Below are 71,888 nucleotides of genomic sequence, written 5' to 3'. Positions count from 1 at the left end.
TGAATGGATCCAAAAAATATGGTACTTATACACAATGGAATATTACATAGCGATTAGGAATGGTGAAATATTGTTATTCGCAGGGAAATGGTCAGAACTTGAACAAATAATGTTGAGCAAGACAAGCCTAGAACACAGAAAACAAAGGGGCATGATCTCCCTGATATATGACTGTTAACAAAGGGAGACGGAGAGACAGTAGAGACCAAGTCTGTGAAACAAAAACTGCTTGTCAAATAGTATTCCCCACAGGATTGGGGCAGCGACCCAAAAGTACGTAACTAAAACCAAACAATTACTCAACATATGAAGGTCAAAAACTTACTTCTCAGGGTAATACAATAGCTCAAAAGCTAGGTATGTACGTTCATATAATACTACTGTCGACATATGGTCTAATATCGACATTACATTTAAAGCCCTAGGTGAACTTTCTTGGGCGTGGCCACGTGTCTACTGTATATGTTCTTGATACATTGTATATTGTATATATGTCTACCTGACCTAGAGAAGAGATAGAAAAACAGGACGTACGATATCACAAGAAATGTACACACTGCCCTACTATGTAACTGTACCCTTTTTGCACAACACCTTGTCAAAAAATTTGTGTTCAATTAATAAACAAATAAATTAAAAAAAAAACATGGGGTAAAGGGGAGACAGTAGAGACCAGGTCTGTGAAACCAAAAACTTCTTGTCAAATGGTATTTCCCACAGGATTGGGTCAGCGACCCAACATTATGTAACTAAAACCAAACAACTACTCAACATATAAAGGTCAAAAATTGACCTCTCAGGGGAATACAATAGCTCAAAAGCTATGTATGTATGTTCACATGAGACTATTTGTCGACATATTGTCTAATGTCGACATTACATTTAAAGCACTAGGTGAATTTTCTTTGGCCTAGGCCACGTGGCTACTGTATATGTTCTTAGTACATTGTGTATTGTATATATGTCTACCTGACCTAGGGAAGGGAAAGATAAACAGGGTGTAAGATATCACAAGAAATGTACACACTGCCCTACTATGTAACTGTATCCTTTTTGCACAACACCTTGTCAAAAAATTTTTGTTTAATTAATAAATAAATTACAAAACAAAGAAATTCTCAAACTTCAGTGTACAATAGAAACTCCTTGGCATTGTATGCATGTATATGTGAAACACTGATGGGGGGGTGGCCTTGAAGTTCGTTGGGCCCAACACAGACCTGCTAAATCTACTAAATAACTGTCCCTGGGAGAGAGGCATGGGAATCTTCAGTTTCACAAATACCTAAAGGCTTTGGTGATTCTTATATAATCTAAAGTTTGAAAATCATGGCTCTAGGAGATTTGTAGATAATACATTATTTATGTTTTCTTCTTTTCCTGTGGATTTCATTATTTGCTTCTATAGAAGATAAAATCAATTTTCTTTTCAGAGACTTTAGGTTCACTCTTGTTTTGAGAATGAGCTTACATTTTTCACATTAGTCACCCCCCTACACACATACCAAATAGCACACGTGCACACACACACACACACACACAGTTACACTTTCTGTTCTGACATCTTGAAAAGTGAATTTGTTTTATAAGCTATCAAGTATTTGTCATATCATATTTCTAATTTCTCTAAAAGCAAGCACTTTCCTAGCATCCATAAACCTCTTCCAAATTTCCAATCTTTTAAGAAATTAATTTAAAGCCACGTGCTGGTGGCTCACACCTATAGTCCTAGCTACTCAGGAGGCTGAGATCTGAAGATCACAGTTCAAAACCAGTCAGGGCAGGAAAGTCTGTGAGACTCCAATCATCTCGAATTAAATCACAGAAATAGCCAGGAGTGGTGCTGTTGCTCAAGTAGTAGAGTGCCAGCCTTGAGCAAAAGGAGGTCAGGGCCAGTGCCCAGGCCTAGAGTTCAAGCCTCAGGAGGGGGAGGGGGGAGGATTGTTTCAGCTTCTTGCCATGACACTATGGGAAATGATGGTAACTTTCACTTGGTTTTATAAGACTTTTTATCCTTTCTTTCATAGAATTCATATCAAATTTATAGACATTTAATTTTGGCTAAGTGTAGATTGATGGTATGAATTTGAATTTATCGGTTCTTCTAAGTCTTTCTCATACTAATATTGATCATTTCGCTTCATAGGTCATTTTGTTTATTTCTCTTTCTTTTTTAAAATTTTTAAGTAGTTTTTTTTAAATTTGAGTGTTTTATTGTATTGCACTAAAGGAACAGCAAGATGGTTATATAATTCTCTCATTCACTTGAAAACCTAAAGTACTTGCAAATTCTTAAGAATACCTTTACCACCAGTTTAGAACAGTAAGCATAATATAACCATTTCTTAACAAGTAATGTCTTACAAATAAAACACATTTAAAATAGCTTTAAATGCATTCTTCACAAGTAATTCAGTATGTATTTCTATATCGCTTATGCTTAAGAATTAAAGCAAGTATAGTACTCTGATGGAAATCTCTGATTCATGCAATATACAGGGATAATATTCAAGTCAAAGGGAAAAAAATCCCATTCTCATTTTTGTAAATGTATTCATATATAATCATCTACACGATAAGTAAGGAAAACTGTACAGTTTTCCACAAGTCAGATACACATTTTCAGCTCATCAGAAGCACCTGATATCTACATCTAATTTAGTATTAGATGGCATTTCAATAAAACCAAATGAGCCTTACAAGTTCCTATACACGAAAGGTTCCATGGGCCAAGGACCATCTTTAATGAATGCAATCATTTGGAGGATTATGTCTGTTCCTTAAGGAGTGCAAGTTCAAACCTGTCAATACCAGAGGTAATCATTTTATATTAATTTATACATAATTCCATTTAAATTCTTTATCCAAGTATAACATATGAAAACAGTCTTTCCACAAGCAAAAAATGTGGAAACATTTAAAAAATAAGGAGTCATTTTTTAAAGAAACATCATTTTCATAGGCTACTCTTGGAGACAGAATCCCTTCATCTGGTAGCATTTTGCATGGACTTAACTGGACCATTTCTTCTGTGTGCTGTTCTAAGAGCTCACCAAAACATAGATCATGCCATTTGGGTAGTAAAAAAACGCTGGCAAAGAAGATGAGCGCCGCGGTGAGCAGCAGCGCCAGCATGTAACAGAAGGCCACGGACGTGAACGTCATGGCCAGGGAGGAGCTGGCAGCCTTGCCGGTGCCAGCAGAGAAAGGTGCCTTTAAGTAGTTTTTACAGAAAGGTTTAATGTTGATGTTCAGATGATGAGTACAATGCATCTTGATCAATTTCACCCCATCTTTATGAATCTCATCCATACCCTCAAGTTACAAAGTTCCATCATTATATGTTAATATAATGGCTGCATTTGAGTACTCTTCTTTGCTTTATTTATTTCCATTTCTTCCTTTGTTTCCCTTACCTTTACCTACAATATACCTTTCATCTTCCTGATACTTTTTTTTTTTACACTAGTCCTGGGCCTTGAACTCAGGGTCTGAGCACTGTCCCTGGCTTCTTTTTGCTCAAGGCTAGCACTCTGCCACGTGAGCCGCAGCGCCACTTCTGGCCATTTTCTATATATGTGGTGCTGGGGAATCAAACCCAGGACTTCATGTATACGAAGCACTAGGCCATATTCCCAGCCCCAGTCCTAAATTTTTAAAACACATTTTAGAAGCTCACATTATTTTTTCTGAGTTAGATTTTTTTTCAGGGGTATGTACATTTTTCATGAATTGGAACTTTTATCTTTTTGAATATATAACTATTATTTTCTTGCTATATCTCATGATTTTGATACTCTTATTACAACCTTGAGTAAGATAAAAATCAACTTGAGACTCAGTTTCTCCTTTATAAAATAGTACTGAAATTAAGTTTCTTTAAATGACTTTCTAAATAGCTGGCTACTAGGAAGCAAAAAAGGATGTTCACTAAATCAAAACATTCTTAAATGAAACTTGTCTCATATCAAGAATATCCTTTGAGATTTATGATGATTCTCATCACTCTTCAATTTAGTAGTTCTGAGGTTCTGACAAGACATTTATATTTTAAACAAGTGCCCCATGCAATGCTCATGATCAGACAAGTTTAGGAAACATTACTAAAATAATGGAAGGTGCTGTAGTGTTTTGTTTTTGTATGCTCTCTCATATTTAAATATAACATGCAGATAGAAAAGTAGACAAAGTGTATGTCACAAAGTGAACACACCTCTGTTACCAGCATCCAATCAAGAAATAGAGCAGTATCAGCAACCAGAAGCTTTCTACTGTACCACCTCTGAGTATCCACTTCAGCTGAGACTACAATCCTCATTTATAACAGCATCCTCTATTTTCATCTAGTTTTTAAAATTTTTATGTAAATAGAACTGAAACTACTCATTGTGCAAGGAAATGTACTTGTGCCTAATTACCTCCACAAAATCTCTGTCTCGCAATAAGATCCCTGTAAGGATCTCCAAAACAAAATCTAGGAAAAAAGAAATATGAATCCTGAATTATAATAGGTATGATACTTGCCTCTGCTCTGTTTATGTGACACACACCCTCCTTTTTTCAAGACTGACTGTTGAGTGACCTCATTTTTATTTAACATTCCTATTTCAATGTGGAAATGAGATACTCTAACATGAATCCTTAGAAATTTATGATTATTTCCTTCAAAGCCTAAGACTTTTGTTGAGTATTTCAATTATACTTTTATAATAAATTTTATAAATTACATCCACTGACTAGGGTATAGAAATTTGTAAGGGGCATCACTCTCAGCCAAACAATGAGAGCAATACTGGGTAATATACAAGAAAGAAAAAGAGAAAGAAAACACTTTTCTCAAAATAAGATGTTCTCTTCAAGAGAGAGAAAATGCAAACACTAATTTTAACACACTCCCTGGTCTCAAAGACTAAGTGAGGGTACAGAAGAATACTAGAGAGAACATTCCAGAGTAGGACATTTGTGATGGGAGCAATGTTTGATGGAGACAGGTCCATCATATTCTGAGGGGGTTCAATTCAGAAGAAATCTGATGGAACATGATACCTCCAGGGCTCTTCTTAGAATCATTAGGTTGAGGATTTAAGATAAACAAATGATCTCGAAAAAATGACTACTATTGTTATTGAAAATTAGGTAAATATTATGAAAATAAAATGGAGGAAAAAAAAGTATTTCCCAGGCCAGGAAAAAAAAAAAAAAACACGATTCAATTGCAAGTAAATCCCTCTGGGTGGCGCCTTAACGTTGTCTTATACATCAAGAACAAAACATTTGAAGCCAAAAGATCTTAAAGGGATCTATAGCATAATTTGTTTAAATCCCAGTATATTTCATTCTTAATCACTTAATGATTCAAAATACCAGTGTCATGCCATAAGATATTAAATTTTTTTCCAACATTATTTTGGCATACTAGTATTGATTGTATCATATGATAAGTCTTCTTTTAAAAATTTGAAGCCATTAGAAAGTTTTCGAGGTGGGCTGGGGATATAGCCTAGTGGCAAGAGTGCCTGCCTCGGATACACGAGGTCCTAGGTTCGATTCCCCAGAACCACATATACAGAAAACGGCCAGAAGCGGCGCTGTGGCTCAAGTGGCAGAGTGCTAGCCTTGAGCGGGAAGAAGCCAGGGACAGTGCTCAGGCCCTGAGTCCAAGGCCCAGGACTGGCCAAAAAAAAAAAAAAAGAAAAAAAAAAGAAAGTTTTCGAGGTATTAAATGTTTTTCATTTGCATAGTCAGAAACCAACAAGCAACAAATAATTTTTTAGAAACGCTAACTCACAGTGCAACAAAATGAAAACCAGGAAGTGGGTACTTGGTGAGCGTGGGTCCAAGGGGTGAGGGTAGGCATATGAAGAGAAAAATGGGCACAAATGCAGTCATAAAATTAAAAGCACATCTTACAAAACTAAAAAAATAACTTATGGAAGGAGTAGGGTTGGGAGGGATGGGGGAGAATGTTGAAAGGGGTGATATTGATCAAGATGCCTTGTATTCATAAGCTGCTTTAATAAAATGGTAACTTCTCTGTACAACTACTTAAAGAATATATATATATATATATATATATATATATATATATATATATATATATATACACACACACATAAAAGAAGAAAGAAGCTGGGCACTGGGAGCTCACACTTGTAATCCTATCTACCCAAGAGGCTGAGACCTGAGGATCACAGTTCGAAGCCAGCCTGGTCAGGAAAATCCATGAGACTGAGACTCTCATCTCCAATTAACTACGAAAGAAGTTAGGAGTGGAACCCAAAGTGGAGCTGTGGCTCACTTTGTAGACTGCTAGCCTAGAGCAGGAAAAAGCTCCAGGACAGTGCCCAGGCACTGAGTTCAAGCCCCAGGACAACACACAAAGAATGTTTTCCATTTAAATGAACTTATTTAAAATATAAAACTCAAACCCTGGGCTGGGGATATAGCCTAGTGGCAAGAGTGCCTGCCTCGGATACACGAGGCCCTAGGTTCGATTCCCCAGCACCACATATACAGAAAAAACGGCCAGAAGCGGTGCTGTGGCTCACGTGGCAGAGTGCTAGCCTTGAGCGAGAAGAAGCCAGGGACAGTGCTCAGGCCCTGAGTCCAAGGCCCAGGACTGACCAAAAAAACAAACAAACAAAAAAAAACTCAAACCCTCTTCAGAAGCCAATGTAAATGTACCCATACTTAAGATCCAGAGTCAGATAGCATACCACTTATGCTCTTTGGTAAATTTTTGAAAAGCATAATATGAATGGATGGCCACCAACATAAATTCACATAGCAATAAAAAAGATCCTTAGAGCCACTGCCTGGAATCCTAGCTACTCAGGAGGCTGAGATCTGAAGATCACCATTCAATGTAAACCTAAGGCAGGAAAGTTTGTGAGACTCTGATCTCCAATTAACCACCAGAAAACCAGAAGTGGAGCTGCGACTCAAAGTGGTAGAGCTCTAGCCTTGAGGAAAAAAAGCTCAGGGGTAGTGCCCAGACTGAGTCCAAGCCCCACGACTGACAAAAAAGGAGCATACCTCAATATAATAAAGACTATATAGCATATGTGACCAAAAAACTCAACAAAGCCCGATGCCAGTGCCTCACATCTGTAATCCTAGCTACTCAGGAGGCTGAGATCTGAAGATCATGGTTTGAAATCTGCCTGGGCAGTAAGGCCAATGAGACACTTATCACCAATAAACTGCTCAGAAAATCCTGGAAGTGGTACTGTGGCTCCAGTGGTAGAGTGCTACCCTTGAGTACAAAGAAGCTCGGGGACAGTGCCTAAGCCATGAGTTCAAGCCCCAGGACTGGCAAAACAAAAACCAAAAAACAAACAACAACAAAAAAAACAGCAAAATGAAAAATTCACTAGAATAGCATTTCAGAGTGAGTGGAAGAGCTCAAGGGTTACTGACAGTAATGAAATCTATTAAGAAGGGAAAGGAAATGGAGCTTGGTATGAAAGACCTGAGGGTGAAGTTAACACATCTGATTATTCATTTCAGGGAGTACATAAGAAAAAGCAGTACCTAGTAAGCATCAGCATCTAATGGTGCCTCAAGTGCTTAATAAAAAATTAGGAACATTAATTTGAGGAAAATAATATTAATAGAACATAGGTCCTTGGATTTGTGAGATTCTGAAATTCAGGAACAATATAACTTGTCATTGGCCTATGTAGCCAAGGGTTTGTCTTCATCAACACTGCCTCCAATCACAGGCATCATAATGTGATATACGAGCCCACTCACTGGATGTGTGACAAGATAGTAAACACAAGACTTTGCCTTGGAACTTAGTGCTAGAATGGTGAAACCTAACACTAGGTGGATCCTAAAAAAATCCCCACTCCCAGGCCTGCCTATGGTTTAGGCTTCTGAAAGAGCTCCAATGCCAAGGAAAGGCATGTGGTTTTAATTTCTCAAACTTTGGTTCCAGCTATCAGACTTATAATTGGTTGCATCAGCCTTGGGCCACCAGTCTCTCTCAGCAATAAGTATCCTATAGCAAGGCCAATTGTAGCCCTACGTCAGTGACTCTGATAGATCATTTTACCTTCAAAGTTTCCTTTGAAATCAAGAAACGTTTGTTTGACCTATGCTAAGAATGCACTTTTTCCTTTGTTGACTCCTGCTTACTTACACATGCTCCTTTTTGGGTGAAATCTAATCATAATGGACTTAATAAAAGTACTTGACATATGGTACCAGAACATGAATGACATTTATTGAATCCATAAGGTGAGGAAGGATGAGATGAACTTTGATCTTCTGTGATGTGCAGTTGAATGAAGAATTAGCGAGGGAACACTTTTGAATGATTGTCACGAATGCATAAATTCCAGAGAGTAGGAAGAAGCTACATGTGGCATACTACCTTTATGCAATCCTAATTACAAATAATGCGTAGTATGCCTATTTTTTTCATGTAGGCTCTGAAACACACAGAGGGAACAATCATTATGGCACAAATTAGATATGATTTGAGCCAAGACTTGGAATATGGGTACTTTTGGGATAGAAAGACCATAGTTCTGGGCAAGTGAAGATTTATGGGAGTGAAGAACAGCTTACCGCAAAACCCTGAGTCAGCTACACCCAAAGCCAGTAAGACAACAAGGCACTCTCCAATTGTTCCCTAGCAACTTTCCATCACTACTCTTAGCAGGCTTATCTGTACAACTTCACTAACATAAAGTGAGGCTCAGGAGGGAAAAGTCATCTTCCCTTATCACACTGTCAGTGTAGAGCAAACAGGTGGACCCCAGTCCACCAAGAGAGTGTACATCTGCACAGCTGTCTGGCAATTGCTTAAGGTGAAAATCACATAAGTAAGAAACAGTATGGCCACCATTTGTTAATTGCTGAATATGCACTCTGTAGCCTGTTTGTATTATTCCTCTGAATCTTCACAGCAGCCTAGAAAGGCCCTTGTTTACTGGAGGAGGACACTGAGCAGTCAAGTGCCTCCCACAAAGTAGTATATCCAGGAGGTGGAGCATCACAGATTTCAACCCAAACCTTGTCTGACTCTGAAACTATGCCTTTAATTTATCCTGCCATGTGTAGTCCCACTAGTTCACATGAGCCATTAGACCTACCATATTGCATCTCTTCTTTAATTTGGCAGCTCCAGTGTTTTTTTTTAATCAGTAGTGGGGCTTATACTCTGGGCCTGGACGCTGTCCCTGAGCTCTTCAGCTCAAGGCTAGCACTCTACCCCTTTAGCCACAGCACCGGTTTTTCGGGTGGTTAATTGGAGATAAAAGTCTCATGGAGTTTTCTGCCTGGTCGGGATTTGAACCATGATCCTCAGATCTCAGCCTCCTAAGTACTTTGGATTACAAGTGTGAGCCACCAGCTCCCGACTCCCACTTGTTTTCATAAAACAAAGAGAACAAATAATGAACATGATACTGGAAACAAAGCATTCTAATTTTCCCATCAAACTTTGTGCTCTGCAAATTTACAAGCCTGAAGAAATGTCCATGTTCTGTCCCCAGATTTTTTCCTTAGGATTCCACCCAGACAATCTAAGTTTAATTTTTGTCTCAACACAATTATATTTAGAGCTCTTTTCATTCCCCAAAGTCTCCTCATTTGTTAGTCAAGAAATTATATGGTCCCCTAGCTATATAGAAGCAGAAGTCACATAGATCAGATCTTCTAACCCATCTGACACACATAAGAAGTGACCAGCAGCTCTCCCAAGTGAGGAGGAGCTTCATCAACCAAGCAAGGGTGGTGCATGGTGTCTGGGAAGAAGGAGTATCCAGCTTCTCCTTAAGGAGGAAATGAAGAATGGTCAAGCTGGGAATTGTGGGCTATACTTGTAATCCTAGCACTTCAGAGACTGAGGCAAAATAATTGTGAGCTTGTGGTCAGCCTAGGCTACATAGTGAGATCCTGTATTTAAAAGGGGAGTGAGAATGGTGATCAACTTCAGAATGTAATTATCAAGAGTTTTTCAAGTAAAATCTAGTTTGTCAGAACTGGAGTGGTCCAGGACCATGGATGAATGAAGAGAACAACGACAGGGGAGGGGAGAATACAGTCAAAATTCAGTGTATATCCTACAAAATTGAGGGAAGGAGTGGGTTAGGAGGAATAGCTGAGAATGTTGAAAGGGTGATATTGATCAGGACACGTTTTTTGTTTTTGTTTTGCCAGTCCCGGGTCTTGAACTCAGGGCCTGAGCACTGTTTCTGGCTTCTTTTTGCTCAAGGCTAGCACTCTGCCACTGAGCCACAGCGCCACTCCTGGCTGTTTTCTATGTATGTGGTGCTGGGGAATTGAACCCAGGGCTTCATGTATATGGGCAAGCACTCTTGACACTAGGCCATATTCCCAGCCTCCGTGTTGTTCTTATGAATTGCTTTGTTGAATGGTAACTTCTATGTACAAAGACTTAAAGATAAAATGATTTTTTAAAGCAACACCATGGAATGGCATTCTTATTATGTAGTTGGGGGTGGGGGTAGGCAGTGTTAAGCACAGCCTGCACTCTCTGCCTCAAATATGAGTGAAGACAATTGCAAACAGAAAAAACCACAACAGGTAAACAAGAGCCTAATCAAGTGATCTAGAACAATGTCCTAATCATTGGTTTGTCCTACAGCACAGTCCAAGATCTTTCTGTCCAGTTCTTGTTGCAAAGGGGGCTCAGCTAAGCCTTGAGTCCTGGCTGCTTCTAAGAAATGGAAGACCCCAGGACATGGTGGCAAATGATGCACATGGCCAAAGGAACAGAGAAGTCAGGCAAATCCAAAGCTCTAACCTGTTGTGACCATATACTGTCAGGAATTTCACCATAAAGACACCTAAGCAACATCTTCAATAATTCTGAGGAGGAAGGGATTTTAAGAATGCTAACATGACTGAAAGTTGGAAAACTATCAATACCATTTGTAGAAATAAAACAGAAGGTAAAAATCACATTTAACTTAAAGGGCTGGAAATGTGGCTCAGGAATAGAGCACCAGCCTAGCAAGTATGAGGTCTTGAATTCAAATTCTAAGCTTAAATCACAAACACCAGAATAGAAAAGCCCATATTAATCTCAAAAAGTGGCTAAACGATGTGAATGTTTAATATCTGCTTGTGTTACCTAAGTAAATCTAAAAAAGAAAAACATTATTATGAGTTCCTGAACCTCAAAGAAAAGTCCATTGTGTTTGATGATGATAAGCAATTATCTTTCCAATGACACAAGCAAAAGGCCAAAAAGAAAAGCCTTTTGTTGGACGTATGACTGAAAAGTCTTGATAAACATTTAGAAAAGACTTTTGTATATGGAATAATCACTCAAAATAGGGCTAAGTATTCCCATAGCATTGTATTGCACTGAAAATGAGTGAATTATGAGAATATGCTTGATCTCAGGACAATGTTACAACTTCCAAATTAATAAGAACGTAGAGAATTTTTATGAGCTATAGAAGATAATGTTTACTGTACAAATTCTTAGGACATAAATTTTAATAAATTGCTTTAGTACCATGGCATCCATTTCATGCTAATTCAGTCTATATACCGCCAACCTCATCATGTTACCATCATTTTAAATTCATATGGAATATATATTGTGAATCATAAAAGGTGACTGATAGTTTTTTAGATATGTGAAGCTCTCTGAAATACTTGGCCTAAGATGAAGTCCGTTGGATTCTTAGATCTTCTTGACGTTGTGCATAACTATGCTAATAGGCAATTCTATTCTTTTAAAAAGTGACTGGGAGAATGAGAGTGAGAAAAGGAAAGATCATTAAAATGAAAATGCTTCACCAGGAACTAGAGGCTCATGCCTATAATCCTAGCTGCTCAGGAGGCTGAGATCTGAGTATTGTGATGCAAAGCCAGCCTGCACAGGAAAAGTCCATGAAACTCTTATCTCCAATAACATACTCAGAAAAAGCTGAAAGTGATGCTGTGGCTCTAGTGGTAGGGTGCTAGCCTTGAGCAAAAGAAGTTCAGGGACAGTGCCCAGGCCCAGCATTCAAGCTCCAGGGCCAGTGAAGAAAAGAAAGAAAGAAAGAGAGAGAGAGAGAGAGAAAGAAACCTCTCTATACATCACATTTACAATAAATAAGAAAAAAGAAAAGAAGAAAGAAAGGAAGGAAGGAAGGAAGGAAGGAAGGAAGGAAGGAAGGAAGGAAATACTTCTAATAAGTATAGGATAAAAATAACATAAATAACTATGAGAGGGAAAAGGGAGGGCCAATGAAAAGGATGAATATGGTCAGGATACTTTATAAACATGTATGGAGCTAGAACATTAAAGCATGTGGACATTGTTTCAAGAAGTATGGAGGGAGAGTGAGTGACAGAGGGGTCGAGTCTGTTTTGAGCATTTTATGCTTTATGGAAATGATACAATGAACAACCCTCCTTGTACAACTGAACACATAAAAGTTATGACTCAGACCACAGTGGCTCAAGTCTATAATCCTCACTACTCAGGAGGCAGAGATAAAAGGATCATGGTTTGAGGCTAGCCAAGGTATAAAATTCCTTGAGACTTCATTTCCCTCAATGGAGCGGCACAGTATTGCATGCCTGTATATCCCATCTATTGGAGAAATATGTATGGGTACAATGTTGCCTGCCTGTCATTCCAAGTACTAAGAGAAACAAGTAGGAAGATATTTGGGCATAAGGTGAGACCCAACTTTGAAACTAGGTATGACTCAAATGATAGAATCTTAGCAAGCATGAGGCCCTGAGTTCAATTTTCAGTATTGCCAAAATATGTGATGAAATGCAATAGATTAAGAAAAACCCAAGTCACTAAGACTACATGCATAATCCACAAGCACCCAGCACAAAGTTGGGTATTTTTGATAAGCCAATGATGGACTCAAACACGCATTGGCTAATGCCATGCCTGATGGTCCCATAGTGAAGTGTTATTCAGGATATCAACATAGGTTTTGGTGATACTTTAAAAAAACTTGGAGTAGAAGCCAGGGACAGTGCTCAGGCCCTCAGTCCCAAGCCCCAGGACTGGCAAGAGAGGTGGGGAAGGAGGAGGAGGAGGGAGTGGGAGAGAGGGAGGGAGGGAAGGAGAGGGAGAGAGAGAGAGAGGAGAAAAGAAATTTACCTTTAAAACTGCTTTTATGGCTAATATTGTATATATTTATTATAACTAGAAATGTCATTTGAAACTTAAAAATTGTATTTCAAACTATTTTTATCAGATATTTTGTAATTATATATTGTGCTTTAAAATAAATAAGTATGTAAAACAAAAAAAATAAAAAATAAAAATAAAAAAACTTGGAGTGTGGGTATATCAGTTGATATGGTCTAAGCATCTGTTGTTCTCTGTGGATGTCATTCTATTTTTCCAGATGAAAACTAGAAGATGCTACTAGGGCAAAAGATGCCCATGACTAATCACTATGATGCCAGAAAAACTGTCCAATGACATTGAGTACTCACAATGGCTTTATGCCAAACAGTATGACAGGACAATGGAATTGGTACACAAATATGACTTACTTACTGACAGGCTTCCTACAGTCAAACATCAACTTGGCCCATAACATAAGGTCATGCTACTAATATGAATGGGTCCAGCCCCTCAGCAGTCACATTGTCTGGAAGCTGCCTGTATACTTACTAAATCAAACTTTAAAATGTCTTCTGAGCAGAGTTTTGGTCCCCAGGAGCCCCAAAAGACTGACTTGACCACTCAGAAGCAGTAGAAATCAATATGCTACCATACCAAGTGTGAGGCCACTTTTATCACTCCCCAGGGGCCTCGGTCTTTTGGTCATATCACCAGCAAGGCCAGCATCCTGGTCTGCCAGAATAACTGCTTCACTGTCATCGCTACAGAGATTCATAGGGCTGAGTATCTCCTACTACTCGGGAATGCTAAAAGTAAGCATTCTTTTCTTAAACCGTTGTCACTTCTGTAGTTCCATTTATTCCAAGGAAAATAAAAAGTTATTAGTTTATTGATTCTACATTTAATAGTTTTATTGAATGATTATTTCTTCCACTTATATTTCTAGGCTACTCATTACTAATGTCATTTATCTTTTTCATTCTCAATCTAGGCCACATGTCTGTGAAATTTATCCAATGTGTTTTTTATTAGATGGATACAGATAAAGTCAAAGGCAGATGTAAAAATCATTCATATTCAAGTCAAACTTTCCTTAGATATGCCATATACAGAACTATTTAAATCATTGAATGAGGACACAATCATATAATAGAAAAAACTACACTATTTTCCAGGAAGCAATTCATATTTTAAGCTTCCTAGAGTTTAAAATTATTTTATTGCTTTCTGATTAATCTGGTTCTTATTTTTTAAGCACATAATCGGTTGTTGTTGTTTTAAACAAAGGACTTTCATAGTGTGCAATTATTCATAGACAGTGGGAACCTCCAATGAGAATAGTCCAGACTCCAGTCTTAGCTTGCTTGACTAATCTGAGTTCTGCACTCTTGCAGCCACAGCTATTGACCTACAGTGTGGGCAGGTTGCTGGGCTCAAGCAGTAAGGGCCTCCTTCTGATTCAACCTGGATGTTGATGAATCACAGGTGTGATTTCTTGTAGATGTTGGATTACCAATTTTTAAATATGATGATTTAAAACCATAAATGCAAAGCTGGAGCAGAACCTATCTCTTACCCACACATCAAATAAATAGGAAGGTGGTCAGGACTTAACTGGAACTGTAACATTTCTCTTTATTTCCTTTATGGCCCTAATTGTTTTTCTTTCTCATATACATGGATTTCTTAGTTTTAAGATAGGCTGGAGAATCCCTATTATTCTTTTAAAAACACGAAGTCGTGGGCTGGGAATATGGCCTAGTGGTAAAGTGCTCGCCTGGTATACATGAAGCCCTGGGTTCGGTTCCTCGGCACCACATAAACAAAAAAGCTGGAAGTGGCGCCGTGGCTCAAAAAGTAGAGTGCTAGCCTTGAGCAAAAAGAAGCCACAGCGCCACTTCTGGCCATTTTCTGCATATGTGGTACTGGGGAATTGAACCCAGGGCCTCATGTATATGAGGCAAGCACTCTTGCCACTAAGCCATATCCCCAGCCCTGTAGCTTCTATTATTGATGATCTTCTTGTATCCCCTTTCTGTGGTTGTACCTACACTATCTCTGTATCTTATCTGAGTATATTGGAAACCGTGTATACTGGTATTAGAACTAGGATATTGAAAGGGAATAACAAAATCGAGAGACACAGGGTAAAAAAAGACTACAAAAGCAATACTTGCAAAACTATTTGGTGTAAATAAACTGCACAACTCATGGGGGAAAGGGAAAGGGTAAGGGGGGAGGGTGAATGAGGGATGAGGTAACAAACAGTACAAGAAATGTATCCAATGCCTAATGTATGAAACTGTAACCTCTCTGTACATCAGTTTGATAATAAACTTTTTTTAAAAAGTTTCAAAAAAAAAAAAAGAAGCCAGGGACAGTGCTCAGGCCCTGAGTTCAAGCCCCAGGACTGGCAAAAAAACAAAACAAAACACTAAGTCGTATAATTTGTACTGTGGTTAATGCTTGTGCTTAAAAATGTAGTGTTTGTTACTATGATATTCAAATATTGTTCCAAAGTTATCCTTGCATATAAAACTTATTCCTGTTGTTATATGAAAAGTCATTGTATGTATGATAAAAAATTATTTAACGTAAGAAAAAAGTATCTACAGTTATTTTGAAAGCATATAAACATACAAAGATTTTTTAAATTTAATTTATTTATTTATTGAACACAAATTTTTTTGACAAGGTGTTGTGCAAAAAGGGTACAGTTACATAGTTGGGAAGTGTGTACATTTCTTGTGATATCTTATGCCCTGTTTTTCTTTCCCTTCTCTAGGTCAGGTAAACATATATACAATATACAATGTATCAAGAACATATACAGTAGCCACGTGGCCAGGCCCAAGAAAATTCGCCTAGGGCTTTTAAAAAACATGCAAAGATTTGAGCCTCAAAGAAAACAGTGGATATTAGGAAACATGAATATGAATATTAACATTCAAATCACTTGAGAAAAACAGAATTTTTGTTCTCCTAAATTCTGACCTTCCTCCTCTAAGTTTAATGCATGCAGCAAGAGACATATATCATGCTCAGTTGAAAATTCTTATTTTTAAATTACCATGCTTTAAAAACAAAACAGGCACACTTACAACCACAGGAAGACTCACCCTGTGTCTCTAGTGAATTTCAGGCATGATCTTAATGGCTCTATCTCAGAAACCTGTCTTGGCCAATGGCTGTGCTTAGAAGCTACAGAACTCTGATTGGATGAGCAAGTCGTAACTGAGATTGACGGTATAATAATCGGACAGTCCGAACATCCATGCATATTTGGACCACATGAAGGCTTTTATGTTTAAAAAAGAACAGTCTGAAAGAATTAGAATAGTAATTTTAGACTCTAGGGAGCTTGAAATGCAAATTATTTCTTGCAAATTTGATTTAGATATTTCTGTATTATCTGTTTTACATACATACATTTAATGAAATCTGTATATGGGGGTGTCTTATGAAAAAAAGTATACTAGGATATGTTTTCTTTTCTTTTTTTTTCTTTTGCCAATTCTGGGCCTTGGACTCAGGGCCTGAGCACTGTCCCTGGCTTCTTTTTGCTCAAGGCTAGCACTCTGCCACTTGAGCCACAGCGCCACTTCTGGCCATTTTCTATATATGTGGTGTTGGGGAATTGAACCCAGGGCTTTATGTATGGGAGGCAAGCACTCTTGCCACTAGGCCATATTCCCAGTCCCTATGTTTTATTTTCATATTAGCTTCTGTGCTTTATTTCCAACCACATCACATGCAACCAATCTCTGCATAATCCCACCAACAGTGCTGGGAGAATCAGAGGTAGGAAAAGGTAAATGTCATAATGACAAAATTAACTGTGCCCTGATTCCTAAGACAGCAGGACCAAGGAGTTTAAATGTCAGAATGACCATGTAGGAAAAAATGATTAAATGCAACCATTCAATAAAATCCATTGTTTTCCTTGGAAAAAATTTTACCACAGGAATGTATGAATGCAGAACCTGGTCCTTCAGAAGAATCGCTCTATCCTCATGTCAGCATAGATTCACAGGGCCGTGTGCCTCCTGCTGCCTGGGCACATAGGCAATCTCACCACGTTCAAGGCCACCAGGGCAGTGGCCATGTTCACCTAGAATAGATGAGCAGAATTATGGCACATTCTGAACATTGAAACCCAGAGGCTCTTTTCAGAGCCACCACTTGATCTAAAAGGCACTGGCCTTAAGTGCTCACCTTGAGTTTGGGGCTGGAAAACAGCATCCTTCAAATTAATGGATTCCTTATGAAAAATTAATCATATATCTAATACATTAGTTCACTTTACTCCAAGGATAACAATAAATTTGTAGTTAATTGTTCTACATTTAGTTAATTAAAAATAATTTCTGAAACAAATTTTCCTTGAGCACACTTCATAAGGATTAGATCATAATTATTTTAGTAATAACATTTACATTTTTCACTCATATTCTCAAAAGAGTTTGTATTATTAACATTATACAAAGGTACTTTTTCTGCAGTTGGCAATCCATAAAATACTAATGCTGATATAAAAATTAAACTTATTCATTCAAGTCTTTATTGTGTGTGTGCCAGATCTAGGGCTTGTCCTCAAGACCTCACACAAGCACTGAAGTCTCCCGCTGTACACTTGAAGCATACTTTCAGTCCATCACTTTGCTGGTTATTTTGCAGAATGGAGTCTTAAGGACTTTTCTTCTGAAACAACATCCTCCAAGTCTCAGCTTTCTGAATAGCTAGGATTACAGGTGTGAGCCACCAGCTCCAGGTCAACTAATTTTTTTGCCAGTCCTGGGGCCTGAACTCAGGGCCTAGGCACTGTCCCTGAACTTTTTTGCTGAAGGGTAGCACTTTGCCACTTGAGCCACAGCACCACTTCCGGCTTTTTCTGTGTATGCAGCACTGGGGAATCAAACCCAGGGCTTCCTGCATGCTAGCCAAGCATTCTACCACTAAGCCACATTCCCAGCTTTCCAACTTTTTAATAAAACATATCCCAAACTTGGAACTCAATATAGAACTAGAAGTCAAATAGAGTCCTCTCAGAAGGCATGAGGATGTGTCCCGTGTCTCTTCCCTGGGCTTTGCACTGAGTGCTGGATGGGTTTTGTGTGGGTTTGCCTTCCAGGCTCGTTTGATTGAGCAGGAACCCAGAGCATTGTGGGAGGAAATAGAGGTATGATGGGCCACATGTTAGTCATGTGTTATGTCTACCACTTTCTAGCCCTATCTACCTGAGGTGAGCCATTATTAACAGCAATCCTTTAAGGCTAAAGTCATACATATTTTCACACAGATAAAAGACCAAGGGCAAAGATTCTTATTAAATGTAAGTATGTATTGGTTTAGTTCTAGAGTGATTATAAAACTCACTTGCTCTTTTCTGTTTTCAGTAACAGATTATATCTGCCTATGTACATGGGCAGGACTAAAGTATGAAAACACTGACCTTGATTTTTTTCAAAAAATCTGGATATGTATAAAAAGACAACCATTTCATTTCAGCCTTTTTCTTGCCCCATATCTGTAACTATTACAATAAGCCTTAGTACTGTTGATTTTGCAAACGAGTAGAGAACAAGGTCCTAAAATCTCAATCCCTGCTTACTGAAGAAAAATCTCCCCCTTATCAGTAAGGCAAGCAAACCTAGTGAGTAACTCCACATTACATATGTACTAAGTACAGGGAAAAACTATACTAGGTGGGCAGTTGCTTTCACCACCTCAAATTAGTGTTCACTTGACAATTGCATGTCTTTTCACCTGTTTTCACCACTCACTTTAGCACTTAATTCTTGAATGTAAAGGACAGTTATTAGATACAACAAAACACTAGGAATCACCATACAACCCCAGCTCACCTGGCAATGCTTAAGTTTTCCTTTGAGCCGTATGAATGTACAGATGCAGAGGTGCTGAATCTCTCACGGATGTATAACATCTTCACTTTTTCAATTAGTGCAAAATGAGAGCAAATGTAGTGGATGACAGAATCAGCATCCAGAGATCTGATGGGAGCAACCATGAGCTTATCTACATTCAGGATGGTTCCCCATCTGCATAATTGTGGGGCAGACCCACAACTGCAGACTTCAAATTAACTGTTATATGAGTCTCCAGTGCAATCCTAGGAAACATTTTGGTTACTGATCAAGCAGCATGTCACTAAAGGGGGCTGATTCTATTGGACAGCTATTCCAGGCTGGAGGTAAGGGTATTGGTGATCAACAAGGTGTCATCCATGATATAAATCCTCATGCAGAGGGCCACGTATGGTGTCTCACACCTGTAAGTCCAGTTATTCAGGAGGCAGAGACCAAGAGGACTGTGGTTCAGGTACAGCCTAGACACAAATTCAGCAAGACCTCATCTCAGCAAACAACTTAGGTATGGTAGGTTACACCTGTAATCCCAAGTGAGTGGGAGGGCTAAGTAGGAAGATCATTGTTCAAGGAATAAGACCCTAGTCAAAAAAGAACTAAAAGCAAAAAAGTGTTGATAAATGGTTCAAGTAGTAGCTATCAGCTGCCTAGAAAGCACATTGATCCACCTGTTTTGTTGTAGGACTTTATGCCAACAACATAGCATCCACTTCTTACAAACACTGTGATAGTGTCAAGATGTGAGTACTTAGGAGAGGGAAGACACTAAGAGGCTGCAAATAGGATTGTATAATTTAACTCCTTTTGTAGGTAAACTGATAGGTCTCAGTATGAAAGGCTATACTTTGTGGCCAACAGTTTTAACTGCAGAATTGTAGATGATTGGGTTTTAGAAATTTAAAGTGATAATGACTTATGGGAAAGGACTGAAATACATGTATATGCACTTTATTATATTAGTGCAAGCTGCTCTAACAAAATACTGTAGACTGGTTAGGGTAGAATTTGCCCACGGTTCTATAAATCTCAGGTCTATCAGGGTCAGGCTCTGGTGATTGCATTCTTTCTGGTATGTGGATGGGTCACCTTCACTGTGTCCTCACAAGGGAGAGATGTATCTCTTCCTCTTCTCAGTGTCGAAGGCCTATCAAATTAGAACTCAGTCCTTATGGCTAGAAGACCCTCTCACCAGGTATAGTCACAGTGGAGGTTATAGATTATGAATGGGAGAGAACCAATTCATTCATTAGCACTATGTTCACCATGAAAACAAGAACCAGACTCAGAGGTTCACTGCTGTCATTACCAGATGTTAAATGACACAGTGTACACACAGTAAAAGAAAGTGTTTAATGTAGTGTGGTGTGTTTTAAGAAGTGATTCTTGCTCCCTTCCCTGTCTAACTCTAACCTTAAATGTTACCTTTCATTGAGGTGAAAAATATTATTCCAGAAGGCAATGGAACAAGCTTGAGTTCCAGTTCTTTTTCATCTTGTACAGATCACTTTAGACTCCATTTTTCCATTTATTCATTCTGAGTTAAGAGGACCTATATAGCTGGGCGCGGGTGGCTCACGCCTGTAATCCTAGCCACTCAAAGCCAGCCCAGGCAGAATCATCCCAGTGAGACTCTTATCTCCAACAAACCACTCAAAAAAGCCAGAAGTGGTGCTATGGCTCAAGTGGTAGAGTGCAAACATTGAGCACAAAGAGTCTCAGGGACAGTGTCCAAGCTCTGAGTTCAAGCACCAGGACCTTAAAAAAAAGAGGGTCTACATGATCTCCTCTCCCCAGGTTCTTTAACACTGTAATTCTAACTGTAGGGGAATAGCACTTAGCATCTGCCAGTCAAAATTCACTGAATCTGGACAAAGAGAGAATTTCTCCCATGCATCATCTGCTAAAGAAGTTTTTCTTCAGCAATTTTGGTGGAAAGGAGAACCTTGTTTAATTCCATTCCTTTGCTGGAAAACCATGGCTATATTTATTATGTTAATGTTAATAACTGAAATGAAAGTCAAGAAGCTGCAAAAGCATTCAACTTTTTAATGATTATAAGCAATGAAGGCACCTACTAGGTTAAAACTGGCTTGCTCTGTTACACAGAAGGGTCATCAATAGTGAGATTATTGTGCATCTGCTCTCTGGAATTTCAATTTAAAAACAAATTTAAGGGAACTTGGTTACTGCTGACCTCTTAGGGAACATAGCTAGGGAAAACATCTGCAGGTGCCTCAAATTGCTACACATTGCTTTACAAAAACAAGCCTCCCAGGTAGTGTTGAGCTTGTTCTTGAGAGGATGTCCCCATTTTAGGATGTTTGGATACAGTCCTTCTCCTGCTGGATAGCTAGGGAGAAAAACAAACAAGAAGTCAATAAGAGAATGTTTTCCAAAGATTAGTTTGTTTCTTGCAAAAGAACTCTTCACTACCAGACTGGGGGGTATAGCTTAGTGGGAGTCTTCACCTGGCATTCACAGGGCCCTAGGTTTGAGCCCCAGCATCATAACAAAGAATTTTCTCAATCATTGAAGGCTGCCATACATGCTTTAAATATATAATACCAATTCACAATCACAAATCTTCAGTGATGTCTGTATGCATGTTAACCACCTGAAGATTCATTAGGCTCCATATCAACTCAGTTTTTGTGATTTGAGGAAGATTTATGCTATTTCCACTTTTTAAAGTATACTCAAAATCTAAACTTTCTCATCTATTTTATGTTATGATTGAAGGATGTCAAAAGTACAGCATTTGCATGGTTCTTTAAAGGATGAGATCACACGCCTCAAATTTGGAGATGCAGAAAAAATACCAGATAACAAAAAGTGGACAAAATTAAGGTTTTGACCATTTCCAAGGTTTATTTTTTTTTCTGTTTATATGGTGCTGAGGAATCAAACCCAGGGCTTTGTGCATGCTAAGCAAGTACTCTACCACTACACCACATTCCCAGCCCTCCAAGGTTAATTTTGATGCGATACTTTTAGTAATTTTCCAACACAAAATTAATTTTCTTCTTCCTCCTTACTAGTAGGACCTGTCAGGTGGGAATTACTTACCTCAATTACAGTCAATTTGACATTTTAACTGCTGCACTAAACAAAGTAGTATTCTAATGCTCAACTTGTGACAAAATTTACTAGAAAAATGTTTATTTACAGAGCCTATCAACTTTCTCCACTGTTTGTCTCAACCAGAAATCCCCCATTACTTACTTTCCTTTGAGGGAAGAGTGTTTTTTTCCTCAGTATTAGTTTTCTTCAACTTTGATCGGTCAAACTTCTCCACTTCAGACATGTCTGGTTTATCACTCATCTTGAGTAAAAGGCTGGAAAAAACCCACAATTTTTAAAGTTATCTAAGAATGTCCATTAGACCAAGAGGTTAAAAGTAAAATGTCTTAATAGTAGTGTATATTTTTCCTGATGATTTTTATCAGGAAAATAGTCAACGGACTTGGAAAAGATACATTTTTATTAAAAATATTTTGAATTCCATATCATTAGACTATTTCTGGTAGGCAGAAAGTGATGATGAATGAAGATGCACTACAAATCAAGATGCCCAGTAAGCCTGGATCCACTCTGTCTGACTTTTAAAATCATAGCAAATGGTAAAATGGAGGAGACACAAGCACATGGGCAGATATAAAAAGCAGGTGAAGATGAGGAAGAAGTGGAGGAAGAGGGAGAGTGGAGGGGGAGAGAGTTACCACAATGACTGGATTGCATGGTAACAGGGGCAGAACTATTTGATTATGTTCACTTCTTAATTAATTAGGTGTTTTTGCATTTTCCAAGAGAAAAAAGCAACACATACACAAAATTGGGCCAACTTATTTCTACTTTAAGTATCCAAAGACAGTAGATTAAGATGCTACAGTAAAAGGAGGAGAGATTTAATTCAGCCTAACCAATTTACACAAGTCATGCAATCTTGTGGCATGGGTCTGTAAACACTGTGGGAAAGAACAGGTGATTAGGATCTGACTTGAGACTTCAGCAGAATGAGTTGAGTCTCATTTCACCCCATCTTCTTGGCATGGGGAAGAGGTGCCTGGCTATGGGAATGAGATGTTTGGTGCCCACCCATCATTCCGGGTTTGATCATAAGGGACAATAAGCAGCCACGACGAACCGGAGGGGAGAGGTCTCTCCCGTGTGTGCCTGGCCCCACCCTGGTGGGAGAAAGGGCTGGTTCTGGAGTAGAAAGGAGGGGTCCCCACGGAGCTACAAGTTCCAAACACGCCTCCATCCACTCTAGACTGCCCTAAGACTCTCGTCTCAGCAGTCCTTCGCCAAAGGCAACGCTAGAGAAACCGGGATTAATCAAAGCATGGTCGGCCGGGCGGTCAGGAGCCGTTTGCCTTCATTTCAAAGTAACTTGCCGCTGTCGCTGCCTTAGCCCAATGGGGGCGAGGGAGCAAGGGGCCAAGACCCCGAAAACCCTTGCTCCTCCCCTGCCCGCCCCCCGGGTTTGGGAGCTGCAGCGATGCGGCTGGCCAGCTCCGGGGTCCCCCGCTCCGGCCGTCCAGGGACCCCCAGGAGGCTCAGCATCACTAACTGAAAACCTGGAGGCGGCGCCCTGAGGAAACAAAGGCTCGGGCTCTCCCTCGTCCCCCACTCGACGCGCAGACGCGGAACGCCCGCGGCTGAGACCTCGGCCTCCTCCACCCCAAACACAGCAGGCGCCCCGCGCCCTCCAGTCCTCCCGACAGACCCAGCCGCGCATTGTCACCTGGACGCCTGGTGGCTCAGGCAAAGATTTCAGCAGACTAGGACCACTAGCTGGCTCCGGGATGCTTGAGTAGCTGACGGGTCCCGCGCGGGTCTTTTTAAGTCCTGCAGCGGGCCACGCCCTCAGGCCTCGCCCCAAACCTCTGCGATTGGACGGCGGATCCCGAGCTCGCCTCTGGTCCCGCCTTCCCGAGCTGTAGCTCGGGATTTCAGCGCCCCCCACCCCCGTCCTCCCTGCACCTCCATCCCGGCTGCTCGCACCCCGGCTTTAAGAGGCCAGGGACACCCCCGCCTCACCAACAGGTCTCCGTGTGGGGTTCGGACCAGCCCGGGGACGAGTCCTTGGAGAGCCCACTTGCTCACCCTCTCTAGCCGATTCTGTCTAGGGGGTCGGTATTTCCCTGGAGTGAAATGCACTCCAGCGCTCTCCGCCGTTTTGTTAAATAGACGAATGTTGAGATGACCGCCGGGTTGGACGCCGGAAGCAGTGATCTCTGTCCCAATCCTTAGCCAGGCAGGTGAGCAGCGGTGCAGCTCAGGGTGAAGGCACCGGGGCTCGGGGGGCGGGGCGGGGGGGGAGTACAGCTTCATGGAGACCTCTGTGAAGTGATGCTGTCCTATGTAAAAGGCACGTTTCTCACTTGTGCTGCCACTAAATTTGACAGCAGGCAATTTAGAAAAACCACGGGAGAATCTGCTGAGACTGCCTTTATCCTCAATCTCTAGCATGTTTCTTGACTAACAGAAAACACAGGTTGAAGACTGAAACTCGACATGGAAGTTTTTTCAAAAAGAAAATTCATGGCAGAACACAATTTTGGATAGCAGCAACTCACGCTGCCTGTTAGGAGAGGAGAGTTAAAACCGGGTACTTTATTAACTTACTGAAGGTTTAGGGTCATTTTCTGGGCACGTGCTATAGCCCGTTTAAGGGAAAATAGAAGTAGAACTAAGCCTCACTTGCGTCCCTCATTTTACATATGGCTCGTGTATAATGGCTTAGACCTACAAAGATCAACAAGAATGTCTCAACTACCCTCACCTCACCCTACCCTTTCTTGTATACTCTAGTGACACTTTGGTTTCAGAGTTTTTTAAGTTGGTTTGGGGAGACTCAAAAACTGGAACATATACTCACGATCTTTCCAATCCCTGCTTTCCAAACAGCTAGGATCACAGGCCTGAGTCACCATGACCAGTGAAAAATTTTAATTGAACAGTTTTGGAGGACACAGTCCATTCATTCTACAAATAATCAAATCATCATCTACAAACTTATTGAGTACTTATGTGTGGCACAAATATTTAGGCACGGGAAAAACACTGGTGACTGAAAATGAATTCCCTTATATGTCTGGTGATGGAAATCTGTTTTCTTTCAATAACTCAATATTGTTCCCACTGCACTGCTCACTGACTACCCTTCCCCCAGGGGATCTTCCAGGATTTCTCCAGCCCAGAATCTTAATTTAAGTATGAAACCCTACTCCTCCACCCCTCAGGTTATGGAGTCTGAGAGACAGACTTGCAAACAATAAGGCAGGAGACTTACTCAAACAATAGACTCCTAAGCCAGACCTGCACCATAAACTTGTGAAACTCTTTGAAGCCTCAAAGTACCTGCAACCCTGCCCCCCCACCCTTTGAACCTTGGAGTTCCCTGTAACCCTGCCCCCTAACCATTATCCTAGTCAAGTCCCTCCACCTCTGACTCCATCACGCCTCCTGTCGACTGACTCTCCACTGGTCACTAAGGTGTTCCTCTTCAACTTTTCATTAAAGTTGATCTGGTCTGTTCAGGGCATTTTCTGCTCTTTGTTCTGATACCCTCATGACTCCATTTCCTAAAATTAGTATTCTTTGTATTGAAAGTACCAGAGAATGAAGTGGAAAACCTAGAGAGAGGAAAAGCTCAATCCTTGGCATAGTAAGCTTGGAATACCTGAATCTCAGTGAAAATGTTAAGTAGGCAGGCAAATAGTTTCCTTATGCCATTTTTGTATTGCATTGACAATTCTTCAATCTCATCATCTATTTAAGGACTGTTATTTACTCTCTCTCTCTCCTCTCTCTCTCTGTGTGTGTGTGTGTGTGTGCGCGCGCGCGTGCATGCGAGTGTGCGCACCTGGGTGTGTGCCTGGGTGTATGCCTGGGTGTTTGTGTTGTTACTGAGGCCTGAACTCAGGGCCTCATGCTCCCACTTGGCTTTATTGCTCCCAGGTAGCAACACTTTCAGTCTAGCATTTTGCTGCTTAATATGAAATGAAGTCTTGCAGATTTTTCTGCCTGGGCTGGCTTCAAACAATAACCCTCCAGGCCTCAGCTTCTGAACAGTTAGGAAAGCAGGAATGATTCACTGATGGCCACTGTTCACTTTTTGAAAATCTAATGGATCACTGGCAACTTTATAATATTATATTGATCAATACATATAATGATGAATATATCATCAAAAGATAGCCAGCTACCTATGTAACCAATTTTTTTCTGAAGGGGCTGGGGATATGGCCTAGTGGCAAGAGTGCTTGCCTCCGATACGTGAGGCCCTGGGTTCAATTCCCTAGCACCACATATACAGAAAATGGCCAGTAGTGGTGCTGTGGCTCAAGTGGCAGAGTGCTAGCCTTGAGCAAAAAAAAAAAAAAGAAGCCAGGGACAGTGCTCAGGCCCTGAGTCCAAGCCCCAGGACTGGCAAAAAAAAAAAATTCTGATTTCTTAACCTACATATGTTCTCTTGGACAAAACAAGAAAGCATTACCTGTAAGAAACTCATGAAAGTCCTATTTGTGAGAATTCTTTTTACTCTCAATAATTTATTTTAAAAATTAGGCAACTAATAAAAATCCAACAAGAGGGGCTGTGAATGTGGTTTAGCGGTAGAGTGCTTGCCTAGCATGCACAAAGCCTTGGGTTTGATTCCTTAGCACCACATATACAGAAATGGCCAGAAGTGGTGCTGTGGCTCAAGTAGTAGAGTACTAGCCTTGAACAAAAAGAAGACAGGGACAGTGTGTGCTCAGGCCCTGAGTCCAAGCCCCAGGACTGTAAACAAAAAAAAAAATCTAACAAGATATGTAAATAACTATGGGGACTCGTGACACATTAGGAAACATTAAAATTAGAATCTCAAACTATTTTTATATTAAAATTTAATAGTTTCTTCCTTATGGTTCTGAAAATTTAGTACAGGGCCCTGCACATGCTAGGAAAGCATTTTACCACTGAACTACAATTACCTTTGCAGAAATTAAAATATGCACAGCAATTTGCAGAAAATGAAATCACTATATCTGTTTTTCTTTTGTACATAGTGATTAGAATAGTTAAGAAGCTCTTGAGGAACAATAGTGAGGTGAGAGGACTTCCCATCAGATACCTAGACTTATTTCAAAGTTACCATAATTAGCCAGGCACGGGTAGCTCATGCCTGTAATCCTAGCTACTCAGGAAGCTGAGATATGAATAGAGAGGTCCTGAACCATCCAGAGCAGAAAAATCTGTAATATTCTTATCAGCAAATAACTAGCAAAAAGCCAGAAGTGGAGGTGTGGCTCAAGTAGCAGAGCTCCAGCCATTAGTGAAAAAATGAGAGCACGGGTACTAAAAAAAATTAGTTGCAACAATAAAACAGTATATGTTGACTTTAGGTTAGAAATGGACCAGTGAAATAGAGCAGACAGAAATAGTCCCAAGAACAGTTCGTATTATAAAGGAGTGGGAAGGGAAAAGCTTTTTTTTTTTTTTTGGCCAGTCCTGGGGCTTGGACTCAGGGCCTGAGCACTGTCCCTGGCTTCTTCTTGCTCAAGGCTAGCACTCTGCCACTTGAGCCACAGCGCCACTTCTGGCCATTTTCTGTATATGTGGTGCTGGGGAATCGAACCTAGGGCCTCATGTATATGAGGCAAGCACTCTTGCCACTAGGCCATATCCCCAGCCCCAAGGGGAAAAGCTTTTTGACAAATTATATTAGGACACTTTGATATATATACACGTACACACATACATATATCATTATGTATAACAAAAAATGAAATTAGACTTCTATCCTCACATTTTACACAAAAGTCAATTCAAAGTTTATTGAAAACCTAAATATGAAAGGTTGAACTATAAAATTTTTAGATGTTAATATAATGGAAGACCTGTATGACATTGGGGTCAGAGAAGGATTTCCTTGGTAGGGGACACAAACTGTACTTACTATTTTGAAGAAAGGATTGATAACTTTGGCTATATTATAACTAGGAGCTCTACTTATTAAAACAAACCATCAGAAAGATAAAAAATAAGCAACCAAGTGAGAAAATACACATACAACACATATAAAGAACAAAGGACTAAAGTTAGAAAAATAACTCCCACAAATTAATTTGAAATGGTTACACAACCTAATAGAAAAAAGTGAGTATTTTGGATAAATTCTTTGGGAAGAAAGAAACCCTAATGTCCCACAGACATATGTAAAGATGCTGAACATTATTAGTAATTGGGAAAATAGAATTTTGAAATACTTCTGCATAGGCAAAAGTTAAGCCTGATAATAGCAAGTATTGTCCAGCAGGTGGCACAATTGGAAAGGTTAACTATGAACTGGAAGGCCATTAGGAAGTTAGGTATCATCTTAAGGTAAAGGTGTTTATACTACAAAAATCAGTAGTTGTGTTTTTAAGTAAATACACTAGAGATATCTGCATTTATGTAAAGTATCAGGAACATTCACAGTATCTATGTTTTTGTTTGGTTTTGCAAATCCTGGGGCTTGGACTCAGGCCTAGGCACTGTCCCCAAGCTTCTTTTGCTCAAGGCTAGCACAATGCCACTTCCAGCTCTTTCTTTTTATGTGGTACTGAGAAATCGAACCCAGGACTTCATGCATTCTAGGCAAGCACTCTACCATTGAGCCACATTCCCAGCCCAGTATTGATGTTTTATAACCGTTAAATTTGGACATTTCTATCAGAATGTCCCTCAAAGCTATCATGGAAAATTGGTTGTTGGCCACTTGGTTGTTACCAACTGGCCAGACACTAGAGGCTCATGCCTGCAATCCCAGCCATTCAGGAGGCTGAGGTTGCATTTTGAAGCCTGAGCAGGAAAGTCCGAGACACTCTAATGTTCAATTAACCAGCAATACTTTAATTTATATTAGATTATTACTTTATGATTTAGGAATCATGCCCTGAAAGAGGTCTATAAATATTCAGTACAAATGTAAGTGTAATTTCCTCCAATATATTTTTGTCAGTCCTGGGACATAGAACCTGCAGAGAGGGAAGATTCATGTCAGCCTTCTAAGCCACCTGGATCTGCAGATGTAGATGGTAACCAACAGCTCTTCTGGACAGCCATTTTCTGCTGACCTTGTCATCAAATATTCTGATATCATATTGCCAACCATGGCAATCAATGGGGAATTTTCATTGCTAGACACAATAAGACACATTTGGTTTTGTGAGAGCATTCAAGTGGAAGGCATTATCATCTATAAGGAGAGAACATATGTCTTCCAGTAAATTCTCAAAATTCCACAGTTGAAAGAAATGGTATAACTATGCAATGTGATTCCATTTGTGAAATTTCAGTTTCCACGGTGGTTAAAACAGCAACCACAGAGCTGGGCACTATTGGCTCATCCCTGTATTCCTAACTCCTCGGGAGGCTGAGATTTCAAGATTGCAGTTTGAAGCCAGCCTGAGCATGAAAGTCCATGAGACTCCTATCTCCAATTAACAACCCTTAAGTTGGAGGTAGAGCTGTGGCTTAAGTAGTAGATTGCCAGCCCTTGAACAACAGATAGATAGATAGATAGATAGATAGATAGATAGATAGATAGATAGATAGAGGACAGCCACCAGGCCCTATGTGCAAGACCCAGATCTTGCACACCTGCACACATACACACACACACAGTACACACACATATATACACACAAACACCATGGCATAAAGAATACAAACTCATCAAATTGTGTCCATTGTAAGTAATTTTATTATTGTTATTATTATTATTACCATCATTGGCATCAATTTTATTAGCACAAAATGAAATCCACTATTAAAAGAAAACAAAACACAACCCAAAGGCCTGTGTCTTGTTGACAATGGATCAGTAACATTATTTTCAGGTACAAGGGACAGCACCCTGAGGATATAAACCATATCACAGCTTTGTAAATCAATTCAGTAATTCACTCACGTTATTGAGCACCTAGGCACAATGGAGGATTTAAAAATTCATACAAGAGATGGGCATCAGTGGCTCATGCCTGTAATCCTAGCTACTCAGGAGGATCTGAGATCTGAGGATCATGGTTTGAAGCCACCCTGGGCAGGAACATTCCTGTGAAACTCTTATATCCAATTAATCCCTTAGAAACTGGAAGTGGAGCTCTGGCTCAATGTGGTAGAGTGCTAGCTTTGAGCAAAAGAGCTCAGGGACAAAGCCCAGACCCTGAGTTCAAGCCCCATGACTGACAAAAAAAATCGTACAAGAATCCCGGCTTTCAAGAAGTTTGCAGTCTGGTAGGAAGTATTGGAGAACGGACAGAATGTCAGGCCACATCAGTGCAATCAGTGCCATGTTGGTAGGCTCTTGGAAATGGGACATCACAGAGACTAACATCACATTCAGTTGGGGAAAATAAGCGAAAAGGGCCTATGAAAAAGGTGGCATCTGAGCTGGGCTTTGGCCAAAAGAAATCCTGCAAGGTAGAAATGACAGTGTGGTTCAGTGTGGCCACAGGTATGTTCACGTTGTGTTTAGGAGCAGGACAATAGTTCATTTGGACTGAAGTATGTGGTCTATGTAAGCAGGACTGGTGTGCTGAGTTGAAAGGCATATAGAGTTCATGTTTTGAATGCTCTGATTGACAGGTTATGAATCTGTGTGACCTGTAATACTAGCTACTCAGGAGGCTAAGATCTGAGGATCCGGGTTGAAGCCAGCTCAACTAGACAAAACTGAAAGATTCTGATTTCCAATTCACGAGCAAAAAGCCAGAAGTAGAACTGTGGTTCAAGTGGCAGAGAACCAGCCTTGAGTGAAAATGCTAAGAAAGAACATGAGGCCCTGAGTTAAACCCCTGTACTAGCACACACAAAAGAAGAACTTTATATCACAGTTGCTACATTCAACAAAATATGTGAACAATTGTGAAGAGACATGGTTGTTTTACTTCCAGATGTCTTCAAGAAACACAAGGGATATCTAAACACTGTAATCATCTTGCTATTAAAATATGTTCCAGCAGCTAACCCCAAACAACCTAGAGTAAAATTTTCCTATTTTGCATCCTTCAATATACTCTTTCTACCCAGGGACCTGTCTCTTCTCACTCCAATCTCCCGACTCACCAGTTCTTGCACCTGATGAGTAGAAGCCAGTTAAAATTAAGATTTCCGGCCAGAGCTTCCAAGGCTAGGATCCCTAGCAGAAGAGAGGGGTTGTGATAGAGGCAGTGAATCATAGCATGAAAATGTAGTCAGCTGAGAAGTTTTCTGGAATCTCCATCCTCAGAGTCTAGCAGAGTTTATTGCAGTTGGAGTTCTACTCACTTTGGTCTGGAGGTCATCTGGAGGAATCCCAACCACACAATGACAGTATGAGATCATCTTTTTTTTTTTTTTAAAGTTTCCTTGTAGTAAGGAATTCCTGGCAGGAATTATATTGAATCTGAATTACAACTTATTCACAGGCCTTTTGCCTGTGAGGCTACTGAAGTTGTGGGTAGACTAGGGTTCCCAGGGGATCCTGTTGGACTTAATCTGTGCTTAACAGGCTAGTCGTTGGGAACTTCTCCCAGGTGATGACGTTTTACAGATACTAAAAATGATTGCATTAGATTATCAAGCCAAAGAAATAAGCTATATAGAACCAACCAGACAAGATCTAGAGCAAAGATGCCATGGTCACATTTCCTGCAGTTAGTCAGCCTTTCACCTCTTTCTTGGAATGAGACTTCCTTTGTAGGAAGTCATGGATAGCAGTAGTGAGCCCCCAGGTCACACTGGACCTGAGAATAACCAGGGAGCCCCCTCGGTAGATCAAGAGTACCTTTCGGCCCCGAGTGTCCCACAAATCCCGGGCAGAGGCCCACAAACTTGGCATTCTCTGCCAGCCAATATGGGACTGCATGTTGGCAACCAGAACAATGAGAGGATACAGAACGAGGCAGGTGATTGTCCCATTGACACTACCAGATACCAAGGCAGGAACCCAATGGGGCAGGCCTTGCTGTGCCAAGCCCTCCTGGATGGGATCCTTGAAAGAGAAATACAGAGCACTCCCCAGGCTGTTTCTGACAAGAACAGGCCAGAAACCACGATAATAGCCCAGAGACAGTCGCCCCCACAGCCCATAGGAGTTGAATTCCTTGAGAATGCTGACGGTGCTGGGAAAGCGAGCTTGCTTCCGGCCATCCTGGAGCACATTTTGTACTCTTTCAAAGGGGCTCAGTGCCACAGCTTCCACCACACCAGACATGAGCCCTGCAGCCCAGCGGTGTCCCAAGGGATGTGGCCCCACGGGGGAGAGAAAGCACAGCAAGCTGTCATATGTCCCAAACAGGAGAGTCCCTTGCAATGTCTTGGAGAGAAGAGGGGGATAGATCCCCCTGTAGAAGTACTGAGGACCTTCATGCCAAAGTTGCTTCATAGCCTCTGACACAGCCATCGCATGGATCTGCTGCCGGAACACAACCTTATAGATAGGGAAGGTCAGAAATGTAGACATGAAGTTGGAAATGGCTCCAAGGGTGTAGGCCTGGGAGGGCCAGCTTTTCTTTCCTGGAACTTCTGCTTGTGTCCAGTGCTGAAGCTCCTTCCCGGCAGAGTGGTTCTGCTCTCCCATGCTGAAGGAAACTGGATGCAGATGGGAGAAACTGGTAAGAGGAGGGGAAAAAAAAATAAGTTACACTGTCCATGTCAACCTGTTGGCAAGCATTTTCACTGCTTGGTTAGAAACAGAGCCCTATGAAACTCAGTCTAAGGACATAACCCTTTGGCTAGTTTCTGTGCATCATAAGAGATTAAGGATTCATGAAACTAGCTGGGCAAGGTCCCTCAAGCCTGTAGTCCTAGCTACTAGGGAGGTGGAAATCTAGATGATCATGATTTGAAGATAACCTGGGCAAAAAGTTAAGGAGATTCTATCTTTACCAATGGCTGGCCCTGGCTTTATGTACCTGCCATCCCAGCTACATGGGGAAACACAAATCGTAGGAGATCCAAAGTGGCTGGGCATCAAATAGGCCTTTTCTAAAAAATAACCAATTAAAAAAAAAGACATGGGGCTGGGAATATGGCCTAGTGGCAAGAGCACTTGCCTCCTACACATGAAGCTCTAGGTTCCATTCCCCAGCACCACATATATGGAAAACGGCCAGAAGGGGCGCTGTGGCTCAGGTGGCAGAGTGCTAGCCTTGAGTGGGAAGAAGCCAGGGACGGTGATCAGGCCCAGTCCAAGGCCCAGGACTGGCCAAAAAAAAAAAAAAAAAGAGACAACAGGAGTGGCTCAAATGATTGACCACTAGCAATTCAAACCCCAATACTGTTCTTTAAAAAAAAGAAATTCATCAACCTCAAATGAAAATAAAGGCAATTTTTCTTAAAAGTCATCTATACAGTATTTTGCTAATACAACAAATTTTGTTATGCAAAAAACATGAGACTGTGGAGGGACGGCTCCAAAACCCACTGTACTCAACTTTTCACTACAGAAAACTTGGCATCTTAGGAACTTCTAAAGTTGTAGTTTGTTATGATGTTTCAAAAAAAACACCTTTTGTTTTAATTATCTGTAGGTAGTTTCAAAGGGGTTTCAAGTGAACATGTCAGTTTGTGAATACAGTGCATATTGATCAATGTCACCTTGCTGCTTGTCCAAAACAACTTTTGTTTATTTGTATTTTTTTTAACCAGTCCTGGGGCTTGAACTCAGGGCCTGAGCACTGTCCCTGGCTTCTTTTTACTCAAGGCTAGCTCACTGCCACTTGAGCCACAGTGCCACTTCTGGCCTTTTCTATATATGTGGTGCTGAGGAATCGAACCTAGGGCTTCATGAATACGAGGCAAGCACTCTTGCCACTAGGCCATATTCTCAGCCCCATATGAGGATCCTTCTTAACACATGTTTGACAAGGTGGCCCTTGGCTGCTATTCTAGCTTCCAAGAAGTGTAACATAAGTGGATAGATGTGTACTCGGGCAGGAAGAGAGACCTTACCCACAAAATAAGCACAGATCAGAGCTGGAGGCATGGCACAACAGTAAGAGCACCTTGAGTTCAAACCCTAATATCACACATCCCAAAAAGCATTTCAAGTTGCTGATGGCTTGCACCTGTAATCTTAGCTACTCAGAAGGCTGAGGCGTTAGGATCACGGTTCAAAGCCACACTGGGCAGGAAAGTCTCTGAGAGTCTTATCCCCAATAAACTACTCAGAAAAGGCTGGAAGTGGTGCTGTGGCTCAAGTGGTAGAGCGCTAGCCTTGGGCAAAAGAAGCTCAGGGGCAGTGCCCATGCTATGATTGCAAGCCCCAGGACTAGCAAAAAATAAGAAGGAGGAGGAGGAGGAGGAAGAAAAGAAGGAGGAGGAGAAAGAGAAGGAAATAGATGGGAAATAGATGGGGTCTTGCCACGAGACAGCTATAATTTGAGCAGGAATCTACTGAAAAAAGTGAGGAGATTCTCCTCTCCAAATTTTTTACCAACCATTAAAGTTTTGCACTACAGTTTTTGGGCACCTTCAGAAATAACTTTTGGTGAGTTCTTGGGCTATGGCTCAGTGGCTGAACTCTTGCCTAGCATGGGTGAAGTCTGACTTCAGTTTTTTTTTGCACCAATAAAAGTTGTTTTGGAGGGTCTGGGAATATGGCCTAGTGGTAGAGTACTTGCCTCCCATACCTGAAGCCCTGGGTTCGATTCCTCAGCACCACATAGATAGAAAAAGCCGAAAGTGATGCTGTGATTCAAGTGGTAGAGTGCTAGCCTTGAACAAAAAGAAGCCAGGGACAGTGCTCAGGTCCTGAGTCCAAGCCCCAGGACTGGCAAAAAAACAAAGGATCCTCATAGCCTCAGCCTCCTAAATAGCTAGGAATACAATTGTGCGACGCTAGTGTCCTGCTGAGCAACATGTGCTTTATTATTAGCACCTGTCTTGTTCACTGTAACATGTTTAGGTCCAAGTCTCATTCTGCTTACTACTTATTCATAGCATCAGTGCAGATCTACCCAATATGACAGTCCAAAATGTCTTCAAGCTGAGTGCCAGTGATGGGTCAAGCCTATACTCCTAGCTACTCAGGAGGCTGAGATATCAGAATCAGGGTTTGAAGTGACAGGAAAGTTGGGAAACTCTTATCTTCAACCACCAAAAAAAAGAGCCAGAAGTGGATCTGTGGATGAAGTAGTAGAGCACTAGCCTTGACGAAAAAAGCAAAAAAAAAAAACAAAAAAAAAAACCCTCATGGACAGCACCGAAGCCCAGAGTTTAAGCCCCAGGATGGGCACCAAAATAATAAATAAAAAATAAATAAGTAAATAAATAAATAAATACATCATTCAAAGACAAAACAACTTATCTCTTGGAAGGAAACATTACCCTATGTTCTGAGTCTCAGTACTGTAGGGAAAAGGCAGTGTAAGGACTACAAGCTATTGTTCCCTATACCAAAAAATGTAGGGAGCAAATGGCAAAGCATAAAAATCAACTTGGGAGTCAGGACACATGAAGGAACTTTTGAGATCAAAGAGAAATGAGAGCTGGACATAGTGGCACAAACCTCTAAGTCTCAGCTACTCAGGAGGTTGAAGAAAGAGATTCCTTTGATCCCAGGAGCTCCAGAACAGTCTAGGCAACATAGCAGAAAGGAAGAAGTGAAGAATGAAGGGAGGGAAAAGGAAAGAAGAAAAGAAAGGAGGCTTAGTGGAGACCCAAGGCAGTTTTGCCTGGAGGCATTGGTGCTTCCTTCCCTGGGTTGAGGAGACAAGGCTTGCAGCACTGGGAGCACTGTGTGAGGGAGAGGAAGCATCCAGCTGCCTGGGTAGGAGAGAGGAGGAAGGGGAGAGGACATGATGAGCAAGCTCAGTGCAGGTCTCACATCTACACTGACGGCAACAGGAAGGCTGGTGGGAATTGTACAGCACAGGTTTCATACAGCACCTTGAGCTCTGTGGTCTGGGGTGGGGACAGGGTTGGGGCTCTACATTAGCAGCTAGGGCCCACACAGTGGGGGAGAGTAGATTGCAGGCTGAGACCCCACTGCAGCCTCTCTGGGCTGCCACCTCCACAGCCTGACTTGGACTGAGTGCTTCTCCTTCCAGAATCGCCCTCCTCAGCAATGCTTTCCCCTGGCTTCTTGTCCTGTCCCATCCCTATCCCACGATGTCACCTAAAACTTTCTCTTTCCCCGGAGCCACATTGGTCCCTTAGTGGAGATGGAGAGGCTCAGTTTCCTGTGGCCTGCCCAGTACCACCTCCCCTCCCACTTACTTTCCCCTAACGAGCATTGCATGGAAACCTTAACTTCAGCTTCCAGAGAGGAGAAGCTCAGCCTCCTGTGTTCTGTTCATCATCACCTCCTTCCTGCCATTGCCATATTCCATGGAGGTCTTAAACCTCAGCCTCCTTTACTGTCTAGGCTAAAAGGAGAGCTGGGGGAGGCTGTGTGCATGACTTAGACTCTGGCCCTTTAACTGAATACTGACCAGAAGCAAAGGCTCAATACTGTCACAGCCTGCATCCCTCTGCAGCAACTCTGAAAGCTCCTTCCATCCCCTCCAGGGCAAATAGGGCTTCTTCCTCCTGTCAGGCCTGGCTCCACCCAGGTCTGCTAATTCACAGGAAACCACAGCTTTCCTCAGCTCTCCCATCCAAGGCCTTTTCCAAGTCGTACCTGTGCCTAAATAAGGGTGTGTGGTGAGATAAATGTTTGTACCCTCTTCTATCTCAGAGTTCAGTAATGTCCACTTCCTCCCTATCTTTTTGTATACCTGTGTTCACAAACTCCATGAGGCAGAATAATTCAGAAAAAAAAAGCTAAGATTATGGAAGACCAGTATTGTAAGAAACAGTTCTGTTATCAGATTTCTATATGATCTTTAGAAGTGCGTTTATATTTTGGGGTCTCATCCATATTAGTGATAATGTGAGCAGACAAGACAAAATGTTCTGTAAGCTTCCCCAGAGTTGTGTAGTGTCACAGGGGTTAGGGAGTGAATTCACACCAATACTTGATAGAGGAATTTTACTTTTTTACATGTGGTTCTTTCTGCCCATTTTAAAGGGTTAAAGGTGAACAATAGGACTGGGCACATGGCCTAGTGGTAGAGCATTTGCCTCATATACATGAATCCCTGGGTTCAATTCCTCAGCACCACATATATAGAAAAGGCCAGACGTGACGCTGTGGCTCAAGTTGGCAGAGTGCTAGCCTTGAGCAAAAAGAAGCCAAGGATAGTGCTCAAGCCCTGAGTTCAAGCTCAGGACTGGCAAAAAAAAAAGGTGAACAATAATTTAGAAATATCTTACCTTAAATATCTTATCCATCATATATTCATTGTAAAGAATTCATAACCATGCTATAGTGGCTCATGCCTGTAATCCAAACTACTCAGGAGGCTTGAGATCTGAGGATCATGGTTCTAAGGCAGCCAAGGCAGAAATGTCTGTGACACTTAACTGTTAGCATTTCCCCCACCTTAGGTCTTCAGGTCCTCCCATTATTCCCCCAGATCCACCCATACTTCAACTCTCTGCCCTAGAACAATAACAGGCCACTAACACTCACCATTAAGACCTACCTACTTCCTCTTTAGCCCCAGAGAAGCTACCACCTAGATAAGGTGCAGAAGCCAGCGCCATGTTGTTCCCTCTCCTGTGGGAGATATGGCCCCACTAATAAACCTCCTTATAGACCTTCTTCTCCTGTCTGTGACTATCTCTGCATGGTCCACTGGGATGGCTGGGACATATCCTTTCACTTATCTCTGATTAACCACCAGAAACCCAGAAGTTGAGCTGACTGACAAAAAAAAAAAAGAATTCACCACAAATTGAACTCTTTTCCTTTTATAGGAGGAAAGAAATCTACTTTTTCATGTATTTTTCTGCTAAGATGCTTTGGTGGCATATAGAAAATCTGCTTACCTGTGTGACCTTGGGCAGGACACTGTTTCATTCAGTCTAGGATTTTTCAGCTAAAAAATGAGAATAAGACCTACCACAAAAGGTTGCTGCAAAGATTAATGACATAAAATGATAAAAAGTAGTTGAGAATGCATTATTTGATTGTCTTTATACAAAGTGTCAAAAAAACACATTCTTCTCAACTCCACCATCCCTCTCCACAAATCACATGCTCCTGCACCAGATAAGAGTGGTATTCCATAACAAGCCCCCGTGTTCCTCTGCAAAGGAGGGAAGAGCTTTCTTCTGTAAATGCAAAGGCACAGCATAAACATCCTGGGGGATCTGGCCCCTTAGCATGAATTACAGAGTATGGAAAGGGCTTACAGTTGGTCTTGAGAAGTTTTCACCTAAACCTCCCCTGATCAGCCTCCTATGCCTACACTCAGTCAAATGAGCCTAGGGGAGTCCAGAGTGCCCTGGCCAGGCTAGAGCAGGTAGGTATTCCAGGTGACCATACCAGATCCTGCCCCACATTTGTCTGTACATTTGGTCAGCTCACAAATATTGTTCAGCTACTAAATACTTATGGTAAATCACAGTGGAGCAAGAGATGTAAAGGACCCTGTGCTTGTACTTGGTCCCAAATGCTTGGTGGAGGACGCAGCTCAGCAATAAAGCCAAAAATAAAGGGTGCAATAACCAAGGTTAAGGCAGAAAGACAAGAACATTTATTCTACCTGGGATGAAAAAAACACCTCAGTGTTAGCAAAGATTTGGTAGAAAAGGAACCCCACTACTTTGTTGGTGGTGATGTAAATTAATACATTTGCTATGGAAATTAGTATGAAGGGTCCTCAAAAATAAACCCAAATAATAATAGCTGGGCATCAAAGACTCACACCTGTAATCCTAGCTACTAGACAGGTTAAGAATAGGAAGAGCATGTGTCAAGGCCAGACAGACAAGTCCCAGAGGTACCATCTGCATGAAGAGAAGCTGCATGTGGTGGTGTGTACTTGTAATCCTGACAATAATGGTAGAAAGATTGCACAGCTAGCATACATCTGGGTATATATGTAAAGGAAATTAAATAAGCATACCAAAGAAATACCTACACGCCCAAGCTTATTGCAGGTAGCACTATTTACAATGACTGAGTTTTGGAATCAACTCAGGGGCCTATTAACTGATGAATGGATAAAGATACAGTGGAATAGTGTTCAGCCACAAAGAAGAGTGAACTTTAAAGCAAAATATATGAAACTGGAAAACAGTATGTCATGTGAAGTGAGCCATGCTTGGAATGGTAAATACAGTACATTCTTCATTGTATGTGGAAGGACATTTTTAAAAAGTCTACTTGATAGTAGAATAGCAATGAAGAGGGAGAGTAGGAAGACTATAGCAAAAGGGTAGATGAATATGATCAATGCATGGTGTACATACATATGAACACATACTCAATCCAATTAATATGTACAGTTAGTGTGTAACTATTAATGAATAAACTTTCTAAGGAAGGGTAGCTGACACTGTCCTTATACAATGAAAAGACTCTTTTAGGTGGAAGGGTGGGGATAGACATTCTAGGTGGAGGAGGCCTGAGATGGAGGCTTAAGAGTGCTGTGGCAGGAATGTTGGGGGGGGACAACAACTGGCAATACACAGTGAACGGAGGTAGGCAAACTATATAGAAAGATGGCCACATTTGTTTGCTCCACTGTATTAAGTTGTAGGGAACAGACAGAAACTTTGGAGGTAAATCGTATAATGCACCTTAACAAATGAAATAGCAATTAGGATATGATTGCAACTAAACAAATCCAAAGGCTACAATTGATCTAAAGCACAGGTAATCTGCAGAACGATTTTTCCCCTCCTCTCCCTTCCTTTCCCTTCCTTTTGTAATGTTGAAAACCAAACCCAAGGCCTTATCTATGATATACAACTGCTGTAATACTGAGTTATACTACAAACCTTGCAAAATACATTTTAAGTTGTTTGTTTGGAAAATGAAAAAGAGTTTTCATGGGCTCTGCCGTTTGACAGTCCCTGGGCTAGAGTCCTAGTGGCTCCACTTGCAAGTTTTGTGGCCCTACACAAAGTACTTAACCTCCCTAAAACTCAATTTGTCACCCTGTAAAATGGGATCATAATGCCTGTCTGGGAAGGGTTGCTTGGAAGCTGAAATGAGATAACAGATGGAAAATTCCTGTCCCAGCAGAGGCAGGCAGCCAAAAGCAGCCAATACTGTTTCATCTGAAGTCTTAATCTCCTAACCTTCAGGCTTTAAAGGCTTATTTATTGAACGTGGAAAATGTGGTCTCTTTAGAAGCATCATTTAGAGCATACTCCCACATGAAGGCCAGAGATAAGGAATGCCCTGTATCTATTTGGAGCCAGCTTATAAATTTGCACATATTTTTCCCAACTCTGCTCTAAGAGACAGTTGCTTTCTTCTACTGGTTCAACTCCTGCACTTTTTTTTAAACCAAGTCCTTTTCTCTTAATTATGAGGTCTATGTTTGGGCCCATCCCCAAGTGCAGATATCTAATTAGGTGAGGAAGCCAATAAAAACATGGAATAAGGGTGGGTGGAAGAGAGAAGTCAGGGTCCAGTGGCATGGTGCTGAGGAGCAGAAGGAAGAATCTGAAGGAAACCCAACAGTTAGTGCCAGCCTCACCCCTGACTGCAGAGTGAACAACCTGCCTTCTCAATGCCTCCAACTCTGTGTCTTCTAATACCAAGGCGCCACTGTTGCACCTCCAAGAAGAAAGCCCCAAATCTGAGATGAAAGATGCATCCTCTTCAAATCTGCACTGTTGACGCCAAGGAATCTTCCATATTGGGCTTGTAAATAAGAAGGTAGAAAGGAGAGATAACATACCCCAGCAGGCTGAAGATGAATCTAACAGTAGTTGAAGGACTTGTGTCTAAGTATCAGAAAACAAGAACAAACCCCACAGGCACCTGCTAGCCACAGTCTACATTAGGGAAGTAATACCTGCTCTCTAAGAACCAGAAGTCAGGGAAAATGGAGCAGGTTTTTTAGCCCCTGCTTCATGGCCCATTCACTCTGGACAGCCCTGCATGCCGTTTCCATGGAGTTGCTCCTTCTCTGGAGCCTATGATGCCAAATCCAGCAAAGTAGAAGTCCCCTGAAGAGCTTACAGAAGGGCAACCTAGCAACCTATCCTTGAGCCAGGAAATGAAAGAACTCTATCAGTGGCAGAGTTGTGGTGTGGGGGCTCAGGTCAAATAGTGTTCTACTTCTCCCATTTCTTCCTCATAAGCAGGAGTTTCAGGAGGAAGATCTTAGGAAGAAAGGTTGTAAAGCAGTGGTTCTTAACTATTTGAGGGCCATAGAGCTATCTGAAAAATCTTCAGAAAAATTGCACAAAGTGGACTGGGAACGTGGCTTAGTGATAGAGTGCTTGTGTAGCATGCACGAAGCCCTGGGTTCGATTCATCAGCACCACATACACAGAAAAAAAAGTGGCACTGTGGCTCAAGTGGTAGAGTGCTAGCCTTGAGCAAAAAGAAGCCAGGGACAGTGCCCAGGTCCTGAGTTCAAGCCCCAAGACTGGTAGAAAAATGCACAAAGTTCAAATTGGCTAAATACAGTTTGAGGAAGAATCTAGGCAGAAGCCTCTGCTGTAGAATTAAGTTTCATGACAGATACATTGTGGACAGATTCAAGACCTTCAGCATGATAGTGCTCTACAAACCTCCTTACACCTCAGAATCAACTATAGCATCAGTTAAGATCTGAATCACACTTCTGACCTCCAGTCCTTGTCAGTCAAGTCCCCAGAGCTGGAGCCCAGCAATGTGCATTTGGACCAATATTTCCCAAACAGCTATGCTGGTGCCAACACTTTGGATAAGAGCATAAGTTTTGGATTCAATGTCTCATTTCAAATTTTGACTTCACCTTCTAACTCTAGGTGAGCCATTTTCCTCTGATTCTTAGTTCCTTTAGAATCGTAAAGCACTATACAAAAAAATTTTGTTTTGTGGGGTTTTGTTTGCTTACTTGTGTTTTGAGGTTCGGGAGGTGCGAATGCAGGGTCTCTAGCCTGTAAGGCAGGCACTTTACCACTTGAGCCACACCTCCATTCCCCTCCCCCAAGAAGTAACGTTACTTTGTTCTTTTATCAACAGGAAGCTTGTTGCCCTGTGAAAGTCGTAAAAAAAAGCGAAAGCAAAGTGCCTCAGTTGTTGTTTTTTCCCCCTGCATAATGTACCTAAAAAGTACCATCCTCTTCCGTCACCCTCTTCCCAGTGTCTCTTCACAACCCAACACTCCCCAGCACTACCATCGCATAAAGACTGCTGTTCGGATGGTCTGAGATTACCTACATAAAAATGTTTTCCAGGCAGTGTATCAGGCTGTTACTAATTTGCTATAAGATATAGTGCAAGATGTCCTAAACTTTGTGGCTCCGTTTCTTGTCTGTAAAATGCAGATAGCAGAAATCCCTGCTCGCTAGTTGAATATAGCTCTAAGTTGGTCCTCTCATTCCGATCACGTTGGCTTCTCTCCACTAACCCTTGATCTGGTGGTGGAGAGGAGTGCTTAAAAGGATCAGCCTTTGAAGTCAGACATGATGACCTGCGTGTTGAGCTTTTAGCTCTGCACTTTCTAATCATACTGCCTAGGTGCCTACACCCCCCCCTCTGTTAAATGGGCACATTGCTCCTTCACAAGGATGCTAAGAATAAATGGGATGTCCGTGCGAGTGCACTTGCACCCTTGAAAGAGCTCAGTAAATGCTCCCCCCTTCCCCCTATACAAAGGTGAAGAACGCTTATTGTTCACTTGCTTTCTGTCCCACCTCGTGTTTAAGGCATCCGATCTCAAAGCGTGGAGGACAGCCGAGGCGGAAGGCGATAGAAGAAGGGAAGCGATGGGAGCAGCAAACTCACGGGTGAAATGTAAATGGGCCTCGGTTCGTGCGTCTGAGCTGCACTTGACGCCGCGCCACCCGCTCCCGCGCCGCTCTGTCGCAGCCCCCGCCAGCAGGCTCCCCCCTTCTCGCAGGCATTAACATCAGGGACAAGGCTGTGTGGGGAGGCAGGCCCTGGGCCCGCTGATTGGCCAGGCAGCCCCTCTCGTCAAGCTCTTTTGTCTCAATGGGAAGAGGCTAGAAGAAGCAGCAGAGGCTGGGCAAGCCGAACTGGAGGGCGGGGGCAGCCACGGCTGCCTTGGAAACCGCTGCTTGGACTCCGCTACCCCTTGCTGGGCGGGAGAGCGAAGCAGCTCGCTTGGCTGTGCGGCCCCCGGTCTCTCATCGGCTGAGGAGGCACCATCCATTTCCCTTGCAGGGCCCCAGAGACCGGAAGGCAAAACAGAGTTGTCAGCGAGGCCTGAGCATCTGCTGGTAACCCGCAGATCACAGGTAAAGAAATGGCCTGCTCCACTGAGGAAGGAGGTCGGGTTCATCTGCATGCTACCCATTGGTATGATTTGCTTGCACTTGGGGAGGGGGCGTTTTCGGGAAGATAGCAAAAGGGATTTGCATCTCATTTCCTGTGAAGAAATGAAATGGAGGGCATCCTCCTTTGGTTTCCTTTCTCGATGACAGCCCATCAAAGATTCTGAATTTGAATTTTGTGAGACAAATGGAAGAGATGGTAGGCCGAGATTTTCCCTGGTGAAGGTATGGGATGAATGGCGGAGGTCAGGGGTGGGGTGGTGCACAGAGGAGGGAGGCTTTGCCGTCTGTTTTGAGAATGGAGAAAGGATGTTTTTTACCTCCTGGAAACACTGAAGGGGGTTAGCAGGATGACACGAAAGTCTGCCTCTGACGTTTCTTCCCCTTCCATTCCCTGGGCTGTGACGCAGTCTCAAATGCACTGAGTACCTGGATCTGCAAGCCGCTGTGGACTGAGAACCACCCTACGCAGGACGTGAGCTCTCCCACTTACCTGTTGCAGAGACAGGACGGGAAATAAAGACGACTTTCCTAACTCCTGTAAGAATCTGAGAAATAGCAGGAAACTTCTGAGGTGTGTGGGGGAGGAGTGTTGACATCTAAAACCTTGAGGTTCATAGATACCTTATTAACATCATAGACATAATATTAATAGACATCTTATTAATATGTGAAATATACACTATCGTGGTCTATTTAGACAGCTTAACATCTGCTCCAAACACTATTTCATCTAGAATTGGGAGCAACAGTTATTGTCCCTTATGAACAGGCTGAGATGAGGGAGAAGGGGGCAGGGTAGATGAGACTCAGAAAAATGCTCTGCTAGTACAGGGGACAGTGCCTTGTTGCTCCCAATTTTTCAGGATTTTTAGGGGACAGTGAAAATGTAGAACATTTTGCAACGTGTTGAAGAAGGTGTAAAATATAGACTGGTTCCCCTCAGCTCCATTCTGTCACTTGATTGGTCTTTTTCCTCTCCTTTTACAGGCCCTACTGAAATACAAGGAAGAGATAGCCCAGGAACCTTGCTTTGGAGGTTTCTGCAGGTTAGGCTTTTTTACTCTTAAAAGCCAGCAGATATTCAATCATGGCTAGTATCCTTGCACGAGTGCGTAACAGCCAGCAGCAGAACACACCCTTGCCACCTTGGGCCTATTCCTTACTGAGGTCCCTGGGTGTGAGTCTTGCTCCTTTAATGACCAATATAGTAGAAAGAAATGTGAAATTGTTCTCTGGGAGGGTGGCGCCAGCCCAGGGGGAAGAAACCTTTGAAAACTGGTTGATTCAAGTCAATGGGGTCCTGCCAGATTGGAATATACCTGAAGAACAAAAATTGCACCTCCTGATGAAAACCCTTAGGGGTCCTGCCCGTGAGGTCATGCGTTTGCTCCAGGCTGCCAACCCCAATCTAAGTGTGGCAGATTTTTTGCGAGCAATGAAACTGGTGTTTGGGGAGTCTGAGAGCAGCATGACTGCTCATGGTACATTTTTTAACACACTGCAGGCACAAGGGGAGAAAGCCTCCCTATATGTGATCCGTTTAGAGGTGCAGCTCCAGAATGCTATGCAGGCAGGTGTCCTAGCGGAGAGAGATGCAAACCAGACTCGCCTGCACCAGCTCCTTGTAGGGGCTGAGTTGAGTAGGAACCTGCGCAACAGGTTTAAGCAGCTCCTCAGGATGTATGCAAATGAGCAAGAGCACCTTCCCAGTTTCCTGGAAGTAATCAGGATGATAAGGGAGGAAGAGGATTGGGATGACAGTTTTATTAGAAGGAAGCGTCCCAAGAGATCTGAGCCAATAATGGAGCGAGCAACCAGTCCTGTGGTATTTCAGGAGTTCCAGCCAATGACGATCAGTAGTGCCGACTGCAATGTGATAGAGATAGATGATACTCTGGATGACTTAGATGAGGATTTGATTTTAGTGGAATCTGGGGACCCTCCACTCTCATCTTCAAATGACCCACCCCTCAGAGGCAGGGCTACATCTCAGGACCAAATGCTGGTCATTGATTCCACTAACCATCCCACGGCTCAATCTCCTTCCACCAGCTGTGATTCTACAAATAATAATAGTCCTGAGGATAGGCACAGAGGCAGGAAGCGCAAATACACAACCCCCTATTCCATTTGTGGTCAGGAGAACCACTCTAAAGAACTCTGTGACAATGAGAACAAGGCACAGGTTTATGCAACAGTGATGATCACACTGCAGGAGCTGTCACCTACAGAGATGTCAAAAGAAGTCCTTAGAGAGCACAATGACCTCTCAGGGTCACAGTAAGATGCTACCTCCAAGCCCTAAATGAGCCCTTAACTGTATTCAGAGTCAGAGGCTGTGAAAAACGAGGATGGGCGTGGGGTTCTTACTGAATGAATTAATCCTAAAGCACTTTTCCATGGGGGGGAAAATAGTGTTGTATATCAGCACAATGAACGGTGATGCTCTGACCACTTTCCTTGCTTCCTCTTCTGCTTGCTTAATGGTGTTTACTCTGTTTGTCTTTCTTCAATGTTTGTATTCTGTTCACCTGTGTTAAACACATCAAGAATACAATAACTGAACTATAAATTACCTGAAAATTGTCACCCCCATTGTCAGCCCTTTGGTGAATGTCCTTCTAGATATTTCCCTGTATCTGTGAATCCAGATAGATGTATGTGTGGATAAAAGTGATCAAATGTGTTGTTCTATATTGTGTGGTTTTGATCAAATAATATATCTTGTGGAGTTCAAAGTCAATCAATATATTATATATAAGCATCTCATTTAATGACTGTGCGTTGTTACTTTTTAGAAAGATAAAGGAAAATTAATTGCAACAATTATAATGGGGATATTGTACAGTGGGGTGGGGGTTGGGGATTTGAAACAACTTCTTTTACAGACAAGCAGCTGAAAGGGGCTGAATGTCTTTCCAAAGGCCCTTATCACAACTGACCTGTCTCCTAGATTATACAGCCACTATCTGCATCCACTGATTACTAATGCTGTAGTGCTCTCAAATGACAAGTCTCACCATGGGTGCGAAAGACAACAAAAACAGAATAGTGAGTCAAGGCTCCAGTGGTTCATACCTGTAATCCTACCTATTCAGGAGGCTAAGGTTCAGATGATCACCTTCAAAGCCAGCGCAGGCTGAAAAAAACAGCAAAAAGACAGCCTAGAAGCATGTCTCCAGTTGCAGAATGCCAGCTGATAAAGCAAGCCAGAAGGAAGCCAGAAGCCCTGAGCTCAATCCATAGTAAGGACAGGAATGCGTGTGCGCGCGCGCACACACACACACACACACACACACACACACAGATAGAATAATGACTGTTCCAGAGACTTCATTTTGGTTAACACTAGGAAAGGCACCTACCTCATCTGTTGTCCAGAGATTGGAGAGTGATGACATCTGAGCTTTTTCTCTGAGCAACACTAGTTCCTTATAGGTTCATTAGTCCCTATCCTGAGCAGAAAAGACTGACAAGGAGTGGGGGTGCTTTCAATTATGATAGGGAATAGAGTGAAATGAACACTGAAGACTGAAGGCAGTTTTTCCTGGAGGCATTGGTGCTTCCTTCCCTGGGTTGAGGAGACAAGGCTTGCAGCACTGGGAGCACTGTGTGAGGGAGAGGAAGCATCCAGCTGCCTGGGTAGGAGAGAGGAGCAAGGGGAGAGGACATGATGAGCAAGCTCAGTGCAGGTCTCACATCTACACTGACGGCAACAGGAAGGCTGGTGGGAATTGTACAGCACAGGTTTCATATAGCACCTTGAGCTCTGTGGTCTGGGGTGGGGACAGGGTTGGGGCTCTACATTAGCAGCTAGGGCCCACACAGTGGGGGAGAGTAGATTGCAGGCTGAGACCCCACTGCAGCCTCTCTGGGCTGCCACCTCCACAGCCTGACTTGGACTGAGTGCTTCTCCTTCCAGAATCGCCCTCCTCAGCAATGCTTTCCCCTGGCTTCTTGTCCTGTCCCATCCCTATCCCACGATGTCACCTAAAACTGTCTCTTCCCCTGGAGCCACGTTGGTCTCTTAGTGGAGATGGAGAGGCTCAGTTTCCTGTGTCCTACCTGTAAGGTTTATTAAAGTGGGTAGCCGGTAAAGGAGAATGCCACACAGTATTCAGGCAGGAGAGATAGTTTATTCCTGAACTGCTGGCCTGTAGCCGAGATGATACATGGCTGGAGAGAAGGGGCGACCCCTACCGGGCCTGCCTTATGCAGGGGTGTGTGGCCAGGTTGATTAGGATGTGACCTCAGGGAAGGGGCAAGTAACTGCCTCTAGGTCTGATGGTTACCCAGGTAACTGGGTGGAGATTTAAAAAGGTGGGGGGGAGGCATCTGCAAGGAGCCCTCCTGGGGTGGACCTTACACTGCCTAGTACCACCTCCCTTCCCACTTGCCCCTACTGAGCATTGCATGGAGGCCTTAACCTCAGCTTCCTTAACCCTCCAGACTGAAGAAGGCTGGGAGGGGCTGTCCGCTGGCCTCAGACACAGGACTTTTAGCTGAGAATTGACAGAGGCAAAGGCTCTAGAGTCTCACTGCCTGCATATCTCTGAAGCAACTCTGGCAGCCACTCCCATCCTTCCAAAGGGAGGATCAAAGGGACCCTCCCCCATGCCAGGCGGGAGGACCTGCAAATCCACTGGGCTCCTAACCTTATAATTTTATACTCCTTTATTTCTATTCAACCCTCTCCATCTACCCTTAGAAATATCATTAGATCTCCTCTGCCAGATTGGAATGTTATTCCACTTCAGTTTGCTTTTCCTGGTCACCTTTCCTTACTTTTATTCTTCAAATGTTATTTACCTTCATTTACAGTTTCTCCTGGGGGCTGGGAACATGGCCTAGTGGTAGAGTGTTTGCCTCCCATACATGAAGCCCTGGGTTCGATTCCTCAGCACCACATATATAGAAAACGGCCAGAAGGGGCGCTGTGGCTCAGGTGGCAGAGTGCTAGCCTTGAGCAAAAAGAAGCCAGGGACAGTGCTCAGTTCCTGAGTCCAAACCCAGTATTGGCAAAACAAAAACAAAAAAAAATAGTTTCTGCCGTCATAATTTCTTTCAGAAATGAGGTAAAGTGAAAAAGAAACGAGTGCCATACTTACCACTGCCCTCGATTTCCTTGGAGTTAACTCTGAGGTTCAGTATAAATCACAGCTTTGCGCGTTCTCTATTTCATCCCCTTTTTATTCCCATCTTCTTCTCTGTTGTGCAACCTTAAAACTCTAAATATTTCACCAAAAATGATGAAACGCTAATACTTCCTTTCCTGTGCCTCTCCTGGAGCTTGAAAGCAGGGCTTGGGTGCTGTCTCTAAGCTTTTGTACTCAAAGCTCACACTCTACCACTTGAGCCACAGCTCCACCTCTGGCTTTTTGGTGATTAATTGGAGATTAGAGTGTCATGGGCTTTCTTGCCTGGGCAGGCTTTGAAGCATGATCTTCTAGATCTCCGCCTCCTGAGTAGCTAGGATTACAGGGGCTAGTCACTGTCTCCCAGCCAAAGCTAATTAATACACTGTACTTTCTATTTCACTTTGTGAGACACTAGCTTTTCCTTTATTCAAAATATATATTGGCCAAGTGGCATGATAGTCCATGCAAGACGCTGAGGCAGGATCACAAGTTCAAAGCCAACCTGAGCTATTTAAGAAGACCCTGTCACAAAAATGAACAAGCAAAAATATGTACCTCCTTTAAAAGAAAGACACAGAAGTCTGAGGATGACTTATGTGATTAAGTGAAAGAAAGCTTTTAGGGGATGTTGTGTCTGATAGTCTTCATTCAAAATTACCTGTTTTTTTTCTATTTCATGTCAGTCCCTAAGAGGTACAAATTAGGCTTTTGCCTTGTCAGGAGAAGCTAGCCTTTGAGTGATCTTCTTTTGCATTATCTTCTTCCTTGATGCTATTATCCCTTGTTTCCATTACATCAGTCTCATGGCTTTTTCCTTCCTGTTTTTTCCCTTGTCTCCTCTGCTGAATCTCCTTTCTTAATCCTAACATATGAGTGATAAAAATTCAAATCATGACAACTGTGGTTTGCTTAAAGGTCATTAAGTACCATGTAGGACTAAACCTTTTAAATGAATTACCTCTTTAATCCCCATAGCAACTCGCTTAAGATAGGGATTACTTTAATTTTTTTATTTGTTATAGTTTAGATTTTAAATATCCTATGGAGGCCCACATACTAAAGTCTTGGCCACCAGCTCTTGGGAGGTAGTAGAACTTTTAGGAGCTGGGGCCTAGTAGATTGAGGTTAGGTCATTGGGTGCATACCCTCGATAGGAATATTGGGACCAATGAGCCAAATAAATACTTCCTCCTCTGAATTTGTTCTTTCAAGTATTTTGCTGCAGCAATGGAAAGTAACACAATTTCCAACCTATAGTTAATTTAATTACTATTAATCGATACACATTTCAGAGGAGGTAACAGGCTAGAAAGTTAGGGAATTTACACAGGACTATGTCTGCATTTAGCTGTGGAACCAAGGCTGATACATGGGACTAAATGAGCCTCAAAGCCTATGTCCCTTATTTGTGTTCTTATATGCACAGCACCCTCTGAGGTGGTAATATATACAGATGATACATGATGAAAATATGATTTACAGATATCATGAGACAAATGTCATAGCAGTAAGTGGTTGTGTGCCGCACACAAGGATAGAATTTTTTTTGCCAGTCCTGGGGCTTGGACTCAGAGTCTGAGCACTTTCCTTGGCTTCTTTTTGCTCAAGGTTAGCTCTCTGCCACTTGAGCCACAGCACCACTTGTGGCCTTTTCTATATTTGTGGTGCTGAGGAATTGAACCCAGGGCTTCATGTATATGAGGCAAGCACTCTACCACTAGGCCATATTCCCAGCCCCAAGGATAGAATTTTTAAAGACACTTGTTTGACAGAGGTTCATTTCTACCTTCTCTTTCTCTCCTTGTGACTGCTATCCCTCCTACTTCCTGGCAACCATCACCCCCTCACTTCTGAGTTGCATTATTCTGTTTAGTTCAAGTACCATGTTTCAGGTCTGTGCTTTATGGTGCAAATAGTTGTGAATTTAGCATATGCCAAGTGAGATGGTGGCAGAAGTCTGTGGAGGAAGAGATGAATTGCTCCTTTAGAGGTGCTGGGGAGATCTTGATTGCCTGATTGGAAAAAAAGATGTTTACTTTTCTGATGACACTAAGTATGAATTCCAGATAAATCTGAGAAGTAAATGTAGATTTTATATAGTTGTATACTTATTATTCTTTAATAATGTATGTTGCTACTACAGTTAGACAAAAACAGTAAGTTCTATTTTTCCAGAGTACAGTTGGGAGACTATAGTTCCCAATATGCTGTTACATATTTTATGAATTACTAGAACAGAGGAGCCCCAAAGATCCAAATGCAAAGTAATGACAAGTACATGGAAGCATTAATTTTACTGATATATCAGCACATATTGTATACATGCATTGAAATATCAGTGTAGGTCAAAAATATGTACAAGTATTAGGTTAATTAAAGCATTTTTTCAGTTGTCTAAGATGATGTAAATGTTAATCATCCTATTTGAACATTTTATGTTGTATGCATGTATTGAATTATTCCAACAAACCCCATAAATATGTGGACGTAAAATGGTAAATTCCAGCTGGGTGCCAGTGGGGCACACTTGTAATCTTTGCTACTCAGGAGGATGAGATCTGAAGATTGCAGTTTGATGTCAGCCTGGACAGGAAAGTCCTTGAGACTCATTTCCAGTTAGCCACCAGAAAAGTGAAAGTGGTGCTTTCGTTTAAGTGGTAGAGAGATAGCCTTAAGTGGAAAAGCTCAGGGACAGCACCCTTGCCCTGAACTCAAGCCCCATTACTGACCAAAAAAAAATGTTAAATTCAATAAATAATTTTAATGAAAGAAATAAAGACCCGCATGTTCAAAAGCAACTCCTTTTATTTCTTCTATTTAACTATTTATTTTTGTTAGTTGTAGAGCTTGAACTCATGGCCCAGGTGCTGTCCCTGAGCAATTTTTGCTCAAGAATACCACTCTACCATTTTGAGCCACAGCACCACTTCTGGTTTTCTGGTGATCAGTTGAAGATAAGAGTCTTACAGACTTTCCTGCCTGGGCTGGCTTTGAACCGCCATCCTTAAATCTCCTGAGTAGCTAGGATTACAGGCATGAGCCACTAGCACCTTGCTTCCATCCCAGTTTTCACAGCATCTTACCAGTGTAAAATCTTTAAAATATCCTATAGATAAGGGATTTTCAGTGTATCCACTTTGAAAATAATAAACATCAAAATTGTACAAATAGAAATACCAAGACATAGAGAAGTGAGGCAGGCCATTACAAGGCAGAGCTGTGAAGACAGACTTCAGAAATTTTCATCATCCTTCTTTGAGAGTAGAGCCGCTGTGGATACATATTATCTACAAATGGTAAATTTTATTTCTTCTTTTTAAAGCCATATATATTTATTTTTACTTGTCTATTGCCTCATTGTGCTGGTCAAACCTAAAATGCAAGTAGCGAGCAGAGCGCAGAAGGGGGCATCTTTGTCATTATTGGTGGTGGTGGTGGGCTTGGGGTTTGAACTCAGGGCCTGGCGCTGTCCCTGAGCTTTTGTGTCAAGGCTAGTGCTCTACTACTTTGAGCCACAGCACAACTTCTGGTTTTTAAGTAGTAATTAGAGATATAGACTTTCCTGCCCAGGATGGCTTTAAACCACGATTTTCACATCTCAGCGTCCTGAGTATCTAGGATTACAGTCTTGAGCCAGTGACCTGTTAAGGAAATGGAGGAGAACAGAAAAGGAATAGGCCAAACTCAATCAACAGGCAAGGACTGTTTATTGAGAAATAGCAAGGGGCACAGACCTTCCTATGGGTTTGGAGGTTGTGCAAGGGGGTGAATTTGGGACCAGGCTTATATGGGGTCTGAGCAAGGAGGCAGAGGTTATTGAAAGGGCCACTAGGTCTAGGAAGTTGGGACTTTTCAGTCTGGCCCACAAAGGGTTGTTTACAGCTGGGCCTAGGTGAAATGTCCTTTCTTCATATCAAAGCAGATTCTCAGGGCTGGGAACATGGCCTAGTGGCAAGAGTGCTTGACTCCTATACATGAAGCCCTGTGTTTGATTCCCCAGCATCACATATATAGAAAATTGCCAGAAGTGGCGCTGTGGCTCAAGTGGCAGAGTGCTAGCCTTGAGCAAAGAGAAGCCAGGGACAGTGCTCAGGCCCTGAGTTCAAGGCCCAGGACTGGTAAAAAAAAAAAAAAAAGAAAGAAAGAAACAACAACAACAACAAAAAACAAAGTAGGTTCCCATGTTGAGATTTTGCCTGGTGCCTGGATAGCCTGAGGCAATAGGGTGGAGGTCAATCCTTCAGCACCCAGCAAAGATATCTTTTTTTTGCCAGTCCTGGGCCTTGGACTCAGGGTCTGAGCTCTGTCCCTGGTTTCTTTTTGCTCAAGGCTAGCACTCTACCACTTGAGCCACGGCGCCACTCTGGCTTTTTCTATATATGTGGTGCTGGGGAATCGAACCCAGGGCTTCATGTATATGAGGCAAGCACTTTACCACTACTAGGCCATATTCCCAACCCAACATCTTTGTCTTATTCCTGAAATCAAGGAACTTTGTTTTTGCAGTGCTGGAGATGAAACCCAGGATCTTAAGCACTGGGCAAGTACTTCTCTACCACCGAGCTTCATCCTTAGCCCAAAGGGTATACTTTCAGCAAGACAGAGAAAGAGATGTGCTACAGGTTTTTAGTATGCAACATTTGGAATTATCCCAGATGCCCCTCAGTGGACAAATGGATTAAGAAAATATGGTATATGTACATAATGGAATTTTACTCATTCATTAGAAAAAATGATATTGTGCCATTTGTAAAGAATTTGAAAGACCTGGAAAAATTATTTTAAGTGAAGTCAGGCTCAGAGAGACAAAAAATGCATGTTTTCCCTTATATATGGAAGCTAGATTTAGCTTATACCCTTACAAGTAAATATGTTAGGTGGTATGCAAGTGTACACAAATGTATCAGCTGAATTATGGTAGATTCAAGAAAGAATTTAAATAGAAAGGTATAGTCAAATTTCAACAAAATAAACACCAGGAAGCTGGCACTTGAAAGTGGAGGGATGGGGTCAAGGGGAAAGAGGATGGAAGAACGAAAAGAAGAGAGGGTAGAATGCAGTCTAGGGTTCAATATATACCCTACAAAATTAAGAATAATGAGGGAAGGGGTGGATAGGAAAAGGAAGGGTAACAATGTTGAAAGGGATGACATTGATCAAGATATATTCATAAACTGCTTTGTTAAATGATACCCCCTTTGTAAAATTACTTAAAGATAATAAGAATCATTCTTCTGCTGGGTGCAGGTGCCTCATGTCTGTAATCCTAGCTGCTCAGGAGGCTGAGATCTGAGGACTGGGGTCCTAAGCCAGACCAGGCAGCAAAGTCTGTGAGAGTCTTATATCCAATTAACCACCAGAAAACAGGAAATGGTGTTGTGCCTCAAAGTGGTAGAGGGTTAGCTTTGAGCAAAAGAGCCCGGGGACAACACACAGACCCTGAGTGTTATGCCAAGTCGCGAAACCACCACCAAGAAGACCACCAAGACTCAGACATTCCAAAATGCAACAGCAAGGCAAGACTTTATTCAAGCACGGGGCCGCGGCCCGGGCCTTGTCCTACCCACCGACACAGCAGAGGTTAGGAGGAAGCCCCGAGCTGAGATTACACAGAGTTTATAAAGGCAAAAGACAAAGTTACAGCAATCAGGTGTTTAAGCAAGCAAGATTACGGGTACAAATCTGATTGGCTCAGGGTTCGAGGCATTCTAGGGGCGGTTAGAGTTAAGCATTCCCAGGCGGTTAGAGTTCTTGACTGGCTGGGCCTTAATAAGCTTGTCCTGGGTTTGCTCAGTTTAAACAGACAACAAAATGGGGGTTGCCTGAAAATGGGGTTTACTTTAACTCTTCATTTCCCCCTTCATTCTCCCCCTTCTGATAGGTAATTCGAGAACCAATCGTGGTTCTCCTTGCTTATTAGTTTGATTCTGACTGAGAATCGGTAGGGATAGATTGGTATTGTGCCTGCAATACCATAAGTTGTCGGTGGCGCTTTACTCAGTTGGTAGCGGGTGTGGCTCAGGATGAGGTCCAGTCTCATAAAGGGCCTTTAGCTTGAGCCAGATCTCTTGGTGGACTTTCTATAGGGCTCTGAGGGGGTGATAAAAGCTCATAACAAATGCAATTACAAGTTAGGAATACCATTTAGATGACATCACACAAGTCCCTTAGCCCTGCAGATACAGGTACAAATAAACAGTTTTACACCAAAGCCCCAATTCTGACCCTATTTATATTATTGCCATATTTGATTAGATACCAACTTTACTCATATGCTCTAATTTTAAGACATACTGATACCATTTGTTACATACTCACTTTCTAGGGATTGCCTTTCTTTTTTTTGGCTAGTCCTGGGCTTTGGACTCAGGGCCTGAGCACTGTCCCTGGCTTCCTTTTGCTCAAGGCTAGCACTCTGCCACTTGAGCCACAGCGGCACTTCTGGCTGTTTTCTGTATATGTGGTGCTGGGGAATTGAACCCAGGGCCTCATGTAGAGGAGGCAAGCTCTCTTGCCACTAGGCCATATTCCCAGCCCATAGGGATTGCCTTTCTCACCTTTAACATGCCAAAACCTTTTAATGTAAAGGAAACATTTTTGTTTTCTCTCTCTAAAGTCTTTCCTTATACAGTTTTATAATCTGTGTTTTATAAAATTTAACATATCCCCACTCACACCATCTTCTACTTCCTCAAACCATCAGTGACTTACTGGAACGTTCTGTGACAATTTACTTTTTAAATCCCTTTCTTATCCAGAGGAAACCATTTCTCTATTCCTTTCTCCAAGGATTTCTATACTAACCTTCCTCTTTATATTTCCTGGGGCTTCTTTGCTGCTAGAGTTTTAAACTGTCTACATTTTCCGGTTTATCTCAACTACATCAAGGCAATTTACTGTAACTCCACCCACAGGCTGTTGGGGAAGACAAAGAGGGGGCGATGGTCAGTCCAATGGGACTGCTGATCCTAAGAAGCCAGACCAGAGCCAACTATCATAAGCCAACTATTCTTTGTCTATATTCTATATCTATATTCTATATCTATATTTTATATCTATATTCTATATCTATATTCTATATCATGAGCCAACTATTCTAGAGTGGATTTCTCCAGTTTCCAGTTCCTCCAAGTGCCTAAGGTTGGCCAGTGGCATCTGTAAGATTCACCCCCAGGAGGGCTCCATGAAGATGCACCCAGCCAGTTTAAATCTAGGTCCAGTTACCTTGGTACCTGGCACACCTGATGGCAATTACCTCCCTCTCTTCTCTGAGGTCACACCCTAATCCATCTGGACACATTTTAATACTCTTGGACATACCTCCACCCCAGGAATTGCCTGAAAGTGACTCTCCAGCCTGTCATACATGCTTTGAATTTAGCAGCAGGCCAGTCTGATTGAAAATTTCTTACAATATCCAATTTTCTTAATAGAGCTAGTTAGCAGATCCAAAGCACTTTCCAGCAGAAACCAGTTGCGTATGATAAAGAGTCTGATCTGAAGATGTAGATTCTTCCTGATGACTGTTGACTCTCCTTGATCCTCACTCAAATGCAATGGGCAGGGGCCACGGTGGTGTCAGGCAGCAGTGGCTCCCAGTGGTTCCAGTAGAATGTCATACCTTCTGGGTTACCTGCAACTTTCTCCATAGACTGGTTAGAGAAGCTTAACCTAAGTTAACCTAAAGCTTAACTTTAGTCAAATTTCCTAGTATTTTCCTGATTCCTTCTTAAGCACACTAGCTTTTGCAGGCTGGCACATTACTGAAAGTCAAGACAGCTTTAGGCAATCAATGGCCCTTGGGTCATTTTGCCAGGGCAATAAGTTTAAATCAGATATTTCCAATAAGGCTAGGATTATTTTTAAGCCAACATAGAAGGCTTGGCCTGTAACCATTTCTCACAAGTGCAGTCTCTGTATACTGTTACCTCTGTTTTCCATGCCTCTAGTTTATCCTGCATCATCTTCCCAAAAATAACTCTGGTCCCTTGGTCCTAAAAGGGGGGCTGATGGGTGAAGATCATCCATCTTCTATAACTTCTTCATGCTGACTCAGAGACCTTGACCTTACCTAGCCAGGAACCTTAACCTTAGTCTACTTTACCAAGGGGCTGCAGGATCAGATGTCCATTAGGAGCTTTACTCCAAACTGGAAATTACATTCAACATTTTGACTTTCAACTATACAGACTTCTTTTGGGGCTATCGCAGTGTAGCCTTTTGGTGTAGCCATTCTAGTTTGTGAAAGCTTTTTTCTGACTGGCTAGGGAACTGATCTCTAATGACCTAAAATATGTCTACATTACCTTTGCAGGCCTTTAACAGATCTCAATAAGGACATAGTCTCAGGTCTACAAGCTTTGTTTCCTGAACAGATGTATCAGCTTAAAATTCTCACTGCCAGTCAGGGCTTTGAGTAGATGTGGGGGGTTGGGATTTTAAACTATCCTCTCATTTGACAAACTTACCCTTACTAGCCACTATCACAGATGACTGGCAAGTTCCTGCCCAGTAGACAGACATAGGCATTAGAAAGGCATGCTTACGAACTATTCTTCTAGGACTTCCCGGCTTTGATTAGCTTTTGAAAGGCCAAACAGGAGTGACTCTAGGATATGACAACATCTCTGCCATCCAAGCAGTGGCTTACTGCCTCTGGGTGCTCCATCACTTTTGTCCCAGGAGGAGTGACTTTTCACTGGACTTGGACTCAGGGCCTGAGTGCTGTCCCTCAGCTCTCCAGCTCAAGACTAGCACCCTACCACTTTTGAGCTCCACACAACTCCGTTCCCAGCACTCTGCTGGCTGATTAGAGACAAGTCTCTCACAGGGACCTTTCTCTGGCTGAGCTGGCTTCGAACCGCAGATTTCAGATCAATGAGTCTTACAAGAGGCTACTTTACTACAATTAAAAGCAACAAGGTGGTCCACACAGAAGTAGTTTTTAAGCATGCTCTTACCTGGAACTTATTAAGGGCCAATGTTAGATCTTGACAAACTTGTAGGAATCACCTGTGCTTCTCTGTGGGCCTCCTGGAGACAAAAAACCTACAGAGAAACTGGAATGGCAACTAAACATTTTGGTAGCCATCTCCTTTTCTCACTTTGCAATAATAGTGAGAAACGTTGGCCCATTTTGCCATTTCTTCCTACATACATAGAGTTAATGAGAGTTTACTCCTATCCCCATTAGTTTAATATATATCCTTTAAAAATCCAAATTAAAAAAATAGCACAGGAATCGAATCACATCAAAAAAACTTTCTAACCATTAGAAATTCCAGTCAAATTATTCATTTTTACCACAAGGTTTCCAAAGTTCACCTGAAAAAAAAAGAGACAAAAGAAATCCCTCTATTGGCTCCATCCTGACTCCATAGGGCTTGATGAGTTCACGTCAGCTTGCCCTTTGTTAAATCAAGTCTTAATTTATTAAGATACCCACTTTTTTTGACTGCTAATTAAAGAACCCTGAGAAATCCTTTTTTAACTCTAGTTAGTTTTTAAAACAATGCAATAATCCTTTAAAGCATTTGGTAATGCCCAAACTTGATGACCATTTGAATTTAAACTTAAACTTAGTTTTGCATCATACTGAAGTCTTGAACATGTTCACACTCACACATGCACACACACACATACATATTCAAAAGATCTTAAAGCGCACAAAATAAGCATCGGCCGTACATTTTCCAGTGGCAAGAAGTATTCAATCTTACTCCTGCAACACCCAAATTTTAAGACAAAGTCTTTAACAAATGATTTTAGCATTCTCCAGCCTCATTTTCCAGGGCTTTATAGTCTTAGTAAAACCCATCTTGGTTTCTCTTTTGTATGGATGGCCCAAATGAGGGGTGTAGATTTTTAGGCGTTGCAAAGTCCTGATCTTACCTATGTCAAAGCTTCCCTCGAGTGGCCAATTAGTTCCCTTAAAGGTGGGCCATTCTGACTTGCACAGGGTGATCCACTTTTCCTTCTTACGGGCCACACTTTGGTTCTGAGCTATCTCCTTAACCTCCTTCCAGTGAGCTAGGATCGAGTCTAGGGGGCTAGATGGAGGTTCCCATGATAGAACGTTACCCATAGCTCTGATCAGATGTTCAGTCCAAAAGGCTACAAAAAAACAAAACAATTATAACAATACAAAAGGACGAAAACACACAGGCAAGAACAAGAACAAGAACAAGAACAAGAAAAGCTACAAGTTGGAGATGGAGATTTCCCAAGTTTGCCTAAAACCTCCTGCAAGGGTGCAGAAGGAGTGGACTTAAGTTGAAGGCGGGGCTCCAGGGGTCCCAGTTCAAGGGTGGAGAGTCTGGGGCATTCCCCAGTCTCCCCAGGATTGCCGAGTAAGCGCATCCGCTTTGACAACCCCTTCAAGAAATAAGCAAAAGCAAAACAGACAAACAGACACATTACAGGACAAGACAAATGAACAGGGCTGTTTTCTTACCTTCGGAGTCTGGGGTCTCTGGGGCTATCCCGGACGAGCCCCCAAATATTATGCCAAGTCGCGTAACCACCACCAAGAAGACCACCAAGACTCAGACATTCCAAAATGCAACAGCAAGGCAAGACTTTATTCAAGCGGGGTTGCGGTCTGGGCCTTGTCCTACCCACCGACACAGCAGAGGTTAGGAGGCAGCCCCGAGCTGTGATTACACAGAGCTTATAAAGGCAAAAGACAAAGTTACAGCAATCAGGTGTTTAAGCAAGCAAGATTACGGGTACAAATCTGATTGGCTCAGGGTTCGAGGCATTCTAGGGGCGGTTAGAGTTAAGCATTCCCAGGCGATTAGAGTTCTCGACCGGCTGGGCCCTAATAAGCTTGTCCTGGGTTTGCTCACAGTTTAAACAGACAACAAAACGGGGGTTGCCTGAAAATGGGGTTTACTTTAACTCTTCATTTCCCCCTTCACTGAGTCAAGCCCCATGACCGACAGAAAAATATTCTACATACAGATGTGGATCAAGTGGTAGAATGCCAGCCATGCGCAATCAAGCCAAGCCTGTACAAGGCTCTGAGTTCAAACCCCAGTATCAAAAACAAAAACAAAAATAGCAATCCAGTTGTTTCTTCCCATTTATTGTAAGTTGTTAAATTCACCAATAATTGCTGAATTTTATCAAGTGTTTTGTTTTTTTGTTTTTCTTTTTGTTGCCAGTCCTGGGGCATGGACTCAGAGCCTGAGCACTGCCCTTGGCTTCTTTTTGCTCAAGGCTAGTACTCTTGAGCCACAGCTCCATTTCCAGCTTTTTTCTATATATGTGGTGCTGAGGAATCGAACCCAGGGCTTCATGTATACGAGGCAAGCATTTTTACCACTAGGCCATATTCCCAGCCCCTCAAGTGTTTTTCTTATTAACATAGTCATTCTTCCTTTTCCTATTAAAGTGTTAAGTAATGTTGTTTGCTTTTTTTTTTTTTTTTTTTTTTTTTGCCAGTCCTGGGGCTTGGACTCAGGGCCTGAGCACTGTCACTGGCTTCTTTTTGCTCAAGGTTAGCACTCTACCTCTTGACCCACAACACCACTTCCAGCTTTTTCTGTTTATGTGGTGCTGAGGATTCGAACCCAGGGCTTCATGCATGCTAGGCAAGCACTCTACCACTTGGCTACATTCCCAGCCCCTTGTTTGCTTTTTAAATGATAAGCCAACTAGAAATATCTGGAAGAAACCCATTTCAGTAAGTAATTTATTGTAATTGTTATATATTGTTGAATTCAACTTGCTAATATTTTGGTCAGGATTCTTGTAGCTATGTCTATATTAGCCTGAAATTTTCTTTTTTTTTTTTTTTTTGGCCAGTCCTGGGCCTTGGACTCAGGGCCTGAGCACTGTCCCTGGCTTCTTCCCCCTCAAGGCTAGCACTCTGCCACTTGAACCACAGCGCCGCTTCTGGCCGTTTTCTGTATATGTGGTGCTGGGGAATCGAACCTAGGGCCTCGTGTACCCGAGGCAGGCACTCTTGCCACTAGGCTATATCCCCAGCCCTGAAATTTTCTTAATGACGCCATCTAGAGGAATGAATTCATATTCTCCATCCATTAAAAAATTAAATAGAAAGACAGTGTTCACAGTAAACAGAGTAAGTTTATTTGAAAGTGAAAGAAAAGCCATGAAATAAAGTAGTGAGACTCTATTAGGAGAGACACCTCAAAGAGGAACTCAATGGAGTTCTCTCATAAAATGTGTTTTTTCTTTCTTTCTTTTGTCTATTGTAGGGCTTGAACTCAGGGCCTGGGCACTGTCCCTGAGCTCTTTTGCTCAAGGCTAGTGTTCTACCACTTTACGCCATAGCTCCACTCCACATTTTTGAGTACTTAATTGGAGATAAGAGTCTCATGGGGACTTTTATGCCTGGGCTGGCTTTGAACCATGATTCTCAGATCTCAGTGTTATGAGTGGCTAGGATTACAGGTGTGAGCTACCAGTACCCGGCTTCATAGAGTGCTTTTTATAGTATAGGTTTCTCATATCTCCTCCCCTGAGTTTTGTACTGATATTGGATGGCTTGTGCCTGTACTGTCCCAGTTCTTCTCGTTGGTTGAGCAGCCACACAGGGCCTTATGGGAAAAAATGTTTGAGCAGGAACTCACAGCATAATGGGAAGAAGAATTAAGAAAGATCCCAAGGCACTATGGGAACATGAAGTATCATGATGGACCACATCTTATCTGCCACGTGTTATGTCTGCCACTTTTGTCCTGATCTACCCAATACTTTGCCTTTCTGTCAGATGGGAGCTAGTAAACCAATGAGGCAAGAAAGCCCAAGGGCTAGGTAGATGGGTAAATGAAAAAATGGTTTGTTCAGTCATTATTATTATTTTTTATTGGTTGGCTTGTTTACACTTGTAATTCCAGCAGTTGAGATGCTGAGGCAGGAGGATCTCAAGTCTGACACTAGTCTGGTATACATACATAGAATCTGTCTCAAAAAAAATCAAAACAATATTAAAATTGCTTGGTATAACACACTGAATTAGAAAAAAGTTTCAAGTACAGAGGAGAAAAAAAGTAAGGAATATTCTTCAGCTCTAAGTGGAAGAGTAGGGTTCTTATGAGCCTCTGAACTCATTTCCTTAAAAGGATCAATACACAACCTTGTGTGTGTTAAAGACATCTTTAGGTGGGATTTGTTTTGAAAATATAGGTTTACAGAAACTTGTTTTTGGAAGATGTTCTTCATTCAGGCCAGATTCTTCCCTTTATTAATTTAAATGCATTTTCATTTATTCAGGTAGTAATGAATAATTTTCAAGGCATCAAAAGATAATCGTTTGAGAATGTTTGTTTTGTTTTGTTTTGCTAGTCCTGGGGCTTGGACTCAGGGCCTGAGTACTGTCCCTGGCTTCTTTGTGCTCAAGGCTAGCACTCTACCTCTTGAGCCACTTCTGGCTTTATCTGCTTAATGTAGTGCTGAGGAATCAAACCCAGGGCTTTGTGCATGATAGGCAAGCAATCTACCCCTAAGCCACATTCCCAGCCCCATATATTTCTTAAAAATGAGAAATTATATGCAATATTTATAACAAAAGACTAAGCAAGAAGGGTTTGACATTTTCCTAATCTTGGGTAATGTGGTCATACATTTCCTTGGTTTTCAGCCAGGTAACAATGCTGTTTACTCAGTGTTTCCCAATCAGTCATCTCACAAAGCCACAAATTTAGTTGCTATATCACATAATAAAGATATTATTTTAGCACTTTTCAAAGCATCCTCACATAGAGACAGGCAAATTTCTCTTCTTTTTTCTAGATGTACCACACTATTGATTCATGAACACTGAACTCTCCGCCAACATTATAACTCATGCTGGAATGTACATAATTCCTCCAAAGAAAGCATATCATAGCCTTCTGGTATTTAGAACACTAGAAAACATGTTAGTACTACAATTAGAGATTAATGAAACAGTAGAATCACCAACAAAAGGTACAAAATGTGGTATTAAATAGACCATGAAAGGGACATTTATAGCGTTAAGAGCAGAAACAACAAAAGTAGTGTGTCCCCTATCCAATCTCAGCACTGGGAACACTGAGTGCCTGAGAACTAATTTTTTGTCACTTTGGGCAGATCCATGAATGACCATGAAAGTACTTCAAGTACAGATTGTGAAGTAACACATACATTTTTTTTCAAGCAGGCAAATTTTCATTTCTGACATCTGTCAATAATAAGGATCAACTACATATCTCTATATGTAACAATGTACACGTGTACATATGTGCTTTTAAAATAATGAGCAGAAAAGTTGCTAATTGTTGAAGTCGAGACAATATGAAAGTGCCTAATTGTAGTCTTTCTCATTTTGTGTGTATTTCCAATTTTCCATAATAGAAAGCTTAAAAAAATTGGTCTATAGTTGCTATTCCACTTTTCTGAGAGGCAGCCTTTCCTTACCTCTCTGTGGAAGGCTGTAGCTGTCAAAAGTGAAGTCAAAGATACTTTATGATGCAGACAGCCATCCACCACCAATCCAACCCAGTACTTAATCCAGTATTTCATCCCTGCTGAAAGGGGAACAGCAAGAGGTAGGGTTATAATGTCAACAGTGCTTTCTCTAGGAAAGAACTTCTGAGTAATTATCCCAGAGGCAATGGAAGTAAACCCTATCTTATTTTGCAAGCCCACTGAATCTAGCCAGAGCAGCTCACCCTGTGGAGGAATGGCTTTAATGCGCATGCGCGGCTTGCACAGAAGACAATTTGGATGCTAGTCTCAGGATGTAGGTTCCAATTACTTTCTGGCTTGAGTTCAGTCAGTAAGCTACACAGTCTCAAACAACCATTCTGGAAAGATCCATTATTTGCCCTTCATAGGCTTCCTTGACTAGAATGTGAGAAAGTTTGCCATTGTTAAAGATCCAGAGGAGGAAAGACCCCTCTAGACTGCAGAAGCTGCAGGGTCCTAGTGCCCTTGTTCCAAAGATCAGTGTCTCTATCAGCTTGAAGTTCATCATTTCCCTTCTCAGAAATTGCATGTATTAGTTATCTCCTCCTGCTTCTGCATCTTTAATTTTCTTTTTCTTGGATCTTCTCAAGTCTCTACTATCTTTATAAGATTTCTCCCCTGAGTGCATGTGTGCCTCCAGCTGTGATCACTTCCTTTCCAAGGTTATTGGAGGTATAGCATGCACTCATAGTCACACTGCTTCAACTCTGAATGTTAGTTATATATTTTTGTGCAATAAATCATCCCCCAAATAGAGACTGAAAACAGTCATTTTATTATCTTTATGATTGTGTGTGTAAGGAATCTAGTCAAGGCTCATGGTATAATTTTTTCTGATTCACGTGCTATTTACTAGGGGTACTCCATGGTATCCAGCTGGCTGATTAGGCTGGTCTAGAGAGTTCCCAAATGGGCTCATTTATAAGCCTGTCAACTTGGTAGGTATATCTGGGCCTAGCTGGGATAATCTATTTCCATATCTTGTCAGGACTCATCCACTTGATCTCATTAGCAGTGGTCAGATTTCCTTTTAGGTCTGAGACCAGGACTCAAACTCGGAACCTATCACTCTGCCCACTGGCTAGTGCTCTACCAACTGAGCTCTGCCTCCAACCTCATGGTCAGATTCCTTATGTGATTGTTGAGGGCTACAAAAGACTATGGCAAAAGTTGCAAGGCTTAAAAAATAATCCACCCTACGAAGTCAAGCGGCATCACTTTTTTTCATTCATTCAGTTAAAATTATTTAGAAGGTCCACCAGATTCAAGAGCACAAGAGTACACAGAGTCACGGTTATTTGGGTGGATAAGAGCCATATGTTACAGTCCACCACCTCCATGCACTCCTTAAAATGCAATCTGGTCACACTTCTTGGCACTCCACTGAAACTACAAACTATGAGGTAAAGCTAGACCTAGACCTGTCTGTTAGATACAATGGATACTTTCAGTGTTTCCTGTACTTTGCTTTTTCTGAACTGGATGCAATTGGCCATTACCTCTTCCTGACAGATGTGTATCACCTTCCCTAGTTTTTCTTTCTTCCTGGCTGTGTCTCAGTCTACTAAGGTGACCCACATATTATACTCTTTTTTAACTTTTACTACTGGGCTTTGTTATCAGTACTCTTCTCATGCAGCAATTGCTATGTGGTTGGATGATGCATACTTATGATTTCTACCACATATCTCTGAGGCATTCCTCAATGGGCAACTCCACCTAGAGTTGCTCTCAGTGCTCCATATTCCTATGCACTCTGCCTAAGTGCTCATAGATACTTCAAATATAGCCAAAGATTATTTCATCTCCTTCCTGCTATCCTGTACTTACAATCTATCTAAAGCAGAAATTTGAGTCTTCCTTAACACCTACTCTCTCCTGAATACAATGTATCACTAACCCCTGATGGTTGGACCTGTTAAAGAGCATGTCAATTTATACCCTGCTTATCATTCTAGATAATGGAGGGGGGGCATTGTCTGTCATTATGTCATTATGATATATAAACTATATTGAAATTACAAGTTATGGAACTGGAGATGTGACTCAAGTGGCAGAGTGCCAGCCTTGAGTAAAAAAAGTCAAGTGAGAGCTAGAGGCTGGGAGCTTTGTGTCCCTGTACTGAAACAACAAAAGAAAGAAGGAAAGAGAGAGGGGGGGAGGGAAGAAAGAAAGAAAAAGCGAGGGAGAGACAGAAAAGAAGAGAAAGAAAGAAAAGAAGGAAGGGAAGGAGAAATAGAGAAAGAAAAAAGGAAGAAAGGGAGACAAACAGATTAGAATATTTTTGTCTCTCTTGGGGCTTGAACTCTGGGCCAGGATGCTATCTCTGAGCTTTTTCCACTCAAGACTAGTGCTCTACTACTATGAGCCATAGTTCTACTTCTGGTTTTCTGATGGTTAACTGGAGATAAAAATCTCACAGATTTTCCTGTCTGGGCTGGCTTTGAACAGCAATCCTCAGATCTCAACCACCAGAGCAGCTAGGATTACAGGTGGGAGCCACCAAAGCCTGGTTTAGCACCATGTTTTCTGCACTAGAGAGTTGTATCTGAATACGGGAGAGATGTTATCTAATTCTCTTTACATAAATAGTTTACAGCTCCCACAATGTATGAGTGCAATTTATAAACCTTGTCCAAACTGATTTCAACAAATGAACTGCAAGTTTTAAAAATGAGACAACCAGGTAAATTTGAACACTGTTAGTCAATGAGGGTAAAGAAACATTTTTAGCCAGCCGCCAGTGGCTCATGACTAGCTACCCAGGAGGCTGAGATCTGAGGGTCATGGATGGAAGCCAGTCCAGGCAGGAAAGCCTGTGAGACTCTTACCTCCAATTAACTATCAAAAAAAGATGGAAGTAGAGTTGTAGCTCAAGTGGTAGAGAGCTAGCCCTGAGGAAAAAAGCTTAGGGACAGTGCCCAGGCCCTGAGTTCAAGTTTCAGGACCAACACATACACACATACACACACAAAGAAAGAAAAAGGAAAGAAGGAAGGAAGGATGGAAGAAAGGAATATTTTCTGATTTTAGGTGTCGCAATAACATTGTGGTTGTGTCAAAAAAAATCCTTATCTTTTAAAGGCATAGAAGAATGTATTTCAAAATGAAATAACACAGTAAAATATTATATTGGAATTATCTGAAAATCCTACAGTAGTGCTGGGTACATACCAAAAACAAACACCAATGATGTTAATAACTACTGAGCCAGGATGTTATCAACAAATAGTAATATTCATCTCTCAAGGTTTATATAGCAATTAAAATGATTATAGAAAATGTGTGCTATATAAATGTGTGGATGTCTCAAAAATGTTAGTTTTGTTTCTCTTTACCCCTTACAGTCTACCCCATTGAGGCAAATCATAAGAAACAAACAATAGTGGGAATTAGAATCCCAGCATCTGAAGAACATTCTGAGTATCATTACCTTTTCTGTGTGTAATAGCAATGCAGGTCCAGTACTTGCTATTCTCCAAACAGCCTTGAGCAGGACTGGGCATGCCTGAATACAGTGGCGCAAAGGAAGAGGAAACAAACACCAAAAGATACAACTTTCAGTCACAGGTCAGAAAAATTGATTTAGACATAAACTTGGCCTCTTCTGTTGAGTGACTCCCTTTGCAATGTTGCCACCTAGTGGATATTTCCATCACTTAAGGTCATGTATTCTGAAATCACTTAGAAGCTTCTGGAAGGTGTTCCCTTTGTTGAAATAGCTTTTAATTTGATGCTATTTTAATTTGTCAACTTTTGTTCTGTTTCCTGAGCTGTTGTAGTATACCCAGAGAATTGTTGCTTATGCCTATACCTTCTAGGGTTTCTCCTACATTTCCTCCCATTAGTGTGATTCAGGTCTTACGTGGACACCTTTCAAAAGAAAAAGCATAATTGGCTAATAGACACATTTAGAAATATTTGAGCTACTTAAAGGAAATAAAAATATTCAAAATCAAGAAGTATTTGGCATTCCTCTCTATAAAGGAAATGCAAATCAAAATGACATTGGGATTCCATATCATCCCAGGCAGAATGGCCATTATTAAGAAAACAAATGCTAGCCAGGCGCTGGTGGCTCATGCCTGCAATCCTAGCTACTCAGGAGGCTGAGATCTGCAGATTGCGGTTGAAAGCCAGCCTGGGCAAGAAATTTTGTTATCTCCAATTAACCACCAGAAAACCAGAAGTGGTGCTGTGGCTCAAGTGATAGAGCACTAGCCTTGAGATGAAGAGCTCAGAGACAGCAACCAGGCCCACAGTGCAAGCCCCAGGACCAAGAAAAAAAGAAAGAGAGGCAGTGACAGAGAGACAGAGAAAGAGACAGAGACAGAGGAGAGACAGAGATAGAGAGACAGAGACAGAGACAGAGACAGAAACAGAGACAGAGAAAGACAGAAAGAGACAGCGAAAGACAGAGAGGAAGGAAATGCTGGTTAAGATATGGGGGGGGCGGACAGAGAATCTGTTGGTGGGAATGTAAATAAGTGTCGCCACTATGATTATGGGAATCAGTGTGGAGGTTCCTTAAAAAGAAAAAACAAAAACCTATAGCTGGTGCCAGTGGCTCAGGCCTATAATCCTAACTACTCAGGAATCTGAGATCTAAGAATTGTGGTTGGAAGCCAGCCCAGGCAGGAGAGTCATTGAGATACTTCCAATTAAATACCAAAAAGCTGGGAGTGGAGCTGTGGCTCAAGCAGTAGAGCAATAGCCTTTAGGAAAAACAACAACAAAAAAACCCTCAGGGTTATCTCAGGGAGATAACAAACTTTTCTGCCCAGGACCTGATTTCAAGCCCCAGGACCAGCACCAAAAAGAAGAACTAAAATAGAACTATCTTATGATTTGGTGGTACCACTCCTAGGTATATAGCCAAAGGAATATGCATGGATGGCAGCCCACAATAGCTACCTGCATGCACACTCATGTACACTACAGCACTACTTACACTAGTCCAGCTATGAAATCTTGCTTGCTGACCATGAAGAGATGAATGTATGAAGATATTGTGCTGCATAGCACAAGGAATTTTAGCCATAAAGGAGACCTATACTAGGTCTGAAGGCATGGATCAAGTGGCAGAACACCTGCATAGCAAACACAAAACCCTCAGCTCAAATTCCCAGTAACAGTCTCCCAAGAGAATAAAATGGTATCATATGCAGGAAAATGGATGGGATTCGAGATTATCGTGCTAAGCAATATAAGCTAGACACGGACAAATATCACATGTTTTTTCTCATATGCAAAAGCTAGATTTGTTTTATAATGTGAAAGGAAAAAAAAGACTCCTGGCAGGGGAGGCAAGAAGGAAGGAGTCAAGAGAGGATGATGCAGGAGTGACTTTGTTGCATTACATTGTGTACATGTGTGAAAACAACATACTGAAACCCATTATTTTATACAATTAATTTCCACTAATAAAACAATGAAATTGCCAGGGTACTGGTGGCTCACATCTATAATCCTAGCTACTCAGAAGTATGCAATCTGAGGATTGCAGTTTAAAAATAGCCCAGACAGGAAAGTCCATTAGACTCTTATTTCTAACTAATCACTGAAAAATCAAAACTGGAGGTGTGGTTCAAATGGTAGAGCACTAATCTTGAGCAAAAAAAAAAACCCGCTGAAGGACAGCTCCCATGCTCTGAGTTTAAGCCCCTGTACCAGGACACATGCACATACACCCCAAAATAATAGTAATAGCAATAATAATAATAATAATAATAACGATAATAATTTGCAGCTGGGTACAGTGGCATGTGCCTATAGTCCCAGCTACTCAGGAAGTTCAGGAAAGAGGATCACTTGAGCCAAAGGGTTTTGAGGCCAGCATGAACAAAGTGAGACTTAGCCTCAAACACTCCCCCACACACACAGAGAGAGAGAGAGAGAGAGAGAGAGAGATATTAGATATTCTATGCTGACTACACTGGTTTTCAGGCTTTGTGTACTTGGTATGTGGGTTCATATTTGGATCTATAGATTCCAAATGTGACTGCCTTTTAGTGAACACTTACTTCATGCAATGACTGTGCTTTGCACCATTGATTCATGATCTTGTTTAATCTTATTACAACATCTGTGAAGTAGAAAGGGGTTCCCATCACACTGATAAAAATAATAGGACCAGGGGCTGGGGATATAGCCTAGTGGCAAGAGTGCCTGCCTCGGATACACGAGGCCCTAGGTTCGATTCCCCAGCACCACATACACAGAAAACGGCCAGAAGCGGCGCTGTGGCTCAAGTGGCAGAGTGCTAGCCTTAAGCGGGAAGAAGCCAGGGACAGTGCTCAGGCCCTGAGTCCAAGGCCCAGGACTGGCCAAAAAAAAAAAAATAAAATAATAATAGGACCAGAGAAGTACACTAATTTGCTCAACATCACACAGCTAATAAGCAGAAGATCTGGAATTAGAACTTCAGTTTTCTGACCTCAGTTTTTGAGTTCTTGCTCGCTGTTAGCACCCTGCCTCTCCTCCTTTTTGCTCATGGCCCTATCTGACTTTCTCTCAGGGATAGGCTTGGGATTTATTCTTGCAGTAGCTCAGAGAGTGGAATTAATAACACACCTTCATGTTATGTGTTGAATTGACCTGCTTCCTACTCACCACCAATTTTCAAGTAATTAATTCCTTTTTAATTTAATTTTATTGAACAGGTGATGTACAGAGGGGGTACAGTTACATAATAAGGTAGTGAGTACATTTCTTGTTATACTTGTTACCCCCTCTCTCATTATTTCTACTCATACTTGTAGGATCAAGTCAAAACTCATGCCTCCTACAGGAAACCTTCTTCAGTCTTGTCATTAACAGTGGCCTCTCCTAAATTCTTTCCAAAGAAAATTAAGGGCAGTAAACTTTTGGAGAAACTTAGTTAATAATAACCAGAAAAGTTTGTTCCTATCTCAGGGAAAGAAACTGGGCTTGAATGTTTAAGCAGATGTTTTCAGAGGTCTATTGTCTTATAGGAGAAAAAACATGGACTCACTGTTGGCCCACAGTACTTATCCATTAATTTGACCATTGGCACAAGCCAGTGTCAGATCCAAGTCAGTGTTTCTGGTCCCAAAGACACAGGAGGAAGAGGAGGAGGATGTGATCATTTTAAGTACGTTTTTTCATTACTGCAAATTGGGATTATTGCTAGGAAGCCACACACAGCAAGATTATTATTTTACCTAGAGATCTATTACACACGAAATTAAATAACAATTTATGTATAGGGACATTCAGTATGGCAGAATAGTAACATCCTCTAACTCATGTAGCAACAAGCCAGGTGTAGTGGTACATGCCTATAATCCCAGCATTCATGAAGCTGAAGCGGGAGGATCATGTGTTTGAGGTCAGCCTGGGATATATAATAAGATTATGTTTCAAACAACCAAAACTCCCCGAAGGCCAAACCAAACCAACCAAATATATATATATATCACACAAGGTCCTCGGTTCTATCCCCAGTCCCTGTAAAACTGCAACATTGTAAAAACCAGCAATGAAAATATTGGCAAAATGTGTTAACATCAACTTTTTTCCATGGTGAAGAAATTAATAATGCTCTCCACAATCATAGGGGAATCGATTACAGAAAATAATTGAAACATGGTCAGAGAACAGGGATCTTTGTAGCCTTTTAACTTGCCCTATTCCTACACTCATCTCCCCTGCTCCATTTAAAAAACCCAGGAAGCTGTTTGAAACAGCTGCTAGCATCCAACTGCAAAAACAGTTGGACTCTTACTCCAGATCATAAGCCAAAATTATCTCAAATGGGACAGTCAGATTAATGTAAAACATAAAAATGTTAAACTCTTAGGAGAAAACAGGATGTACATCTTCATCTTACAAATTCACATGAATGTTTACAATGAATAAAACAAGAGACACTTTGTACTTTGGCCCATGGCCATGGAATTAGTTGATGGTTATACTTAATATTTATAATTGGTATTGCTCTTATTTGGTGGTACTGGGGATTGAACTAAGGACTTTGCACTTGCTAGGCAGGCACCATGCTTCCAACCCATAACTAGTGTGTTTTACAAGAAGGTTTAAAGTCTTTTTCTTTTATTATTATAATTGCTAGTTTTTGCTGGTACTGGGTCTTGAATTTAGGGCCTCACACTCATTTTTTAAATTACTTATTTATTGTCAAAGTGATGACTCACACTCTTGCTTGGCTTTTTCTGTCCAAGGCTGGCACTCTACCACTTGAGCCACACTTCTACTTCTACTTCTGGCTTAATTGGTTAATTGGAGAAGAGTCTCTTGGAGATTCTTGCTCAGGCTGGCTTCAAACTACAATCTTCAGAGGTTGGAAATATTGCCTAGTGGTAGAGTGCTTGCCTCGTATACATGAAGCCCTGGGTTAGATTCCTTAGCACCACATATATAGAAAAGGCCAGAAGTGGCGCTGTGGCTCAAGTGGCAGAGTGTTAGCCTTTGAGCAAAAAGAAGCCAGGGACAGTGCTCACGCCCTGAGTTCTGGCAAAACAAGAACAAACAAACAAACTACAAACCTCAGATCTCAGTCTTCTAAGTAGCTAAGACGACCGGCAGGAGCCACCAGCACCCTGCTACTTTTCATTACTTTTCAAATAAAGTCTTGCCTATGGCCTAGGCGACCTTGGATCACGATCCTCCTATTTTTGCTGCATAGAAGGGATGACACGCAAGTGCTGTCATACTCAATATTTTGGGATGAGATGTAGCATTGTAAACTTTTTCCTGGGTTGGTTAGTTTGGAACCACAATCTTCACAATTTCAGCCTCTCAAGTGGCTAGGCTTACAGGCATGAGTCACTACACCTGACTGATTGATACCTTCCAGTTCTCGCTAAACAATGTCAATGATAGTATTAGAGATAGGTAGTACCTATCTATGAATGACAGGGAAATGCAAAGGAAATTTAAAATGGATGATGAGATCATAAGGTCTCTGAGAGAAAATGTAATTAAACTTGCTGCCTTACAAATGACCTCAGCCCTGTAGACTGGACTTGGAGATAGAAA

The 71,888-nt window shown here is 41.7% G+C and overlaps 3 protein-coding genes across 6 annotated transcripts; 1 reads left to right on the top strand and 2 right to left on the bottom strand.

Moving 5' to 3' along the window:
• Nucleotides 1-20,986: 20,986 nt before the first annotated feature.
• LOC125343832 (thymosin beta-15A-like) lies at nucleotides 20,987-23,765 on the bottom strand. Its single transcript, XM_048336397.1, has 3 exons — nucleotides 23,705-23,765; nucleotides 22,183-22,295; nucleotides 20,987-21,310 (listed from the first exon to the last, which is right to left on the bottom strand). The coding sequence occupies exons 2-3, from the start codon at nucleotides 22,280-22,282 to the stop codon at nucleotides 21,273-21,275; spliced, it is 138 nt and encodes a 45-aa protein (XP_048192354.1). The 5' UTR covers nucleotides 22,283-22,295; nucleotides 23,705-23,765; the 3' UTR covers nucleotides 20,987-21,272.
• A 7,851-nt stretch (nucleotides 23,766-31,616) lies between these two features.
• On the bottom strand, nucleotides 31,617-42,822 carry Slc25a53 (solute carrier family 25 member 53). 2 transcript variants are annotated; one of them, XM_048336619.1, is made up of 2 exons: nucleotides 42,761-42,822; nucleotides 31,617-32,582 (listed from the first exon to the last, which is right to left on the bottom strand). In XM_048336619.1, exon 2 carries the CDS (start codon nucleotides 32,549-32,551, stop codon nucleotides 31,631-31,633), a length of 921 nt encoding a protein of 306 aa, XP_048192576.1. In that variant the 5' UTR covers nucleotides 32,552-32,582; nucleotides 42,761-42,822; the 3' UTR covers nucleotides 31,617-31,630. The 2 variants fall into 2 exon arrangements, with proteins under 2 accessions (XP_048192576.1, XP_048192577.1); XM_048336620.1 differs by lacking the exon at nucleotides 42,761-42,822 and adding an exon at nucleotides 42,670-42,713.
• Nucleotides 42,823-42,986: 164 nt separating this feature from the next.
• On the top strand, nucleotides 42,987-46,028 carry Zcchc18 (zinc finger CCHC-type containing 18). Of its 3 annotated transcripts, none has more exons than XM_048336142.1 (4): nucleotides 42,987-43,233; nucleotides 43,420-43,468; nucleotides 43,680-43,809; nucleotides 44,260-46,028. In XM_048336142.1, the coding sequence occupies exon 4, from the start codon at nucleotides 44,360-44,362 to the stop codon at nucleotides 45,554-45,556; it is 1,197 nt and encodes a 398-aa protein (XP_048192099.1). In that variant the 5' UTR covers nucleotides 42,987-43,233; nucleotides 43,420-43,468; nucleotides 43,680-43,809; nucleotides 44,260-44,359; the 3' UTR covers nucleotides 45,557-46,028. The 3 variants fall into 3 exon arrangements, with proteins under 3 accessions (XP_048192099.1, XP_048192098.1, XP_048192100.1); XM_048336141.1 differs by having other exon boundaries at nucleotides 43,420-43,494; XM_048336143.1 differs by having other exon boundaries at nucleotides 42,987-43,294; nucleotides 43,420-43,494.
• The last annotated feature ends 25,860 nt before the right edge of the window (nucleotides 46,029-71,888 follow it).

The sequence above is a fragment of the Perognathus longimembris genome, chromosome 28 (genome assembly GCF_023159225.1).
Source record: "Perognathus longimembris pacificus isolate PPM17 chromosome 28, ASM2315922v1, whole genome shotgun sequence".
Classification (NCBI taxonomy): Eukaryota; Metazoa; Chordata; class Mammalia; order Rodentia; family Heteromyidae; genus Perognathus; species Perognathus longimembris.
The sequence above is the reverse complement of the archived record's forward strand: the minus strand, read 5'-3'. Positions and strand labels throughout refer to the sequence as shown.

Coding starts and splice junctions, on each gene's coding strand:
- Slc25a53 (XM_048336619.1), bottom strand. CDS start 32,551: ATGGGAGAGCAGAACCACTCTGCCGGGAAGGAGCTTCAGCACTGGACA.
- Zcchc18 (XM_048336142.1), top strand. CDS start 44,360: ATGGCTAGTATCCTTGCACGAGTGCGTAACAGCCAGCAGCAGAACACA.
- LOC125343832 (XM_048336397.1), bottom strand. CDS start 22,282: ATGAGTGATAAACCAGACATGTCTGAAGTGGAGAAGTTTGACCGATCA. Junction 21,311..22,182: donor CACTCTTCCCTCAAAGGAAA/GTAAGTAATGGG, acceptor TTTTCTCCCTAG/CTATCCAGCAGGAGAAGGAC.